The sequence below is a fragment of the Phaeoacremonium minimum genome, assembly GCF_000392275.1.
Source record: "Phaeoacremonium minimum UCRPA7 unplaced genomic scaffold PA7_03_scaffold_594, whole genome shotgun sequence".
Lineage (NCBI taxonomy): Eukaryota > Fungi > Ascomycota > Sordariomycetes > Togniniales > Togniniaceae > Phaeoacremonium > Phaeoacremonium minimum.
Genome location: NW_006921496.1, coordinates 4813 through 75961, shown reverse-complemented (window position 1 = coordinate 75961; position 71149 = coordinate 4813). Strand labels below are relative to the sequence as shown.

The 71149-nt window shown below is 49.5% G+C and overlaps 9 protein-coding genes across 9 annotated transcripts in view; 3 read left to right on the top strand and 6 right to left on the bottom strand.

Annotated features, from left to right (window-relative positions):
• Positions 1–1210: 1210 nt before the first annotated feature.
• UCRPA7_8429 (putative oxidoreductase protein) lies at positions 1211–2035 on the bottom strand (the record flags this gene model as incomplete). Its single annotated transcript, XM_007920942.1, has 1 exon — positions 1211–2035. One exon carries the CDS (start codon positions 2033–2035, stop codon positions 1211–1213), a length of 825 nt encoding a protein of 274 aa, XP_007919133.1.
• Positions 2036–26850: 24815 nt separating this feature from the next.
• Positions 26851–27213, bottom strand: UCRPA7_8428 (hypothetical protein; the record flags this gene model as incomplete). Its single annotated transcript, XM_007920941.1, has 1 exon — positions 26851–27213. One exon carries the CDS (start codon positions 27211–27213, stop codon positions 26851–26853), a length of 363 nt encoding a protein of 120 aa, XP_007919132.1.
• Positions 27214–29658: 2445 nt separating this feature from the next.
• Positions 29659–30376, bottom strand: UCRPA7_8427 (putative branched-chain amino acid cytosolic protein; the record flags this gene model as incomplete). The annotated part of the gene is made up of 3 exons (XM_007920940.1): positions 29659–29865; positions 29921–30283; positions 30350–30376. The coding sequence occupies 3 exons, from the start codon at positions 30374–30376 to the stop codon at positions 29659–29661; spliced, it is 597 nt and encodes a 198-aa protein (XP_007919131.1).
• Positions 30377–31869: 1493 nt separating this feature from the next.
• On the top strand, positions 31870–34354 carry UCRPA7_8426 (putative small oligopeptide opt family protein; the record flags this gene model as incomplete). Its single annotated transcript, XM_007920939.1, has 6 exons — positions 31870–31934; positions 32016–32161; positions 32227–32549; positions 32793–33728; positions 33782–33970; positions 34022–34354. 6 exons carry the CDS (start codon positions 31870–31872, stop codon positions 34352–34354), a joined length of 1992 nt encoding a protein of 663 aa, XP_007919130.1.
• Positions 34355–36296: 1942 nt separating this feature from the next.
• UCRPA7_8425 (putative carboxypeptidase protein) lies at positions 36297–37891 on the bottom strand (the record flags this gene model as incomplete). Its single annotated transcript, XM_007920938.1, has 2 exons — positions 36297–37459; positions 37645–37891. 2 exons carry the CDS (start codon positions 37889–37891, stop codon positions 36297–36299), a joined length of 1410 nt encoding a protein of 469 aa, XP_007919129.1.
• A 9320-nt stretch (positions 37892–47211) lies between these two features.
• Positions 47212–48393, bottom strand: UCRPA7_8424 (hypothetical protein; the record flags this gene model as incomplete). The annotated part of the gene is made up of 1 exon (XM_007920937.1): positions 47212–48393. The coding sequence occupies one exon, from the start codon at positions 48391–48393 to the stop codon at positions 47212–47214; it is 1182 nt and encodes a 393-aa protein (XP_007919128.1).
• Positions 48394–55943: 7550 nt separating this feature from the next.
• Positions 55944–57713, top strand: UCRPA7_8423 (putative family 71 glycosyltransferase protein; the record flags this gene model as incomplete). Its single annotated transcript, XM_007920936.1, has 1 exon — positions 55944–57713. The coding sequence occupies one exon, from the start codon at positions 55944–55946 to the stop codon at positions 57711–57713; it is 1770 nt and encodes a 589-aa protein (XP_007919127.1).
• An 11942-nt stretch (positions 57714–69655) lies between these two features.
• On the top strand, positions 69656–70297 carry UCRPA7_8422 (putative snf7 family protein; the record flags this gene model as incomplete). Its single annotated transcript, XM_007920935.1, has 1 exon — positions 69656–70297. The coding sequence occupies one exon, from the start codon at positions 69656–69658 to the stop codon at positions 70295–70297; it is 642 nt and encodes a 213-aa protein (XP_007919126.1).
• A 692-nt stretch (positions 70298–70989) lies between these two features.
• The window catches only part of UCRPA7_8421 (putative f-box wd repeat-containing protein 1a protein), a gene marked incomplete at both ends in the record, with an annotated part of 2922 nt that continues 2762 nt past the window's right edge, over positions 70990–71149 (bottom strand). The window contains one exon of the mRNA XM_007920934.1: positions 70990–71149. This exon is cut by the window's right edge and continues 2762 nt beyond it. Within this exon, the coding sequence (XP_007919125.1) occupies positions 70990–71149 (160 nt within the window).

The window sequence follows — 71149 nt, the reverse complement described above, 5'->3', positions numbered from 1 at the left end:
TATGCGGAATGATTATATCTGTTGGGACTTTGCATGGCGCAGTAGTTTGGCGCTTGAAGAGTTGGAACATAGCTATGAATATGTACTCTTGGACGTGTTGTGAATACGACCGTCCTTTAGTCCAAGCAAGGCTTTTAACGCAAGAGGGTTTCAAGACCTTGCGAGATGCAAAGGGCGTATGAGATAAATGATAGGAGATTTGGATAGGAAACACATCACAACCCGTCGCAGGTCTTATTCGCTAATATATCGTAACACGCATGCCGGGCTACATTGCCTGTCTAATCCCTTTCAATTTGCAGGGGTAACAAATATGAGTACTTCCGCAAACCTCATGCAACGTCTCCTTCGGGTGGCACTCTCGGTTCCTCAAAGATATGACCGCGCACACCCCTACAAAATGCAGTATGCATCTCCTTTCGATACGCTAGCAAACGGCGAAAGGGTTCGTGGTTGGCCAGTTCGGCTGCATAGCTCAACTTCGGGACACTGTTTCATTGGCAGTGCGAAGTGATAGACAAAAGTCGATCTTCCCGTATTCAGGAGTCCATATCAGATACGGGGTGATGTGCTTGCTGTACAACTAGAATGACCATTCCAATTCTAGTGAATTGGCTCAAGCTATTGGAAAGTGCCGATTTACATCCGTTAGTCCCCTGTGCTATCTCATGGCGAGTGCGGCTCTTTCCCTTGGCATTGAAACTCGACCAGCGCGCCTTGTCACCCAAGCTTAGAACTGGGGATAGCTTAACGCATGCTCACGCTACAAGAAATTTCTTTAGCCGCGTAATATTCTGTCGGTGCTTCTACCAATGAGGCATTCTCAGTTGTCTACTCGGATAAAACTATCTGTCCCGGTCTTAAGCGGAAGCCAGAATGTAACCCTCATTGTAATTGGGAGAGGGGCTGAATCTCGGCTTCGGCAAGACTTCTGTCAACCGCTGCTGATTGGATCAACAAACCTTGCAGATTGAGGGCAAACGGCTGTCATCCGCCGTCGTTTAAGTATTGTTGCCCTTTGGGCTTTCGTCTTGAAGACTGCCATCAAAACATTGAATAAGTGAGTGACGAAGTAAAAGAGCTCACAAATTTCCAACATTATTCTTAATTCCCCGCTTTATCTATTGTGAATATCTCTATCCATCGGCCTATCACAGGCCATACAGAGCATCCCTCAGCTTCCTCAACATGCAGACAAACGATAGGTTTCTCAGACGGAAGCCATACTTAGATCGTGCCATTTCTCATCAGAAGCCGCGAGTGCTTGTACCGCCTTGCCACCAAATTCAACGGCATCGGGGCCAATGAGCAGGCGAAGAGGCACTTCGTCAGTCCCAGAAAGATCCAGCATAATCTTCGCAACTTTCTCTGGAGTGGAGGGCTCATGTCCATTATATTGCCGAAGCATCTGCGCAACCATACCGACTGTCGGCTTATACGGCTCGGTCACTGTTGGAATGCTCATTGATGATCCGGCCCAGTCCGTTAACATACCACCTGGCTCCAGAACTGTGACCTTGACTCCAAAAGGCGCCACCTCCTGGGCGAGAATAGTAGAAAAGCCCCCGACTGCCCACTTCGCGCTCTGGTACGCGCAAAGCCCCGGATTGCCAAGCCGGCCACCCACAGATGAGACTTGAAAGATGTGGCCGCTTCCTTGTTCTCGAAGTATTGGTAGCACTGCCTTCGTCACGTAGACTACTCCCATGAAATTTGTGTCAATCTGAGCACGAAAATCATCGATTTCGATGTCTTCAATCGCGGCGACATTGGCGTATCCTGCATTGTTCACGATCACATCGAGCCGTCCGAATCTCTCATGGCCAGTCCTAACAGCATCGGCCACTTCCTGTGGCTTCGTGACGTCTAAGGCGAGGGGAAGGAATTTTGTGCCGGAGTACTTTACTGTGAACTCCTCGAGACTTTTCGGGTTTCTGGCGGTTGCAATGACGGAGGCGCCGGATTCTAGGGCGGCCTGAACGATAGCGCGACCTAGGCCGCGAGAAGCGCCCGTAACAAACCACACTTGGCTCATTGTATGGTGAGAGAAATGAACTGAGGAACAATAAGAAATTATGGTTCAGGTCCAGTGATGCAACGCATCCATCTTAAGTATACGTGTTTCTCAGCGCATGACTCAAAATCCAACAATTCCGAGATATTCTTATACGTTGAAAAAGCTGCAAAGCGACTGGAGATACGTCGTGGGGATAGACTATCTCCAGACCGTGACACAGGCCTTGCAGGATAAAAGTGGCGGCCTTTGCCTAAGTTACCCAAGAAATCGTAGTTCGGTCCGCTAGTGAACGAAAGCGGGTGAACACGGGGCGGGCACAGCGGCCGAAGGAGGGTCATTAAACTTGGAAGCCGGCCGGCAGTGGCCCCACTCCGGTCAATGCGGCCGAATTGCGCCACCGGCTACACCGCGAGTCACGTCGCTGCGACCGCATCGTAATCTAGTCAGTGCAGGTGCAGGCAGCCGAACAAGCAGAATACTCGATACCTTGAGCGTGAGTCACGGGGAATCCTATTGAAGCGAAGAGCTAGCATTTTATAATGCTAGCAGAATAGGCAGTACGGAGTCAGAGTCAGACATTGGCTTAGTAGCTACCGCAGCTAAGTCGTTGGTCCCGGGTAGGTTTTACTCATGCGTCACAAGCAGCAACCGGATACCAGCTTGAAATGAGGCTTCTCAGTAGTCCAACAACATATTGTACCTTCGATGGTTCTGCTCAAGTTCTTGTTTCGATAGCATATATTTACAACACTTAGGTTTATTGGATGGATTTTAGATCAACTGTTTCCCATGCTGTAGCCGTATGTGCGGCGGAGGCGCAGCCGAGGTAGATATTCAAAGTGGTGTGAATTCTCGTCACATCACTTCAATTTATCATACATGTAGGGAGGTCGCCCGAAAGTATAGGACTTGCGTTGTTACCGATACCAAACCCGATCTGTGATGTCGGCTAGCAATCTAGTATCTGACGTTACAAGCGCGAGAAACTGTTTTTGCTTCATTCATCCGCTAGTACAAAGTCACTTATAGGTAGAATTGCATACTATTGCATAAGGAGAATGCGATATACAACAGAGTACAGTAATTCCAGAATTGTGCAGTATGGAGAACGTCCAGTCGACTTCGAGCAGGCCTTTATGCATGTTGTATAATCTACATCCCCGTACAAGCACTGCACCCATTTGAGCTAAACAATACTGTGATTGACACTGATTGAAGCCTCCCCCCAATGGTGAGATTTCAGTATGGTGATGTTGAAATGGCAACTAATTACGAGAAAAAGTGGCTATGAAGTCTCTGGCCTTCCCTATGCATTGATATAAAGCGATGCATATCATTGCGGAAAGATGTGCTCGTATTGTAAGTACCCAACTCCTGGGTCAGAATACGGAACTCAAAAATGCCTTTCAGCTTCCCTCCTATCAACAGTCTACATAGAGAGGACAAAGGAGAAAAACAATGTCAAACCGCGGATAGTCTCTACCGAGTAAGATGTCTGTTCCTCTCATAGTAATCTGAGCCTTTTCAAAATGATCGAATGGCAAGAAACGACAGCCTTCTGCCAATAGGGCTAAGACGCAGAGTCAAAAAATGGCAACTGAATACCGCTGTAGTAGATTGCGGATATTGGGTGGTTGGAGTCGATCATTCGGCCTCAGAAAGCTATTGTGATACAGCAATCAGCCACCTGCGTTCACTTTTAGTTTGCTTACACTACTTGGCATGAATCCGTGCCTGACGATTAGAGTCACTGCTAGCAAATTTGGTGCCCAGTGGTCGAACTACGCCTCGCTACCATTATTCGGGTACCTTGGAACTGCACAAGAGTGTATGCGAGATCGACTAGTGCAAGCCGATGTGTCAAATATGACTTTTCATTATTCTGCTGTTGACTCAAACAAACAACCAGCAGGTAACGCCGAAGTGATTTTCGGAGCTCGCCAATGACAATCAAAGACGGAGTAGTTTACCTTGTGATGATCGTTTGATTCATCTGTAGAAGTAGAGACACAGTTAACCACACTAGATTCACATCCCGAGAGAGGACCTGATTAATTATGACAATGATACACGACCAGTAAGCCAACATGAATCTTGATCGTTATCACCGCCCCATCTGTGGACAGCTTACGATCTTGGACACTGACACGCTGTTCGTGGATACTGCGTTGCTACTTAGACTTCTTTAAATATTCTAGCAATGAATGAAGAGCTATAGGATAGTAGGTGTTGGAAAAAGTATGCATAATTCAAGTCATATCGCAGCTGACAGATCTTGGACTTGGAACAGTCGATAAATCATATATCCGAGATCTTCCGGTACGTGTTGAATAAGCAAATGTTACCTACAAGGCTACCCTAGAACCTGACACCCCAGTTGCAGACATGATGCAGATTGTGAGTGTCATGTGCAGCACTTAACTATCGTCTAACTTTCACTGAACAACTACATCGTATAGTGGCCAACTTAGGCTCCCATCCTCGAATGAAGTTCCTCGTGCTCATCGATGACCAAAGTGATGCGCTCTCCTACTGTTATTCCAAATATTGATGGGTCTGCCCCTGCTTACGTTTTTCGTGACAAGATGGATCCATCCGCTCCACAATAGCTTTCTCCATGTTGGCGTGTTTCCGCACATGTTCTCTGAACTTTCGGGCGCAGGGAGCCGACGGCAGTTGCTCGGCACTTTGGGATGCCTTAATGGTATCGCAATGGAACCCCTTGGAACATCAATGGCAACACGGTAGTTTTAAGAGGAACGACACATAGCAGATACTGTTAGACATTACTTCGAGCTCTATGATTTCCAAATTGCCAACTCTCGAAAGAGCCCCGCCTGGTCTCCTTGACTAAACCTGCATGCCTAGAACGCACTTCGTATTTAATACACGTACCCACCAAGCGAATGTTCCGAAATGGAAATAATAGCGAAGACCACCCTTAGAAAAGTATGTCTGTACAGTATTATGATTGGCATAATGTACTCCATTGAAAGTTTGACCGAGTCAGTGACAGCTCACCCTGGACTCGGATGATGCGGTGAAGATGTATAACGCATGGAGAGCCTTCAGGTGGCCAGGATCTCAGGTCAAACTACGGAGAATATTGTTGTCTAGCTGTCGATCATCCCCTGAACCAGGCACGCATTGCATTTAAACTAAGAGACATGCCCGTTGGTTGCGCAAATTCGGGGACCTTTACGTCGGCCTTGAGACGACAATGCCGGATGCAAGCAACCGAACAGGTGAATTCCCTCGGAGAGAGTGCGAATCAATCAAACGACTGTTTCAACGGTTCTAGGTCTCCAGTGCTCCACTGCTCCACTGCTATTTCAGGTGGACAGGTTCTCCACTGATACACAACATTTTTGAAGCAAATCAGCCTCGAGGGTGACCTGTCCACCGCTGCCATCGGCAGGGACTTGCCCGATCGTAGCAATCACTCGCCGACCTTGTTACTTGATTGGGTCCATAGACCCTGCATTTGGTGTGGGATCCGCTTGTATACCTATGCCAGATACAATGCCGGACCTGATGCTGCTGCAGGAGCAGTGCAATGCATGCTCAACATAGCCTGATGATAAGAGGAATTTGCGACTTTGTTCATTCAAGGCTAACTAGCACATAACAAAGCTCATGAGAGGGCTTGCCTGCTAGACCCTTCCATGATCCCCCACGCTAGGTTAGGCGGCCAGGGACGAACCGTGCCGTCCAGTCCACCGGCGTTGTCCACTACGGCAACCAATGTCACCCCTACTAGTTCCCCTGTGCTAGCATGCCCATTTAAGACCGCCAGTGTGCAACGCAAGAATCTACTACTGCCGCTTTCAGAGCGATTGGGCGAGTCGTATCTCGCTAAGTCATACGCAACGTAACTTTGCTGAGAACGCAGGTTGGTACTTAAAAGAACGATCAATCCTTTAACTCAGTGCATTGTTGTGCGTTGCTGTAAGGGAGCCAACCCCTCTTTCGATCGGGAATCTCGCGGGGTCCGTCCTACCCCCGAGTTTCGGGCAATGATAACCTTGTTTGGCGTCATTTTGGGTGTTCAGTAATTTACCAGCGTATCCATTTGGGTTAATTCAGAGGCCATCGCGCGTCGACAGCGCAGAGTCATTGGCTCTAAATCTCAGCCCTCACCGCCGTAAGCACTTGCCTGATAGTGGACGCCGCGCCACATATACATACGCGAACCAGTAATCGAAAGAATATTTAGATAGCATACTGCAAGCCAGAAACTACCCGGTGTGCTAGGTGTACATAGATCCAGGACTTTTACGCCAAGTGGGAGAATGCAGCGGAACCACTCCGTGTCCGATAGCTAGATGTCGTTTATGTTCCTCTATCCTTCGAGTAGATGACGGCAGAGGTGACAGGCCTTAAAACCCTGCGATGACGTGACACCCGTTTACGAAGGCAGTGTTGTTAAGCATAACAATATACTGGACATTATGAATTCGATTCGTAGTGTAACTTGTACGTGTCGGTGACGTCTATGATGTTGTAGAGATCATTCCAAACGTTCGCCCATACGAGGCTCTTAAGGCAAAACTTCAAGGACGCAAGGTGTTTTGAGCCCTTTGGTTCCAACACCAGTCCAGTTTGCATATTTTCAAAGAGCTCTGGCGTAGTTCATTCTGGGAAGGTCCTAGTCGGCTGCGCCCATTCCTACTCTAGGTAACGGTAATGGAGCCGAGCGACGATATCACGCACGCTCACCTATCAAATCCTTCGGGATCGCGAGGTCTTGCAGCAACGCTATGCGAGCTCTCTTTCCTATAAGGAGTGCGAGGCCTGTGACAACCTAGCTCTCAGCCAAGGACACTCGAGGGTCAGTATCAATGGTAAAAGGACTCTACGTCGGGAGGATCTTCATGCCTACCTCCCAACTTGGCTGACGTGCTGTACCAGCAGCGAACGACTGAGTTCCCGCGGCAGGTCTCTTGTCAAGGTGGCTCTGGTGGCTTATCTAGTCCCGTCGGAGAGGCGGCGACAGTGGTAGCAGGGGACGGAAGGACAAAGCACGCTTTTCAGGTTCACCGGCCGAGATCTAACCCCCCAGTCCTGGGGCGTGGGAACCCCTCGGAGGGGACTTCGCTGAGAACGGTCAAGCCTGTTCCCAATTCCACGCTGCTGGGAAACCCAAGAAGACTGCTGGGACCTCTATGATTGGTAGATGGCTCGCTTGGCTGGTTGATCCCCCCTTTGGCGTCCCAGCCGAAATATTGAAGGGCGAGCGAAGGGGAAGCTCCACCTCCTTTTCCCACAGAGGAAGACACGAGGACGCGTCAACATCCCAGGAGAACGAGTCAGTAGAGTGGATTTCAATTCCCTCATTTCAGGCACACTGCAGGTACAGATACTTGTCTACCATCTTTCGTGATGGGGCCCTTGAGTGGCTTATCCCACTGACGCAAAAAATTAAAGGTCTTGCCCAATCGCATCTCACCACCTTGGCTGCACAAGTGCACATTGATGTCACATACCGGAATTCATGTAAGATCAGGAACAGCAAACATTAGATGGGCGGCGTCATGTTACACGTTTGAAGTCAAGAACTACGTATGCTTCCGGAATTGAGATCCAAGACGGGTACCATAGCCGGTTTACCGTGATATCGGGAGGTCACCAACAGCAGTGCTTGGCGTCACGCGAGCCTGAGACTTGCAATACCATCGTTCGGTGTTCGAACATCTATGCTATGTACATGTTCATAGGGCTAAAGGGGCTACGCTTTCCTGGGTGTTTATTGCCCTGAATCGAAGAAATGATAGCCTAGATAGTCGGATAGCTGTCTAGTAGGCTTATGCACACTGTCCCAAGATTCTAGGATATTCGATTGCCACATGAAGCAAATGAGAACGATATGACATGGTGGGGCCGGTGCTCAAAGCCGCCTCCGTATTGTACAAGATACATTGGATGACGGAGTGGCCCGAAAGACATCCCGAAACCAGGAACGGACCCTGGAACCACTCCTTTGGGATTACACCGAGACACCGAAGCACATTCTCTGCCTTTCGCTCATTTTGGTACCATTGGGCAGACTTGAAAGAGTTGAGTGGTGGCCTGGACACTTCAGTCTCGTCATAATCAAATCCAAAAAATTGGGGATCTGAACGAGTTCAGTCTGGATGGTTGGGGCCTATAGCTTCGCCTGAATTTCCAAGTTCACTTTCGGAGTGTCGGACATTGGCGATGCACACCTTGGACAAAATAGGTATTTCTGGGCAATTGACCAGAACAATAAAAGTCTTAAACAGAATACGGTCGGCTGGGCTACAGCTGAACTCACCAGCATCACAAAGAGCAGTCGAGTGTGTCGTCACCGCCTTGGAAAGGTGAACGCGGCGGCGACCTCCTATCTGCTATCATCCGCTATCTCGGGCATCGACTACCACTGACTCGTGTACTTACCGAAGTCGCTGGTCGCTAAATCACCGGTACGGTACGGAACGAACCGTTGGAAAGTTCACCGGTTCATGTTTCCAGTGGATGCAAAGGCATAGTGTGAGAATTTCCCCCCTTAATTGGATTGAACAAGACTTGTTCACGGCCAACACGCGTTGTCCTATCCTGTTATCTACTCTCTAGCAGTGCCACGGTCGCATCCTTGATCGAGGATGTAGGTGTTAATTACTTAGATGACTTTGAGTTGCTTCTGTTATCTGCTTTCCCCTCCCGACCCTCTCAGGCCTCTTCTACTACAATTATTTCACTGGTCTATTTTGCGTGCAATCTTCTTTGCGGGGTTTGATGGGTGATGAATGTTGATCCTGCTCGGTCGGCAACGCTTGATGGCCGTGCCTTTCCATCTGCCCCTCCTCTGATTCTGAGGCAGGGCAGGGATATGGCCTGTTCGGTCGGCGTACCTGCGACTGACAAGCCGAGCCTTGGGTGACAAATACCTCACTTAATGCTAGGTCCTCGGCGCTACCAATTCTGTCACGAAAATTGAATTGCTCGGGAAGAATGTGCAATTCTTCAGGGTGCTAGGCTAGTGTTTTGTCCTGGACATTACAGCAGGAAGCATAAAGTGAGTTTATGTCGGCTTTCGCGGTGTTGCAGAGCTTTGTGCAGTCAGCACCTCGAAGAGGTCCCCTCTGATCTCACTCGATCGGCCATATTTCATTATGATTGGCACAATCCCAACCAATTGACTCGCTTCCAATGCAGTGGACGGACCTGCTTGTCTGCAATCAGATATGTTACCCCAGAATCCTGGGGAGCGGAGGTCAAATGCTGGCTCGGCTCACCTGGGTATGACACATTGGCACTTAACCTTTGACACATGCTGGTGCCGAACGATGCCGTCCCGTTGTGTACTTGATACTCGGATGCGATACAGCATCAGGTAGGTCGGGTCATACTTGTTTCGTTTTCAGCATGACCGGCGCAGAATCGAGCCCCATTATTCCTCGCCGTCTTTTGCCGTAGGTTGTCAGCGTCAATTCCTCACCGGTATGGAGACACACTGCATCATTTGCATGCTCTATCGCAGTGTCCACTCCACCCCTCGGCTCGAGCAGTTCCTCTTTTCCGCACCATCTACGAGGCTTGCCCGCATCTGTCACAACGGTCCGGTACCAAATCACTTTGGCCCATCGCACCGACAGCCACCACCAGCATATCCCTTCTTCTTCACCTACCGGTCTCTAGAAGCTTGCGTTGCGTGGCTTGGCTAAATGCATTGGCTAAAACGAAACTCTGCCACGGAGAAATTTCCCACGTGTTGCACGTCCTGGACAGGCCACTTGCGTGCTTCTGGTAGACCTTTAAGGCTCACCGGCTCCACTAGCAAGCTTGCGACCCCATCCACTACCGATGTGGCCCTGTTAGTACAAGGCAAACGCCTGAATATCTGGTCTGGTTCTTGCTGGAGCTGTCCGAGGGCATTGAAATGAATGTTGAGACAAGCCTACCAGCCGGATGCAAGGCAGCTTTCTGGAGTAGACTAGTGGTGGGGAGCGGTGGCATGAAACGATGATTCAGCAAAGCGTTCTCCGGCTTGTTACTCTCGCAGCACCGGAATATGACGGATAGCGCATTTGCGCTGTCGGGACTTGTCCTGTGGTCAAGATGTCCACCGTCAAGAGCGAGCCGTGGGTTGTTTTGGCGGCTGTCATTACACGCAAATGGAAAGAGATGATCTCTCGTCGTTTTGCGTGGAGTCAGGAACAGATAGGACCAAGGGTTTCGGCCTTTCGGGGCTGTCACTTCGGGACGCCGACGGTCTTGCGAATGTCTAGACCTGGCAGATCCATCGTATGAGAATTGCTGCTTCCTTGCTCGTTCTCCTCTCGCTCAACAGGGGCAGTCCATGTCATTTCGCTCATGTGCTCTCCATTACCTGCTGGCCCGTCACAGAATCTGAGAGCGACAGATACTCTATTAATTGTCCCTGGATGATGATGCTCCACTGTCGTCACAGGTAGAAGACTTGTATTCTTCGTAGCTTTAGTGTAGACCATATTCTCTAGCATGAATGCTGGCCCTGTGAGGCGACTTCGTTTGCCTGAATGAACAGGTTTTCAGGTCGGGCGGGCCCTTACGCAAGGACATCATGTCGAGCCCAGATTGAGTCCACACCATGCACCAAGCTGCGAAGCTTCTATCTTGAGGGGCCAGGAGAACAGGATGAATGTTAGACGAGAACTCGGCGTGCCTGTTTAACTGGGCAGTCTGACGGTAGGTCAACAAGGTGTTACTCTAGAGCTTCTGTTAGCTGGCGCATTGTAGAATGATACCCCTACGCTGCATCCATAAATCTCACTGCCCTACCACGCAGTACTGTGTAGTGTCCACCGTTTATCCACCAAAGCTGTTTCGAAGACCCAAAGGAACCTTCGAAGCTGGCATTGAGACGTGTTACTCAAGTCCATCTACCTTCAAAGCCCATGCCTCTCTGGCTCGATAATTAGACGGATGGCATGTCCGACGGTAGTGCTACCGTCAAGACGACGCCTGGCCATGCCCACTTGGCCATCTGCGCGAAATCACCGTCTGTGTGATACAGGCCTTCATAGCGAAACAACGTGGCCGAAGCCGGGTTGGAGTCATCAACTAGTGGAGTGCCGTCGCAAAACGGTATTAGCAGCGTCTGCCAAGCGGGCTGGCGTGTTTGCTTGTCGTTCCAGTCAGCCCGAAGTGAACGCCGCCAGCAAGCCTCAGAGGCGCGAAGAACCAGCCAAAGCGGCCAGTGATAGGCGCCTCCCGCCCTCTCGTAATCTGGCGAGGAAAAGGCAAAAGTACCAGAGTACCAGAGACCAGAGTCGTATCCAAGTTACGCTATACAGTCGTGGCCCCCACTCGGGGGGTCTGTCGCCCACGCCTGGTCGAATTGTAGCCTCTAGAAGCTTCATACTTGGGCACGCCTGACACATTGATGCTTGGAGAGTCCCTGTCTCGCCTGGAGAGCTTACTGCTTGTAGTATTAACACAAACAAGCAAGAGAGTTTAGTGTCTCTTTCACGGTCTCCACCCCGCGCCGTCCTGCACTGCACTGTCAAACCGTCCGAGCTAAAATAAATGCCCTATGGACGGTACAAACTTTGCCGTTCGTGGCAACCACTCACTTGCTCAGTGGGCTAATTTGGTACCAGGCTAGGTACTTCTTGACGGGGCAGGGCCTTGGGCGGTCTTGCGTCTTACTACCTGTCCAACAGGGAAGAGCCATCCGCCACGGAAAAGAGAAAAGACAAGGACTGGTACTTTGAAGAGAGTAGATTGAGAAGCCCTTGCTCGTTACGTGCTCTGGCTAGTGTACTCAAAGCCGTCGGTAACAAGGCCGAGCGACCAAGACCAGACAGAACCAGCTGCTGCTTCTGGACCATTCGACCCTGGGCCCGCCAGTTTAGCTGGACTGAAGGGAGTGCCGTACCCCTCGGTCCCCTCCCCATCCTCCTCCATCCAGTTTCGACCCGGTCATTCTTTCCTTCTCTTGACTCTTCTTCCTCTGCCCGCTGTTGCTTCAGCCCACACCCCTACCCTCCCAAGCCTACCCTCTCGGGCCGGCTCATTCTCAAGCACCCAAATGCCCACATACCTCGTCTGGTACATACCTGACATGTACGCATGTCTGCCCGGCTGACCCCTGTTCGTACATAAGTACTGTGTACAATATATACTCCGTCCTGCTGGTAACCCAGGTCGACAGGGATTATGATTTTCGATGTACGTGGGCTACCTTACATATGTCTCCGACTTATAAGTTGCTGCATGAAGCCAGTCGCCTTTGTGTGCCCTTGGTGTCTCCCATTGCACCTCTTGTACCTCCCACACCTTCTCCTACAACCAGAATCGCAACGGCATGCGAGTTTGTCCTAGCAACTGAAGCTTAAATACAACGTCACTCCCTTCTATCTATTGTCGAAGACTTGACAACCCTTCCCCAAACACTCGACCCGCACACATCTTAACTGGCAGACAGACTCGAGCGATTGACACAACCACACACCCACCTTGACGGCTACCCACTACTCCTGCCAGCTACCCACCAGAATACACACTCGTCTTTGGCACGATTGTCGACTTTTAGGTCTCGTCTTGCCTGGCGCGTTCTCAATCCGCGGAAAACCTTACCTGTAGCGCGTCCCGCCATTCTCCTTGCTTGCTTGCACCATGTGTGAATGGAATCACGTATGCTTTTACAAAGGCGGACTCCTAGCCGAATAATCCACAATCATATTATATGCTTACCACTAAAACAGATCGAATATGCTTGCGGCCATACCCGCACCGTCGCCGCAGTGTGGTGCCAGCAGTACCCGAAAACGGAGCGCAGATGTCCGCCGCATGTGACACATTTCGAGTACAGGTAAACTACCCACATCCTGACCTTTGTCATACAGGCGAGAAAGGTATGGATGATGGACAGTTTTGCTAACATAAAGTTTTCCAAAGGGGTGACGAAGTATGCAGTACGTATTCGGTCCATTTCCATATGCGAACCATCATCCGCCCGCAAGGCGCCCATGCGTTATATCCGGTTGCCTTTCCCCGGATCCAGTGGGATGGACAGCATTGTGCGGCTCAACAGCCTTGCGAGATGCCCACATCTAAGAACCTTCTCATCACATACTATACAATCTTCCAAGAAAAAACCGCAACTGACTGTTCACGTACAGGTTATTGCAAACCGCGAACTCCCGTAGCCTGGGATCCGAGTAATTACAATAGTAAATATAACGGATATCAACAGCAAAATGTCAGCTACTAATCCTCTGCTCCTCTTCATGGGCTGGTACTTGATGGGGGGCTTTCTGGAATGAGACGGATCTTGCGCCCGGGAGAAGTTCACGCCGAGAGCTTTCGATTCCGGCTGCGTGTCAAGGACTGCATGTCCTCCACGCTTCCCAAAGTGGTATTTTAAGGGTCGGCATCAATACATATCAAGCCCAAAGACCAGTCGAAGCAGTCCAAAATGTCGATTCCGGAATAAAGCTACGGTCCCACTCGAGGCTCGGCAGTAGCAACATCGAGTCTAAAGCGAGGGCATTGCTAGCAGCGGCTTGACGGCTAGGGCACTCGAACTCCCAGTAAAACAACACCACTAATGCCAGTTACTGCAAAAAGGGCTGCGGCTAGTTGCCGCGGTGCAAAGAACAAAGACATGGTTCAGCTCATTCTGGGTACCACCCTCTGACGACCAGTCCACATGACGACAGAGGAGGGAGAGGAGCTGACAGCGTGTCATGATTTACGAACGGAAGAGGCCCGGAATACAGAAAAGAAAAGAACACAACAATCTTACCAAGACTGCTGCGGTGCAAGCCTGGAGTTACAGTACGCTTTTTTGCTTTACACGGGATGGTGGGCAGAGCTATTGGTGTTTGGGCAGGGGTTTTGTTTTTTGGGGTGACCACCGCCTGTTTCTTTGACACTTCACTTTTGAGGGCCGCCCACGCGCACGCACACACGCCGCACACCCACACCACCCTCATCCAGCCACGGCCGTCCCCCACGCGGATGTCGCTCGAGCTGCGAAACCGCCAGTTACGCCTATTCTCGGCGATAGCTTCAGCCCGATCCTTTTCTAGCTTTCTCGCTAAGATTATCCAGTGCGGGTAGTCCCGGCGAGCTTGTTGGTTGGAGTTTGGCCGAGTTGCACTGCAGGCTACCGGCGCCGTTCCCCAAATCTCGGCCGAGGAGATCTATCACTTTCTCAATTGTTACGAGTCACCCTCCGCTCCGGCGTGTGGCATTGGCGGCTCAGGCGCAGCAAGGGACTTGGGAAATGAAATTCAGGAGTCACAAGGAAAAGCAACAGACTAAGCAAACGGAAAAAAGCAATCAACCAACAGAAATCGACACATCAGCAACAATGTTCCCCAGCTTGCATTCACTGCTGTGATGGTGTTTCAACGGCTCACCGCACCCAGCCCATCACTTTCTGATGATGCATTTTACAGGGGCCGGTGCTGTTTTCTTAGATAGGCGTTGATTTATGGATCACACGAAACCCAGGTGTCTGGTCTACATTGGCGGGCATGTGATGGCATGGGTCGAGGGGACAGGTGTAGTTCCTAGCACGGTTGGCGCCTGGTTTGATTTCGTCTCATTCAAGAGAAGGGACATTGACTTCATTGATTTTTGCGATGAGATCTGGACTGTTCGTCTTAAGCAGTGGCGTCTTGTTCAGCCGGCGTTCTTTAAACATTGCAATTGCACATGGTGTCCTATCGGAGGTCATCAAACAGGAACACAGAATAGACAAGGTCATACTTCTTACTCTTCGCAGCAATCTCTCGTTCTAGAAGCTATCTCTGTAAGGAATGAATGCCATCCTTGAGTACCTGAAAGAACCCAAGCGCCCTCGGTCTAAGCGATGCCCGGCCTACCGTGTCATTCGATGTCTATCTGGCTAGGTCTGCGTGTGCCATGTATGATCAGGCATTTTTCGAGGATTACAATCCTGGTGCTGTATTACTACAACCCGTCATGCTTCCGTTACTGAGGCATCGTCAGAGTGAAACGCGTACCAGTGACTTTTTCCCCTCAACACCATATCATAGCTAATGAAGAAAGGGATGTTAACACTAGGATCTTGCGATCTGATCTAGCCGGCCTCTTGGCAGGCTCGAGGCAGGTCTCTGATTGCTCTAGATTGCTCTTTTAGTGGCTGTATGACGCTCAATCACGGCGTCTTCTCCAGGTACTAGTGGGGGACTTGCTCTCGAACCAAGTTGGAGGCTGTGCCGTGTGTGACTTTCCTGAGTCTCAGGATTCTGACGTTCCTCGAGTAACTCTAGACCAACAGAGACCGGGGGCCCTCCCTGTGGTCGCTTACAGCAGACTTGCAATGGCAATGACTCCGGTCTCAAACTTAGTCTACAGTAGCAAGTGTGTTGCTTTTTTCTCTTCTTCGCCGCCTAACTTTGAAAGATCTAGGACTACCTACTGAGGCAAAGCCATGTCAACATGCAGTGTTTGCCAGCCCAAGACAGCATTGACCGTCAGGCACGGCGCTTCAATTGGCGATCTTCAGGCAAGCGACAATCTGGACCTGCGCTGTCGATGGCATGTCTGCAGTCGCACAACATATTGGCTGTCGTGTAACAACATTTTCACTTTTGCCTCCGTCAAAGACATCCATAGACGACAACTTATAAGAAGGAAATTGGGGGATGGGCAGCAATACATGCTGTGTAATCACTGCCAATGTTGTATCCTCACTCCCTTCTTCTCTGGCATTGATTTCTTGCAGCATGTCCCACTAATCCCAACCACGAAACTGGTCAATCATTCACATCCCGACACGCAACGCGTTCTAATTCACCAAGGAGAAAATAGCCCCGCGTGTAATGCAATTACACGCATACCGGGGCTCACCATATCATGACTTACATGATACGCATACAGCGCAGGATATCGACACCACATGTGCGACTTCGGGCATGGAGGCTGTCATCATCGTCATCTTCATGCTGTCACACAGGCCGAGGATGATGGTGACACGGCAAACACGTGGGAGAATCTCTGCCTTCGAAGTAGAGTTCAAAGTGAGGCTTACCTTTGTTATTGACTATTTTGTATGTCCATCCCAGAATCATGTCCTACTTTCACACTCACAAGCTTTCTCGAACCGACAAGTCTTCGCGACTTGTACCAGACCACTTTCGCAAAACTGTTCCTACACTACAAGCTGATCCTTCCCGCGCATGACCCTCAGCCCCTGGTCAAGCCTGGTCAAGATACTAAGCAAGGAAGAGCAAGGTCTACATGCCACGATTCCGATTCAGATTTCGATTTCGGGACGGGGCGTATCGTGATCGGGCTTCTTGGGCTTTGCATATGCTAGTGGGTACTGCAAACTTTTGACTTTGCTTGTTAGGCTCTACCGACACCACCATCTAGACCACATGCATCTCGTGTCTGCCTTTTGATGCTTCCACGGGGTCACTACTACACCAAGATGTCATTAGCTTCTAGACCACCACAGACCTTTCCTTCTTGTCCACCATTCAGGAGCGCTTGTGCCATTGCATCTTGCATGTTAGCAAGGGTCGTAGGGCTTTTTAGTTGCCTCCCTGCGTCGCGCCGCTCATGCAATACAATCTGGCATTGCTTTTTTTCTGTCTCATTTTCGTCTGTCAAAATCCCAGCTGGCGTGGCTGCCCTTGTTGATTAAGGTTTGGTTTACGTAGTGAGGAATGGCTCATGAGCTACCGAGGACTGATCTGATTTCGATCGACTCCTTGTGACCTAAACGTGACGCTCCAGTGTAGTAAGCCCCTCCTCTAGGCTCCAGGTGTCCTGGGATCATGCCAGAGCGAGGGGTCAGGTGTGTGCTAGCAACACGACGAGAACAAGTACATCGCAAAACGGCGTTACGATGCAGGCGACCGTTTTGTTTCAGACAAAAGATTGAGCTCTCAGCGTCGCAAAACGCAGACGCTCGGAAGAGACCTAGACTAGACGACTTTGATCGAATTGCGTGGTCGCCGATTCTGATTGCGTGTTTTGTATCCATCCCGTCCTGTTTCCGCGATGCTAATCAATCCCCTGAACTGGTAGTTTCTCTCCGGTCTCCCAGTTTGGCATGGCGAAGCCGATAATGACCGGGGCAGGCAATTGTGACTGCCGACCTGCCGCATTTAAGATAGCTACGGCGCGCGCGGCGCGCGGCGCGCGTGAGAAGCTCTTTCAGTGTGGACGGGCTTGCAGCAAATGCACCAGGGCACGAGCTTCGACCCCGGAGTGCGTTACGGTACCGCGCGCCCGGCCCCATACCCTTGTCGTGCATTTGCCAGAATCTAAGATAAGGAGAAGCATCCGGAGATAGGAAGATAGAGAGTTGAATCGCTTGACACATCATGAACTTCAACGCCAAGGTTGTTGTCTGTCATACTATGCGATGAACGATCCGTTGGTGGTCTGTGGAGCTACAGTGCCCTAGCTCTGGAGATTTGATGTTCAGCTGCGCTTGTCAGACATTGTCATTCCAGCAGAATCCCGAGTTTTCGGTTCCCGATTTCTCCACAAAGATCAGAAACAGTCCCGCTTGGTGTCAAGACTATCATCTGTCACAAATGATAGCTAGCGATCAGCTACCGGCAATATGGGGCATCGTTACATATTGACGACATTTGCAGTGATCTCCGGTACGAAGGAAGGTCTATACTTCGAGGAGTTGACTATGTGGGCTCCTCACCCTGCTTCATGAGCAACGCGGCTCGACAAACCCCACCTCATGTGGAAAGAAGCTGCGACTTTCAGAACTTACGACTTTTCAGATTGTCTCCCACGAAGCATATCCCGACGCCGCTATTGCACAAGAATCGAGCGATTGGCTACCCGCTCTCCAACCGCGTCCTCCTCGGTGAAATCTTCTAGCCCCTGGAGTAATATCCCCTTAGGGGCGCAACGTCGGTGAGAAGACCAAGCAAATCAGGTGACGTATATGGCCTGTAAGTTCTGAAGCACGACTCCACTAGCGAGTCTCCAAACCGTAGGGAGGCATGGTATGAGGACCGAGTCACAATTAAGGTAATATCAGCGCAGTTAAGCATGTCTGTCCACTGCATACGTCAAAGAACCATTCAGTGATTTTAGCGATTTCCGGCAGCCGAAACCGCACTTCAAGAACAAAGGGCGTGCGGTGGTGCCGGTCGTTTACGGGTCAATCAGCAAGCTTCCTCCTCCTGGAAGGAAAGCTCCCGGATCTACATTGAGAGCTTTTTTCTCACCGTTGATCTTCTTGTTCTCCTTCCGATCACACCTTGTTGACAATCATTCTGAGCTTCAGACGAACCTGCGGGAGCCATTCCCGCTTGTCATGCCTACCAAGAACTCTTGGGCGTTGGCGCCTGAGGTAATTTTCAAAATGCAACCGTCCATGATAGGCTCTCCCCTCTTTGTTTGGGGAAGATTCCATCGCGTGCTTTTCGACGGGTTTAAGTCCTCTTCGTTTCGTTAGACCTAGTTCCGCTCCCGCTCCTACTGCCATTTCTCAGCTGTCTTAGCATCCCCAATCCGCTGTCCGACTACCCGCCTAAATGGCATGCATTGCCGTGCATCCAAGCGATGTCGGATGAGCCATGAACGCCTTGGCGAGCGGTTGAGCCGTTCCCTCACCGGTCTCCAGGGAGCACATCACCACAAGTGTGGGGCTACGACTACCCGCGAGAGCAGTGGACGTGACAGCTCAAGGTACGTTCAATCCCTGAACGACATGTCTTGTCCCTAAGTCACTACGGTGTTCGTCGGCTTCGCTTGCAGATTCATAGTCACCGAGCTGTCGAAATAAGTAAGAACGCCTCAATAAAGAGTGGCTGCACAAGTTCTCAACATTGCCGCTGTTGTTCTACCTCTGTAACAATGGCTTTCGGGCCTTTCCGAGAACTCAAGCGCTTGTCGAGCGTTAGCCACTGGTGGCTTGGACAGGTCTAGGCTACTAGGACTGCATTGACGCGACGACGCATGCGACTTTCGCAGCCCTGGTCGGCGGAATATGCAGTTTGGAGAAGTCGTCTCCACGCCGGTGAAGCTCTTTCGAGAAGCACTACTGGCACGATCGGTCGCAGTTCTGACATGCAATCGGTGCAGAAAGCGAGGGGCAGATTGAAAGAGGGGGTGGATGCGTGAACCGTGTGATAGCAAGGTTCGTGCGCCCAGAGCCCCTGAGATAACGGGAAGCCGGCGAAGTCGCCACTGTCTTCTGTTTCTTGCGACCGCATTTGCCTTTCATCAGGTGCGATTCTCACAATTCAGCCCCAGGTCACCTCTTCCCCTCTCTCAAAAATACGCGCGGCATGTAATGGCGACGTCTAGCACGATCCAGGTTAGAGAGCGGCGCCAACCGCGATTTGCACCGTTTACAACGTGCCGAACGGTGCCCTTGAAAGGCTTTCTTCCATCATGGGTTTACGCCCCTAAACTGAAGCGCATGAGTTTGAGAGTTGGCGGCATCAAACCATGCCGTCTCGTACGACCAAACCCCTACGTCTACCCTTCAGCCCAAGATTTCCCGCAATACCGATTCATCGAGGTATATGAAGCATGTTATGCTCCATATCGACGATGACTCGGAGTCGGCACGATTGGCGATATTCGCCTTTCGGCTTCTTTGAGGTGATCTGGAAGTCCCTGAGAAATCGTGGGATTCCGCAACGCCTAGGCTTATGTATTCCCAAGGGGGTTGTCACGGTGCAAGTTCACTGTGTACAAGCTTCAGAAGTCATTCTTGAGACGATTCTAGACCATGCGACAATTCCTGAGCATTCAATCATGTCAGCTTCGTGCGATTTCTTGCCTGCTCCGAAGGAGCAAAGCCGGCATTGACAAGGCGGCATCTACGAAAATGGACCGGTCGCTAATGACTTGTTGGTGATAGGTGTGTCGCACCTGCGCCGCTGCTGCTTATGAATGTGATGTTCACATGCCAAGGGTGTCTGCAGGTGAGCTGCAAATACTCACCGAGTTCCTAAAATGGTTATCACTCGTGGAAGTTTCCCCTTTCCAGGATTCAATTATGTTGTCGCAAAGGGCTACCAGATAATCCCAAAGGGTCGTCTGATGCAGTCAGAGTCGCCTTCAAGCTATCATGAAGTTCATGATTGAAACCGGTGAAGTTCTCACCGTAGGAATTGGAATGGTTCTCAGCCAACCATCTGTGAACATGGTGGCATCCCATGTCGACACTTTCGCGATACCTAACTTGGCGTTTCCCCCACGCTACTGTCGCATACCATAGCGTATGAGGTAATGGGTTCGCACTAACAAAATCCTGGTATGCTAGATTATCTTCTCACCGTTCTTGCCCACTGACCTTGAGGGTGGTAAGATAAGCTGTCAAGATCCTTCCCAAGATTTCCTCCCGTCTCACATCAGCGCTCCACAAGGTTGGACGCATGCGCGGGGGATCCGGCCGGGGCCTTCTGCACCTTCCCGGGATAGCCACGACCGGCATCATCATCCCGCAAGAGTTCGGTCCGACGTGGCCGTCTCTTCATCTCGGACACTTGTGATATCTCTTACACATTGATTCGGGGTAAACAATTCTCCGGATTGCGGCAGTCATTTAACTAGGAGTTAGGCATTTACAGAAGGAAGGCTCGAAAGACTTTAAGACCATTCCTCACGATAGAATAGTGAAGGAGCGTGGGGGTCCAAGAGTTGAAGACCTCGTTGATTCACTTTACCCTCAAGGTAAGTGATGATACGTAACATCAAGACTCGCGAAGAGCAAGAGGAAACAAGATCCTCCACGAATCAATATGCCATAGATGTATCACACCGTAGACTGCTTAATTACAAGTAATAAATAGTATAAGTTAGAGATCACACGTCTTGCTCATTAAGAGCTGACAAACGTTGGTTGCTTGATGCCTGTCAATCTGGGCAAATGTGACCTTTCGTCATGGCCGCTTTTGCCTCACATCACAATTGTCATGCTTTCTTCCATCAATATTGTCTCGACGCCATGGAATGAGAAGTCTTTCCTTCACTTTCACTATGAAACCTTCCTCGCATAAGGTGTGTAGAAGTCGGTCCAAGATGTCCCAGCTATTAACATGGGAAACATGTTTGATCGTTGAAAATAGTAATTGCCTCCGTGTGGCTTGCATGAGCACTCCCCCATGTGATAACCCTTGTCCACCGACACTTTCTGAAGCCCCTGCGCTGACGGGACTCTGTGGCAGTGATAACCGAAGCCAAGGCGGATAGGGACGGCCCTTTCCATCATCGCCATTATACGCGCGGGATGAACTTTCCTAATCGGACTGCTATTCAGCAAGGCGGTTGAAGGGGATGCGTTTCAATTTCCGTGTGACAGCATTGCAGAGTGACGGGCTTTGCTGTGTCTGTACCAAAACGGCACGACAAGTGACATGTAAAAATGACACGTCTCTTCCACTATCAGGATACAGAATCATTCACACAGAATCATTCACACGGAAAAAGATTTGCGCACCACACAAGAGCTGGCAGCATGATGAGCAACAGCGCTTTACCAAAGTCACATGACAACCTCGTCTACCAGCAGCGGAGGGTTGCACCATACGGTGTATTGAAAAAGCAAAGACCGCATGAACGCAGATGGGCCACAGGGTGTGGTTGGTTGCCAATGAAACAAACGTTCGCCATTTGGGATCTATTTCGATCAGCTGCATTTAGGTGGGGGCTCGCGCGGTGAATTCCGCCTGTCGCATAGAAGGAAGGCATTGCTCGATTGAGTCGTTTGCATAAAGTTTGCTAGGGACCGATGTCATAGGATGATGATTCCTGTTGCCGCGGGCGCCTAAGGTGGTACGAGACCTGATACATACGTTTCCTGGTCGTTGCAGAATCCGGAGTACATGTTGTTAAGAGGAACTGTTCTCAGAAAGCAGCCTTAGCCTTGGCTATTCGTCAGTGTTCCGTTATTCAGTTTGCTGTGTTGGATATCTGTGGTTGTCCGATTTTCAAAAGAAGTAAGTGTTCCGTTCGAAGGCGTCTGGGAGGTAGATACGCGGACTTTGAAAACAAATGGACAAGCACTTTCAAGGATAACCTAATTACTAAATATAAAGTCTACGGTACAACCGCCGTAATTGAATTGAGTACCCAATACTTCGTGACGAGATCAGTGCACACTCGTCCGTATTTCGAGTTCCCCTTTGAGCCTTGTGCAGCAAAGGCTGCATGACTTGACGGCCTCTGACAGGGATATGTACAGGGGTCACCATACCGTCGGTAGGGCTGCCGATTTGGCTGAATCCTGTTTTTGAAGGGTGTGGTCACCTTACTTTTTCCCAGCTTCGATGATGGAAGAGAACGATCCTCACCAGGCGAGGCATACTTTCCAAAAGACCGGGAATCTCATTTCCTCATCTGCAGGCGTTCGCTCCGTGTTGGAAACAACGCAAGATCGAATACACTAGTTTGGGCGAGGCTGTACATGAATTAACTTGATTCATACCAAGAAAACCGTTTGGATCGCTCTTAGATCTTAATGCAACACGGGAAATCTAGAATGGTGTGGGAGATCTGTGGTTGGGAGACAAGGGTGTGAAGTTCAGCCACGGCGCGGGCTATTATGACATGTCGCGCTCAACAACTGCCGGGAATACGAATTTGCAAGGTGATCAGAGCTACGGCTGCGTACATGGTCCCTACCTCGTCGCTTTTAGCCTCGATTCGACGTGGACAACAAGCCACAAGCGAGTCTTTCAGCAAGGTCATGACACAACTTATTGGTGGCTGGGCCCTAATGTCCGCCCTATTCTAGCCTCGTGAGATATGTGTGGTTGTAGGGTGTTTGCCATTAACCAGGCTCTTGGGGTCCCCTTCCTGTTGCGCAAGAATTTTCCAGTTGCTACATCCAATTCTCAAAAGACTAGTCCCAAACCGCCCATAGCTGCATATGTCATTGTCATCATGGAAGTAGGTCTGTTCTTGGCTGCACATGATCAGAAACAGCTGCGTACGACACACCATAGCTTCCAGGCAGGGCCATGGCATAAATACAGACACTTAATACGTCGACGGGATGTGATAGTGAACGTGTCATCAAACTTGATCCTTGCCGCCTACTTTACATTCTCGTAGCCTCGAGTGGCAATTTGCACCCTCATCCTGGGGAAGTCATTCCTTTTTCTTGCCTTCCTGGAGGAAGCTTGCATACACTTCGCCACTAACAAGGCGTCCATCAGGCAGCTCCTTCTCTGTCGCACGAACATGCCATAGAAGCAATGGGTAAATAAGATCACAGGAAACCGTCGTGTAGAGAAGAAACATTCCGAAAGGGTTCACGAAATATCCGTGCGCTTCAGGCCACCAATACCATAATATGCCGTTGCAGCCAACCATTCCTGCAAGCGTCCCGATCGTCCTGCAGAACCTATTTCAGGGGTGTCAGCCGGATGCAGCATGATGATTCCGGTGCTTGGACATGCTGCTACACAGATATGCGGAGGAACATTGCCGTGAGAGTCCTTGAAAGTAACAGGTCTTGAGTAGCACGTGTCTTGTTAGGCCGACTGAAGCTGAATGGTCCCATGCCTAGGCTGTATCATTAAGGCAATGAATTCGCGGATGATTAATCCTACGATATCGTTGCCAGGGCCCGACTGCCACTTGTTGGTGGGACCTTGGTTTGATACTCCATGATGGCATAACTGAGGCCATAATGTCATGTTCAAGTCTTGCTTTGCAATACCATCCGTCGATTCATAGGAAACACAGGCATCTACTTCAAAGTAATGAAATAAGAGCCACTTACCAACTTTTGTAGTCCGTACCGCCGGAATGCCCTCGGACCGCGAGCATCATCAAACTTCCCGCACTACCCAGTAGTCCATTCACTGCAGCGGACCAGAATGCGATCTCAGTCGTGTCAATGCATTCTACTCCGTAATACCACTTTCCAGCCTTGTCGCCATGTCCAATGCCAGGACGACTCAGCCACCACCTTGCGAAAGACCACTGTCCTAGGACCCCGACAGCTACAAGTGCCGCAAATATCCATGCCATCCACCGCCCTATCCACGGGCTTGCCGTCCACTCGTTGGGGGCGAAGAGTATGGTGGTGTAGATCAGCCCAATATCCAGCAAGAGCCACACTGCGAAGCCGACGAGCTCCAGCCATTGCTCCGTCACGTAGAACGCGTAGATGATCTCCCATGCCACGTTGAGTGCTAGCACCACCACCGGCAGGCCGTAGGACTTGGTACGTAGACTCCGTCGCGTCACCAGAATGTAGAAAAGGTCCCAAAAGATCACGCCGATACCGAGCACACCTGTTGAAGCCGGCACAACCCACGAGGGAACATGCGGTGGTGATATGTCGCTAGAACCCATGGTGAACGAAGCAGAAAGTGAATGCCGGTGATTCTATGCTAGGAGTACTTGCTTTCGTTCGAATTGAGAGAGAAAAAGTTGCACAGGCGTGATGGTTTTGGACGTCGCGCTTTTCAGTCGTGCCACATGCTTGCCGAAATTGTCATCTTTTTTTAGGGCGGTCGGGCGTTGGCCACAGATCCACCGATCTTTCACCGGTGCAGATTGGCCGTGACCGCCGTTCTCAGGTGTTTCGCATTCAATCATCCGATCATGTAACTCTCATCACAACCTGACCAAGCTGACGCTGCTTTCTTAGCTATTGTGCATGCATCACTGCATACAGAATAACGGCTTTTCAATTATTATTGATGGCTAAAAATCTGAATGCACTTGGAAAGCGCCTCAATCCGTTTGGTCTCTTCCGTACCGCGGAGGGATAAACTACACACACTTTCTGAGTATCATTGATATCAATGCAATATTACCCTAGCGACCATGTCGAACTACTCATAGGAAGAGCTTAGTATTTTATGTTAGGGGCAAAATTATGATTGTCTTGCTGTTACAACTGCAGTCAAAAGGTAGCTATCTGAAGCGGGCTTTTAGATGTCATCGAAGAGTTGATAGCAGAGACCCATATACAGCTCGTTCAAGCTCATCAAGGAGTTTGTTCACGACTGGATCTGGAAGCGGTAAGACATTCAACACGAGTGTCGCAGCGATTCCAGACTCAGGGTCAATCCACTAAATGGTCAAAAGTCAGCCAGTATGCATTTGTGTAGAATGAAATTGCTTACCCAATGCGAATTCGCCATTCCTAGCCACATCATGCTCCCTTTGCGCCTTTTACCTGGAGCACCATCCATGTTGATGATGCCTCCAATGCCGTGGTTCAAAGGCATCCCTGGTTCGAATTCAGACACGTAGGCATCATGAGATGCGTCCATGGTACTTTTGAGCATCGTTCTCTGGTCCTCATTGAGCTGCGGTCGAAACATTTCCTCTGCTGTCGCTCCCTTGACGATGCCATCTTTCTGGAACGCTTTGAGTAGCGCTTGCAGTACCTTTGCATGATCGGTGGCAGTTGTATATAAGCCCGCGCCACCGCTCTCTACAGGTGGCTCTGCAGGAACAGGATGAGGGCCGCCATTTAGTTCGCCTGTGTTCGCATCGCGGAATGAACACTCTACTCTTCTTCCTTGTATATGCTGTAAAGAATTGCGATGGAATGTCGTATCATTCAACCCGAGTGGGTGGAATATGTTCTCCGTCATATAATGACTCAGTGTCTGGCCAGTGACTTTTTCTAGAGCTTGCGATGCCCAGTCTATGGCGCTGCCATAACACCATCCTTCTTCTGGAACGAACTTGAGAGGCGTATTCCAGCCGTCAAGTGAATATTCTAAGTTGGTTGCCGTGCGACCAACAGCCTTGGACCATTTCACGAGATCAGGGTCGACGATGTCATAAGCCAGACCAACCGTGTGCGTAAGAAGGCTCCTACATTGCGTCAGTTACTGTCACAAAGGTGTAGCTGGGCTTTTGGCGAGTCTTCTCGCGCTTACCGTAGGGTGATAGGCTTGGTATTGTCATTTAGTATCGGTACATCATTCCCGTCGAAGCCTTGAAGGACTTGCATTCGTGCTAATTGTGGCACTATTTGCCGCATATCGTCGTCGAGGTTGATGAGATTCTTCTCGACCAGCTGCATTATGCAGGTGCAAGTAATGATCTTTGTCATTGACGCAACCCATGAGCAGGAGTTGGCTGTGAATGCTGGCGCATCTGGAGAGATTCCTGACCGACCTGCAGCTCCTTCGTAGATTACCTCTAATCTAATCAGCAAACGCTCAGAATGTATATGGAGTTGCCCTCCGTGATACTTGCCATCTCTGTTAACAACAACGAAAGCTGCGCCGAGTATCCTATCTTTTGTTCTGTCGCCGGTGGCGACGTACGCTTCCAGTATACTATCGAGTTTATCCATGTCGATTCATCGAAATGTCTCTCCTCCTTGCGATCTATTTTGCCAGATCGAGCTGATGCCCGTGGCGCCGTTGCAATGGAGTTGAACGTGGATGTCGATCGTGGATGAAAAGGTTCAGTCCTATCACGCCTTAGCTCAGCGATAAGCACGGATGCATGCTCAGCTCAGCTAATGGCCTAGATTGATCTGGGCTCCTGGGCTTTTCTTGCAAGCTAGCGCGATGCAACTCGAAGTTACACCTCCTGTGCATTACAGTCTATCACGCATGCCGCTGCTGTCATTACAGAAATGCTTATTTCGTCAAAAGATTCATCTTCCTCGCTTTTGCAACGCATAACAAGGCATTATATGCTATGTCTGCAACCCAAACTGCTTGACTTATGAGCCCCCAAGATATCCTCCTGACCAGTCCCCATAATCTATGTATATTCAATATTTATACTGCCCGCTCGCGATATTTGCTATAGCCTCCGGACAGTTCGCGCAGGCCCGAGGGCCTTCCACTATTGCTATGTCGACCTATTTTCACGCGACAAGTTGTCCCGTCAGCTTATAACCTTTGCCACTCGTATGTACGATGTAATTAACTTATAGATTTGATGTAGACAAAGTCAGCGATCAAGTCGACCTTCTTCAACACGGCAATAGCACAGTCAATTCCAGCGGTGCCCAGGACATCGAGACAGGAGACTACCGTGCATCCATAAACTACGGCACCGGAAATGTCTTCGTATTCTGAGATGATGTTTCCAGCCGCATCTGTAACTATGTGGACGCTGTCCTCGACGGTGTCCGAGAGCTGATCAAACGCGTCTCCAATCTCGTTACCGATGTTTTCTACGCCCTGCAAGAGATCGCCAAAGAACCCACGCTGTTTAGTAGGGATAGTAGCCGAAACGGCCAGTCCTACAAGGACGGCAGGGAGAAATAGATGGCGAGCCTTCATGGCGAGTAGGTACTGGATTGGAGGCCAGAAAGAGCAATGAAGGAAACAGATAATGAAAGACTCCTGGAAGTGTGAAAGAGCATCAACAGACCTAGCGAATAAACAAATGCTCGTGTGCATCGGAATGCTGGTTGAATATGGACTGCTGTAGCTATGAATCTATATGCATCGTGATGCTATAGGGCTGTCGCTCCCAGATTCAGCCTGCTGCGACGACATTAAACCTTTGAATGCAGGTGCCTCGACGATAGCCCTTTGGAAGGACCCAGCCAGAGTATAGACAGTCAGAATTCAGTTTGCAAGAAGAGTAGATACACCGATTCACAAAAGACTTGAAGCATGCTGCTACAACGAAACCAACAATCAAGCTCCCAGCGCTTGGTAGCGTTCGTGGGTTGGCTGCTTCGTGTTCAGCCTCAGTATCATGGCCGGGCAGAGAGCCCACCGTCCCATGGGTCTACCCACGGCCAAAAACTAATAGGAGTCGAATTTCCAGTTCAGTCTCATATGAGACAGGCGAGGTCTAGTCGCTAGCCGGCCGATGCGGCGGCGTTGAACATGCGTTGTTCGTGGCATCTGGGCGCTTAGCGAAGCCCAAATTTGAACATGTTACCACTTTCCGACACAGTCTTAGCTTGTTACTATTACAATTGATGGAGAATTTGATATCATATATTGTACATTAATTCCGTAAGTCATCTGTCGCCTTGAAGCCACCATCTATCCTTCCTTGTCAACCTCTCATGGCCGTGATTGCTCGCCGACCCTGCGCCGTGTGTTCTCAAACGACCGTTAATGCGACCCGCGCCACCGTCGCATCTTCAGAGCCGCGGTGCCGCAATCAAATGCCCCGCAGCCTTAGCAACCTCTTGTGGTAGGAAGTGCCCAGTCTAAATCGTGCAACCAACCACTCTGTAGTGCCCATGCAATCGTTGCTACATGACATGAGGCTGCTTGTAAGTTGCGTGAGCTGCCTCGAAACTGCGGCAAGAAGGCCGTTTCAATCGGACCGGCAGATTAACGACGATTCTTTCCATTCAATAGGCGGTCGACCATCAACCCTCCGATCGTGGCTCCGGCCGTGTGCCGTGTTTTCTTCCTCCCAGGGTCTTTGTCTACCATGACGTCGATCGCCGCAGCACTAATCGCTGCTGTCGCAACTCTGGCACCTTTCGAGCCAACCCAACCACCAGGATTTTTACGCTGCTTGATAGCCTCTAGAGCGCCGGCGGTCAGAGCCGCCCGCACAGCTTGGTCTGTTTTCGCACTGCGGTCCATGCTCAGGCTACGGGATGACCTGCGGGACGGACTGCGGTGCCGTGTCGCGCTACGGTGCCGCCGAGTGCCGCCGCTACGGGTAGACTTCTGCCTTCTAGATCTTGGAATGTCATCGTAAGAGTCGTATGAATCGTAAGAGTGGTCTCTATAACGGTGGTCATTCCCATTGTAGCTTGAGCTTCGATATCGTACTGGCGACGGCCTGCGTCCTCGACCTCTCTGCGAGTCCCGGGTTGTTCGTGGAACATCGTCATAACCGTCGAGTGAATCTCGCCTTCTCAGGCGGTTTCCTCTTTGACTTGAGGGCATATTGAGTCTTGTTTGACTTTCGTGAGTGAATCTGTCATTCAATCCCTTCTGGGTGAAGAATCACACCACAGGCTAGGCAAACAGGATTCAATGGTGAATAGTCAATATAACTAGATTGAGATGCCTTGACGGCCGTCGAGCAGGATTGCACCCTCCGACATCATCCTGCTGTGTCTGCTACGTAATACGTCGCCGCTTTTTAACTTGGCGATCGTGCATTAGTGCTAGAGCACTCTGAGAATGTTAGTGGTTGGAGAGGGGAGCGCTGACGTTACGCTGGACACCGCCTAAGAAGGCGGTCATTCACACAGCCGGCACGACGAAGCCACATCCTGGCCGCCACTCCATGTCAAGTAAGTAGTCCTTGGTGGACCCCTCCGGTAAGGCCCCTATGATCTCATTGAACGGTCTGACAAGCCACGAGCGATGATCACAGGAAGCAAGAAATGGCGGCGTGCCACCAGTCACATTTTGCAGACCTTAGCACTCTTAGATATGAACATGAACACATAGTATGTCTTATCCTCGAGACACACCGTCAAAGTAAACCAGTCACCCTGTATTACTCGGAGCCTCACGCATGTGGTTGGCACAAGTGTGGGCATATGCTGCGAACATCCGAAAGTGAAGCGTTCCTCAGGGGCGGAGATGGCCTTGAATGGGTTACATCGAAAAATGTAGACCGCACATACACATGCTCCGGTTCTTGGTGATTGCCAATCTTGAAAAATGCCCTCCTACCTATCTGACAATTCCTTGGCACTTCTCGTCGTGGAATGATGTTGCCGCTTGTCAATACGTTAAGCAGTATCACTTCGAACATTTGGGGCTGCATGCGCTCTATTCACCTTCATTGATCTAATCTGTCTTTGCGGTGATCTGGTATCTTCTACACATTTCATCTATTAACCGCCCCCATTTATTATTTTCCTCGCCATACATAATCTTTCTGAGCCAGTCGCGAATCTGCAATGTATAGGGTGCCTTTAGGACACCATCCTCCACCGCTCCAATCTTGATGTCTGCGTCGCGATATCGAATTACCCCAACTGGGGCAATAAAGAACTGGGATTACCAAGTTAGACCAGTGTCACGAAGGCCAAGTGGAGAGCAAACATACTGCAGTACCAGTTACGCAGGCTTCAAGCAACCGCCCCTCTTTTGAGGCCTCAACAAGCTCACCCATTGTGATTTGTCGCTCTGCAACGTCCAGGCCTTCTAGTCCGTTGGTGCCATCTGTCAGTCGCTCTTTCGCTAGCTCCAGAACGCTCTTCCGTGTCACGCCGTCCAGGATGATGTCTCCAAGCGGAGGTGTCAGCAGCTCCGGCCGCCCACTCTCCTTATTCCGGATGATGACAAAGAAATTGCTGGCCCCGGCCTCCGTCACGTTATCCTCGGGGCCGAACAGCCATAGAACTTGAATGAAGCCTTGTTTGTTGGCTTCTTCCTGTGCAACAAGTGTTGGCGCGTAGTTCGCACCAAGCTGTCATAATGAATCAGCGGATGTGTTTCCAGAAAGGGCAACAATTCACCTTTGCGTTTCCGAAACCACCAGGCCACGCCCTGACTTGTCCATTGCTGCAGAGCAGCTTGAGCCCGGGACCAGCCTGTCCAAATTGTGGGAAGAGCACAGCGATGACAAATAGAAGAGCCTCGCTTGGTCTGCTAACGCCCAGAGCTGCACTCGTACCAATGATGGCTGGCCGAACATACAAGAAAGTACCTTGGTCTGGGAGCCACCGTGGTCCGTCAACAGCCAGAAAAGACTCAATCAACTTGGCTAATTCTATAGGATCGAAGTCAGGAAGGCCCCCTCGAAGCGACGAGACGCGCAGACGCGCACAGTTCAGCTCTGGACGAAAAAGTCGTAAGCGGTTGTCAGTTCCTCGATACGCCTTCAAACCCTCGAAACATTCTGTGCCGTAATGTAGCACACTCGTCGTCGGCGAAAAGCTGAAGTTCTCATACGGTCTAATCTCTGGGTTTGCCCAACCAGCTTTCTGAGTCCATGTCACCGTCAACATGTGGCTGGTCGTGTAACTTTGTGTGCGCCGGATGGGGTCATCTGCCGCTGGGACTGGGGGCTCCTTCCCCGGAGACAGGAGGGTCGTCTTCAGCAAGGATGCATCCAGGGGTTGGATAGTGGGGCCAAAGCCATTGCTGTCATTGATTGCAGAGGGCGCCATGACACTGCCTGTTGCTGGCTTTGAAGAGATGAGTTGGGACGGATTCCAATCACCCAATTGACCGCTGCAAGGGCTCGTATCAATAACCTGTAATGCAGTTTCGTCTCCTCGTAGATTCAAATTAACTAAACAACGGTTGTTTATAGCTAACATGATAAGGCCAACCCATTCCAGCTATTTGCATTCGCAATTGCTGGTTCATGTTTCCTGTGTCGATAGCGTGAAGAGGCTACTGGCGGCTCTGTGGTTTCCCAATCTAGTAACGAGGTACGGTGAAAGGGGAGAGCGGAACCCTTTAATTGCTGGTCTAGGCCTGTTTATAGCCTGCGATGCCATACACTTATCGCACGTTAGTTTGACACTATCTAGTCCCCGGTAACTAGAGGAGTAGTCAGGTTGTAGTCTTCTGATCTCTGGACTTTTGGCGTCTACCACGAGTCGTGCCGGCTGAATTGACAGGATCGACCGCGGAATACGGATCTCTGCGGGCCGCGCATTCTCCACCAAAAGATAAGTCCAGAGGCACAGGAGTGATAAGGCAAACGGCTCTGCATCTTTGACGGGAACTGGCCACTGATAAGAAGGCGACCCCCTACCGTAGCCAAATGCGGTAATCCTGTACGACGAAATCGCGACTCCATGGGGCCATTTACGAATTCGCGACGCATTCATCAAGGCCACGAGGGCCGCTCCAAGAGCCTCCATGACGGGGCCAGCGGCTTACGGAAAACTTTTCTACAGGATCCAGCCTGTTTGAATTACCTAAATTTTTGGCCAAGTCCCGAGCCGCACGGCACACGGCGCCATGAGCGAGAAGACGGACCCCGGCCACATGTTGGTGGCTGACACGGAGCCAAGACATAGCGGCTCCGACGATCACGACATGAAGAATCCCGCGTCCACCGGATTCAATGATGTTGAAGTTGGTAGTGCTGAGATTGAGGACTCGTAAGTCTACTTACATTGTCTCGAGTTGCCCAAGAACTCGTCCATTCATTCCACCGCGCACTAACACCATGGACTTCTTAGGCCGTATCCTGAGGTCAGAGCCATTGTGCCACCCATTGACGACCCAGAGTTGCCAGTCAATACTTTCAGAGCATGGTTCCTAGGATGCGTCTCAACGCTTATTTTCTCGGGACTTTTGCAGTTCTTCCAGCTGCACTCCCCACCCAGTAAGCACGTCTCGTACCGACTATCCTAATTGTAAAACTACAATACTGACTGGACTATGGTATAGTCTTTCTCGCAGCCTATCTCGTCATCATCGTGACCCTTCCAATCGGACACTTTATGGCCCGTGTTCTACCTGCTCGAATCTTCAATGTCTTTGGCTACAAGTTCACTTTGAATCCCGGCCCATTCAACCATAAGGAACACACAATCACGGCTATTATGTCGAGCTTGGTCGCTGCGTTTGATAACGGTTCTCTCGCTTCCGATGTATACGTCGCTTTTGACAAGTTCCTCGACATTCCTATTGATCCTGGCTTCCGATTCATGTTCTTGTTATCAACACAGGCCCTCAGTTTCGGCTTTGTCGGCATTTTCCACCGATTTTTGGTCAGACCTGCCTTTTGCGTTTGGCCTGGTGCTTTACCAACCTGCTCAATGATCTATGGCTTCCATGACAATAAATTTCATAATGCTATTGCCAACGGCTGGAAGATGCATCGAATGAAGTTCTTCTGGTTGGCGGTTTTGGTTTCTGCCGTGTGGCAGGTGGTGCCGACTTTCTTGTTTACGTCCCTTACAACATTCGCTTGGATCACATGGATCAGACCAAATAACGTCACTCTGAACCAGGTATTCGGCGCAACTTCTGGTATGGATCTGCTTCCACTGACCCTCGACTGGAATCAAATCTCTGGCTACTTGTCTTCTCCTTTGATTGTGCCATCTTGGGCTATCTGGAATGTTTTGGGGGGGAGCGTCCTTTTCCTATGGATCATCTCGCCTGCCCTACACTGGCAGAACGTTTGGTATGGCCGCTACTTCCCATTCTCATCTTCTGGCACATTCGACAACACTGGCCAGGCGTATAACACCTCCCGTGTCATGAACCCGGATTACAGCATCAACAACGATGCTTACTATGACTACTCACCTGTGTTTCTCTCTACCACTTCTGTTCTTTCATACGGCCTTGGTTTCGCATCTGTTACCTCAATCCTTGTGCACACATACCTATATCATCGGCACATGCTTTGGAGCGCCTTCAAGGCTGCATTCCGTGGCACAAAGGATGAGTCAGAGGATGTTCATGGCCGTCTTATGCGAGCGTATAAGCCTGTTCCTGAGTGGTGGTATGGCATTGTTCTTGCAGGAATATTCGGTATCAGTGTCGCCTTCCTGTATGTGTACAACACTCAGCTGCCTTGGTGGGGACTAGTTGTCAGCATGCTTTTAAACGTTGTCCTACTTGTGCCGATTGGCCTTATGAAGGCGACGAGCAACATGACCGTTAATACTGGTGTTCTTGCAGCCCTCATTGGTGGCTTCATCTGGCCCGGAAACATGATGAACAATGTCGTCTTCAAGGTGTTCACTCTCGTTTGCACTTTCCAGGGTCTTGGCTATGTTCAGTCGATGAAGACGGGCCATTACATGAAAATTCCACCAAGGGTTACGTTTGCTGCGCAACTTATCGCGATCATTATCTCATGGATGGTCCAGACGGCTGTTAATTTGTGGGCAATGGGCAACGTCAACGGTATTTGTACCCCTTCGGCAGATAACAATGTGAGTAATCCATTCAGCTTTACTAGTGCTAAACATACTGACCTTAATTGCAGTTCTTCTGTCCTCTGGCGAACGGTTACGCCGCCAATGCTGTCTTCTGGGGTCTTATTGGACCATCGAAGCTTTTCAAGAATGGGAGCATGTACAACAGTATGCTCTGGTTCCTGCTAATCGGCGCCGTTCTACCCGTCATCATTTACTTCCTAGCTTTGAAGTTCCCTGACAACAAAATTCTTCAGAAGGTACGTTAAATTGCCATGTGTCAATTTTCAGTCCATTGACAATATTGCTAGATTCACACACCGGTCATCTTCTCGTCTACCTCATCCATTCCGCCTGCTACGGCTGCGAATACCATTTCTTGGGCTCTCGTGGGACTTGTATTTAACTGGACCATCAAGCGCAGATTCCGCGACTGGTGGACCAAGTATAATTACCTGCTCTCGGCCGCATTGGACTCGGGCCTGGCTATCACCACATTCCTCGTCTTCTTCTGCCTGACTTATCCGGGTGTCGAGCTTAATTGGTGGGGTAATACCATCGCCTACACAACAGCTGATGGATTAGGCACGGCACTAGACTCTGTTGCTCCTGGTGAGACGTTTGGCCCCAAGAACTGGGTCTAACAGGACTAGGGGTGATTTGACATAGGCAATTCCTTGAGAAGGATGAGATGATGATGAGTAATGTTCTAGATTGTTATGCTACGTTCGTGAGTTAACACACATCTAATTTGATGTTGATATTCTTTTCGGCTTAAACTTGAACATGCCCATGCAGTAAAACTATCAAATCTAGGATAAGACCAAGCATCGACATGTTTATCTTGTTACATTCCCTCGGAATACTATGACTAATGCTCCAGTTATCCTTCCCTTGTATCTACTCCTCTGGCCAGAAGTCTTCAATTATCTCGAATGCACTGCGGATGTGTCTCTAAAGATGCGTTAACAAAGATCTTCCATAGGAGGGGGGCTAGGGTTATACCTCGGTAGACTCGACTGATAAGCCGCCGATATGAGGTAGTAATGACACGCAGTCAAGTTCTAGTAGCTTGGAGCTGATCATTGGTCTACTCAAAGTATTAGCTCCCGATGTCACAAAATGAAACAGAGGGCTCACTCGTTTTCGTAGACATCAAGACCGACACCGCCAATAATTCCATCCTCGATGCCTTTAATGAGAGCTTCTTCGTCGATACATTTTCCTCTCGCGACATTTACAATGCGTACCCCTTTCCTCATCCTTCGTATCCGCTGCTCATGAATTATGTGATGTGTCTCTGTCGTGTATGGACATGTGAGAACAAGACAGTCCACATCAGGAATCATGTCGTCTATCTTGCTGTACTCATGCACGCCGTCCTCGTCGACGGTAAATTTCTTGCCCTTCGGCGCATCATTCCGTTTCACGCAGCACACCTGCATCCCAATGGCAGCCAGCAATTGGCCGGTCCGTTTTCCAATTTTGCCATAACCGACGATACCGACAGTCTTGCCGTCTGGGTCAACTCCTACTCTCGATGCTGCGTGCATGGCACCAACAAAAAGTTTGGGAATCGCAGTCCTCGCCGCTCTCTCAGCGGAACTCAATTGTCTGAAAGCGGCAATGGTAAGATAAAGCGCAACGGTGGATGTCGAATTTGTCCCACCAGCCGTTCCGCAAACCATGATGCCACGATACATATTGCCGGATATGTCCTCCTTGTCAAGACCATGACCAAGATTTACGAGTAACTTCAGTGTCGGTGGCACTTTTGGAAGTTTGGCAATGGAGGCTGTCCATCCTTGCGGGAGGCCGGTGGTGGCGTGAGTCCCGAGTCTCAATATTCCCGATACTTTGGAGAGTGGTGAGGAGTCGGCTTGGAAGTCTAAGAAGAACTGATCTTCCGAGGTGACAGAATAGCTGAATATGTTGAACCGGGATCGGAGCCGCCCGAGAAGTGGGTCAATTGACGGAGGCAAGTTACCTAGGTAAGCGATGACAGGGAGAGACGGGTCCGCCGGGCCGGACATATTGGAGCTGTCGTCAACTGAGCCCATGGATTGCGACGAAATGGAACAGATATCAGACTTATGTCACTGTGTCTTTACACGTCTCTGTGACCGTTGCCTCCTTTTCGTGTCAGCCCCAGAGCCATGTGAAACCTGGCGATGGTTCGTCTTAACTCTTTAACTAACGAACTTGAGGGCTCGTAGAGATGACATGTTTAAAGTTGGCTTTTGAGTCCGAGAATCAGTCGGTTGATATTGACAGCCAAATCCTATCGAGGATAGGTCTTGCATGCATGTATTGAGTTGCTAGTCGTATCTTGTTACCTATTGAGGCAACGGGCAGGAACTAGATCCTTCTTAGCCTAAGCGCTAGAATTCAAATATGCTGAACTATAAAGTGCAGCGAAAAGAAAAGGTTTCGTAATATCATTACTGAGTTCACGCCCTGAAGCTGGATCCACTAAGGGTTTAGACGAAGATCATACAAGAATTAGTGATGGTATTCAAATTCACTGGAGTCTAACAACACATTGCGACCTTGGCTGATGATGTGTTTTGCCGACAGAGTAACAGTCTAGAATTCTTCGCCAGCTAGCCACTGGTTGAGCATGTAAAGTGATAGCTCAGGCTGATTTAAGGGCACCATATGGCCAGCATAGTCATACGTGACGAATGAAAATCTCGCTAGCTCTTTCTTCCCGAGAACAGATGCCTTGACCTCCTTCATAGTTCCCGCCTGCACTTTCTCCCCGTCTCGGGTCGCGTACCAAGGCCGTAACTCTTGAGCCACAAACTCCGCTTGGCCGGCCCAAGGCAGTCTCTCAGACCATCGTAAGTTACCAGGCGTATTACATGCCAAATCAAGATTGCCGTTATAAACCAGGACATCAATGCCCTCCTGTAGTACATAACGGACCTCCTCGGCCGTATTGACGTACAGATCGTTGCCCGCAGTGAACATATTGTGGATGTCCATGCTCATTAGGCTGAAATTTGCGACCGGTGCTGGAACATCGAGGCTTGACCATACAGACGGCGTGTTCATATACCTTTCGATATCCAAAACACCTAGGTAGCAGAACTGGTCCACTTCGCATGTGCGAGTGATGTCGAAGGGATCACGGCCACCGCCGCCGGCCTCCAAATCAAAGAGGTTTCGGATCTCGTCAATGCAATATTGATCGGCCGCGTGGCAGAGGATGGGATCAGAATATGAATAGCATGCCTCATGAAGGTATACACAACGCGGAAGAGCCTCTGCAATTTGCGTGCATCGTGTCTCATTGAATACTGGTTCTGGTACTCCAGCTTTCGGCTTGCAAAGGGTCTCATAGTATCCCCATGTGACATCTAGCGGGGAGACAAATCCGTCTCCTAGCATGATCGACTTTAAGGGGATCTTGAACTCAGGAGCGATGCGTGCCGTGTTGTAGCGGACGATCTCAGCTGCAACTGTGGGCACGTAGTGACCGCCGTAACTCTCGCCCGAGATGTGAAAAGGCAAACTCTTCAAATGCGGAAAGACAGAGTAGAAGATGCGAAGGAACACATATGTATCTGCCGCTGCAACAAAGGAATCTGAGGGCATGTCTACACCCTCATTTGTATAGGAGAACCCAGTTCCGGCGGGCTGATCGATAAAAATCATCGAGGAATTCATGGTCCATGAGAATTTATTCCTGTAAGTGCCAGTGCCATCCTTGTTGATCAAGCATGGTCCCAGCTCGAGCATCATGCCTGCACATATGTTAGTTTGCATCGTTCAGTCTGATGGACGATGCAATTTACCGATAAGGCCACTGCAGCCAGGTCCTCCGGTCATCCATAGATTCAATGGGTCATTTGTTGGATCATTCAAACTCTCGACATACCCTAAGGTAGTTAGCAACGTGGAACTGAGTAGGGGCCTATCCATGGCTTACAGAAGAACAGGTGCTTGCCGCCGGTGTCCAACCACCCTGTGTATTGTTTGGAGCCTGCATTACACAGCTCATCGCTTTGCTCACGAATGCGGATTGAATAATCCGGATGTTCGGGTAGACTGAATGTCTTGAAACCTGTGCTAACATCCCCAAGCACTTGTTGGTTGAAGGTAGGGGATGCAGTGGCCAGAAGCGGCACGCATAAGGCCGCCAAGGTACCTTTCAGCACGGACGACATGACAGCCATGTTAACGAGGTGCACACTGCTGGGACCTTGATCGTTGTTGCTAGCTGAGCCTCCGCAAGTCAGAGAGCCTCAACGCCCAAGGATTGCGATAACGGCGGTTAAGATACTGTACATGTAGAAAGAACAATATTCGATTTCAATAACAGCGACCAATTAGGAAAATCGGCCTGATGATAGTGGCGGTGGGCCAATTGACAAGATGAGGCGGGTGCCCGCCGTGAGTTTAAGCGACTAACCCAACACGGCAATTCTGTACGATGAACATTCGAGATAAGCTGATTTACTCTTTTGGGCAAGTTACGAATAAATGAACATAATTGACATAGAGGAGTGACTAACAGTATCGTGAATGAGAAGGAAAACTTTAACACTAGACCAGAGTGGCAAGGGGGTTTTGTTGGCCAAGAACAGGGCAAGTAGAACGAAAGTGAGCCTGGAGAACGCATTTACTTATCATAGAACGGTATAATGTGAGCTGCCGCAATTCTTTCGGCCTTTCGTCTTCTATCTCTCCATGTATCTCCCCACGCCACAGTACCTCGACCCTGGCTTGACGTGACATGCGCCACACTAATGCGCCTGGAGCATCATGTCTGTCCAGGTAGTGTTTCAGCCTCCCCTTACAGAAGAACCAGAGACTCTTGAGCTCTTTAGTGTAGCTCCAGTGGCTGGCAGTGCAATTTTGCTGTTTGTGTTCTTCATTCGTCGGCTTCTTCAGCATCGACAAGAGAAAACAGCCAGGTATTTCTCATTAGCACACATTTTGATCAACATACTGGCTATCCTGGGGGTTGGAGCGCTCAGTATCATCTCCGCATTCCAGGCTTTCTGCTACCAAGCAAAGCTTGCCGCTGGTATATCCACAGCTATTTGTGTAAGCTTCAGAGGCTGATCCCATTTAACAGCATGAAGCAGTTTAACATGAGATGCAGGGTTTGACTCTATTGCTACGATTCTACTATCTCATCTCATCAAGGCATCGTAGAGATATTCATCTGGCTGCAAATGCCTTTGCCTTGACGAACTTCGTCTTTTACACTATTCCAAATTACATTCTACCTCTATCTGTTGTCCAACCAGGCCAGCCCAGCTTCTATATTTCACGGCTTGAAGCAGTTCATATCATTTGCAGTTTCTCGGTGTCCGTTATCATCCCACTATTTACCCCTTTTCATTACGTCGTTCCCATCGATGGCTCACCACCACATCCATCTGCCACCTGCACCCCAATCACACGATGGTGGAGCTACGGTTGGGCGAGTCCGTTCATTCTCAAAGCCTATCGCTTTCATGACGAAGTGACAATTGATGATCTTCCGCCACTAATGCCAGGAAGTGATCCCGTGATATGGTCGGAAACGTTCGAGGAGACACGATCGAAGACGACCACATCGACCTGTGCGCTATGGCATATATTCAGGCCACGGCTTGCTGGGATGGCTTTACTCATGATTCTTTGTGGATTGGCCGAGTTTATTGGAGCGATTGGGCTGCGCAGTCTACTCCAGCATCTTGAAGGCTCGACCAACACCACAAGCTTCAGGCCATGGTTTTCTATCCTGCTGTTTGGCATCTCGCCTATTGCTCGCGGCCTCTGTATGCAAACCTTCGAGTTCTTCTCGACACAGACTATTTGCTACTTCAAGGGGCTGGTTATTCATACTGTTTATCGAAAGCTTCTGCAACAAAAGCCGGGCCTGCGCCCAGATGTTGCTCAAGTTACCAATCACGTTGCCGCAGACATCGACAAAGTCACGACAATTCGGTACACCATTATGGCAGGGTTTATGGTACCCGTCGAAATTGCAGTAGCCAGTGTCCTACTCTACCAGACGATCGGCTGGTCATATGTGCCGGGCCTTTTGACGATTCTCGTCACTCGAATTCCCATCTCGTGGTGCATTAGCGCCTTTCAAGGAGTCGCGCAGACACGAGTTATGGCTGCCATAGACTTAAGAGTGCATCGTGTCAGCGAAACCATCAAGGGTCTTCAGACTATCAAGATGTTGGGCCAGTCATCTGCTTTCACAAGCTGGATTGGCGAGAAGCGAGAGGCTGAGCTGAAAGCTATCTGGCAAAAGGCAATTGTGACAACTGCATCCGAGACAGTCTCATCTGCCTTCGTGCTCGTGCCTCTGGTTATGTCTCTGGGCATCTACACGCTCGGCGCGGGACAGCCCCTGACTCCTGCAGTTGTCTTCACTGTGGTGGCCATATTCAATACCTTGAAGTCAATGCTGTCCCTAGCAGTTATTGGCGTCAGTACCTATGCGCAATCAATGGTCTCATTGAAACGTGTCGTAGTATTCTTGGACCGTGACCCAGAGAGTCTTCTAGAAGCTTGCGAGGAACCATTTCAGGTTGGCGAAAGGACGTTTCTTGGCGCACGGCGGGCAACTATTAGTGTTGGTAAAATAGAATGCCTGAAGCCAATTCTTAGCAACGTCAATTTTGAGTTGGTTCGTGGTGGACTCAATGTCATCACGGGCAAGACTGGGTATGAAATACGACTCAATGTGGAAAGAAACCAGCTAACATGAATTTAGATCTGGCAAATCCACCCTTCTTAAGGCGCTGATAGCTGAACTTCCCGTGGTAGAGGGTGAAATAACCATACGTTCTTACTCAACGGAGGTCATCTCTTATGCCGGTCAAGCCCCTTGGCTACAAGGTGGATCTATCAAGGACAATATTCTCTTCACGTCTCCATTCTCAGCCAAGAGATACGAAGATGTGATACGTGCTGTCTGCCTCGAAGTCGACTTCCAATCGCTTCCTGAAGGTGACTTGACTGAAGTCGGCGAGTCTGGTGGCTCCCTTTCCGGTGGCCAACGAGCCCGTGTGGCATTGGCCAGAGCAATTTACGCCAATACGAAGACAATTCTCCTGGACGATGTATTGTCGGCTCTGGACTCCTCAACCTCGAAGTGGATTGTTGAAAATTGCATTCTGGGGCCCCTAATGAAGAATCGAACTGTGGTCTTGGTCACAGAGGACCCAAAGTGCAAGGAGTTTGCCGAACTCGAGATAGAACTCGGGGACGGGAGTGTTCAGTGTGTGACGAAACGAGTGGACACTGTACTCGAGGTTGCAAAAAACCCGGAAAACAAAAGTTTGCTGTCGACTCTATCCGGAGAGACGCTCAGCGTCAGAGAGGGCAGCGTCGCATCAGAACAGGATGCGGAAGCGACTTCGCGTCCATCCAAATCAGGCTCCGAATCGCTCATGACTGGCTTAATAGGCCGATTATATATGCTGAAATACCTAAGACTGTTTGGATCTCCTGCATTCTTAATCTTGCTTTGCGCCCTTATTCTCACGGCTCAGGCATCGGATGTTGCGTCGTCGTTATGGCTGATGCGGTGGTCAACTGAGTCCAGAAATGGCAATACCGCTCCATGGACTTCTGGCACGACTTTTAACCTGACGATATATGCCGGCATTGGCGTCATTCAACTGACACTGATATCTCTGGCATCCCTCATTTTCTTTCGTGGTGCGCTTCGTGCAAGCCGCATAGAGCATCTGAAGATGTTGATGTCTGTGTTTGGCGCAGCGTTTACCTGGATTACCTGTACGCCAGCTGGCCAAATTATGAACCGCTTCTCTTCCGACATGTTCTCTCTTGACAACACGGTGACGGAATTGTTGAAGCAGGTGGTTGAAAACTACTTGTCTATCGGTTTCCGTCTCGCGGCTGTGTCTTCCATGCTTCCCGCCTTTCTACTTCCAGCAATCGCTGTTCTCACGATAGCACTTTACACAGGTCACGTCTACCTGCATGGCTCGACTGCAGCGAAACGTCTGTATGCTGCGAGCCTTTCGCCTCTGCTTTCTAACATATCTGACGCGGTGTCGGGTATTGAGGTCATCAGAGCTCACCGTGTGGAGTTTGCTTTTAATGTACACTTCTTGCAGGCGTTAGAACGTTACCTTCGCGCATGGGAGGCAGTCAGCGCAAGCCAAAGATGGCTGGCTGTGCGAATGGATTTTTTCGCCGGTGCAATCTCGCTCTCGACCGCTACCCTGGCAGTGCTTTCCAGCAGTGCAAGCCCTGCAACAATTGGGTTTAGCATGACCAGCTCGACCACATTGTGCACTGCTCTCCTCTGTAAGTCTCGTTCACTCCACTACCCATGCCAAAAAGCATACTGATAGTATAGATGTTGTGTACCTCTCAAGTCTTTTGGAGGTTGAGATGAACAGCTTTCAGCGAATTGAGGAATACGCTCACACTATCCCACAAGAACCTAAAGTAGTTGCAGGAGCTAACCCGGATCAAGACCTCACAAGTTGGCCATCACATGGCCACTTAGAAGTCGAGAACTTGACGGCCGGATATTTGTTGGATAGCGAGCCAGTTCTGTCCGGAGTTGATCTAGATGCACGGCCATGTCAACGCATCGCCATCGTGGGACGCTCTGGTAGCGGCAAGAGCTCACTCGTAGCTAGTGTCTTGCGTCTTGCAACCAAGTTCAAGGGCCGAGTGGCAATTGACGGAATTGACTTAGACACAGTTGACGCCGAGCACTTACGGCAGGGAGTAAGCTTCATTCCTCAGAATCCGACGCTTTTTGAGGGCCAGCTACGCTTCAATCTTGACTTCACAGGCACTGTAGAAGACGCGGCACTGCAAGGCGTGCTGGATGATGTGCTGGGAAACACTGACAAGCACTGGTCACTGGATCAAGTAATCACAGCAAATGGGGCCAATTTATCACAGGGCGAGCGCCAACTTATAGCAGTCGCCAGGGCTCTTGTCGCCGACACGAAGATCGTAATAATTGATGAGGCGACTGCGAGTCTCGACGAGGCAAGCGATCATCGCATCCAAAGACTTCTGCGCGAGCGCCTGGCCGACAAAACGTTGCTGGCAATTGCACACCGTTTAGCAACAATCATAGACTTTGACATGGTGTTGGTGATGGATAAGGGACAAGTAGTTGAGCGAGGCAATCCTCAGCAGTTGGTAGACTCTGGCCAAGGCGAGTTTTGGAAACTCTGGAAAGCGATGTACAGTAGTAACACGCCCAGAGAAGGCAGGAGTTCGTAGATCATAGTAGATAGAAGCGGATTGAAAGCAAGTTAAAGAAGGCTATTTTCGTAGAGACCATGGGATTTCATTGAAATTAACCTAGCAGAGGAGGAATGTTTCAATGTTGCCGTCGGATTTTTAGCCGCCTTCTCGCCGGAACTACAGTAGGTTGACCGCCAAATGGCATGTTTTCGGCAGTCAGGCCTTGGAAGAGTCGTGAGGCCAGCTTCCTAGTGAATGACATTCCTAATTGGTGACTGGAAGACTGGAATATTAGGTGCGATAAGGGTGGGGATCGACATGTTGGTCGCTGTCTTTGGAGGCTACAGTAGCTTTACCGAGTAGTGGAGAAAGATAAGGCGCTGAGGGGATGGCCAGATGGTTGTAAAATCTACCGGATCCCCTTCCGGGCTCGCCTTCTCCTTCGAATTCTTTCCATCGCGGGACATCCATAACGATACCCATAAATACGTCCTCTCCAGGCCTTTGGGTGGAGACCAGGTGCGAGGCTCTTATAACTCAAGGCTTTTCAACTTCACATGCATCGTGGCCATGTCCCATACACCGCCGTCAGACTCAGAAAATGGCCAGCAAGGTCCTCGGCGTCGGAATGTGGTGTCTCGTGATCGGAGTGGTTGCTTCACCTGCCGAAAGAGGCACTTGAGATGCGACAAGGGTAGTCCTGAATGCCTCAACGTAAGTTCTGCTCATCACGCGTAGGCCTGCTTTTTTTGTATTCGATGCTAACTCAATTCCCACCAAAGTGCCAGAGGGTGGACTTGAAATGCGAGGGTTATGGCGTCAAGTTCGCCTTTCGCGACCAAACTTTCTCGGTCACTCAGAAATCACAGGGCAAGGTCCCAACGCGGAAGAGACGGCGGACACAGCCCACTGAGAAACCTGCTCCCAACCCAGAGCCATCATCTATGAACTTGCTTGATGAGGTAGATGTTTCTTCCATTTATCCCCTTGGGAATAGCAATGACAATCGTCCTCAATCAACCGACGAGGTCATGATCATGCCGGAAAATGAGGACTGGATGTGGCAAGACCTGAGTCTAGCCCAATCATTTCAGGATAATAACAACAGACAATTGCACCTCTCTGGATCAGCCTTCTCCATGATACAACATCCAACTTTGTACACGGACAGGTTCGGTGGAATGGATCTGTATGCTCCGGATGACTTGTTCTGCTCCTCGATATCAATCTCATCTCCGATCTCAATGAACACGCCGCCCGCTTATCAATGCTTTCAGTCACCTCGGGATCCGGAGTATTACCAGTCTGTACTCGAGGATAAGGTAAAGGGACTGGCGACTATATTACCTCTGAAAGATTTTGTCGCGGATGACAGACTGTCGGCCCCTCATCTTTACAGTGCTGCACTTGCTCTGTCCGCCCTGAACTTCCCGGATGAAGAGTCTCACTCGCCATCGACAGACGAGGCGTCGTCGCCAAAACGTCACGCACTACGCCACTACGCTACGGCACTCCAAACTCTTCACAGCATCTTTCCAGATACTGCTGCTGAGGCCTTCCGCGATGTTGGTCTTGATGACCTCCTTGCTTGGCTCCTTACACGACTCGTGCTGGCTAATTTTGACTTGCGCTGGGGATTACTTGCCGCATGGCGAGCCCATCTGAGGGCAGCAGGTAGGGTTTTGAGTGCTTGGCATAGCAGAATTATGAGCTCGCCAAAAGGACGTCCGCTAGCCCATGCTTTCGCGCGAATGGCGTTACTGGTAGAAATGCAAAACGATGAGTACTCGGTCACTAACCTCAACAACATGAACCCCGGCGTTGCTAGCGACCTTGCTTCCATGATGGAGCTTTCCGACTCTCCACGGGATCGCCTCCTTGTTCTAATACAGGAAGTCAGTAAACTGGAACTGAAGTTTCGATACAGACCCAACCTGAATGAGAAATGGGCAATGAAAATGGAGATGTTGGAGAAGCAGCTCCTCGCATGGCAGCGTCGTCTCCCCGCTTCAGAGCTACCTGTCGATACTGGTCTCGAAGAGCCGGTCGCGTTTCCGCCCGACCCTTCGTACCCGTCCACAGCCGCGCCAGTCGACATGACTCCCCTCACCTTTCCCAATTCTTCTGATCCATACACTGCCGCTGTCAATTATGCCCACTTTCTATGCGCACGAATGCGTACTCGCACCCGGTATTTTGACGGAGCAGATAGGCTGCAACCGTCAGACACTGAGAGAACGGTGCGTCATATCTGTCGGATCGCGGCCGGTCTTTCGCCTGCAGCGTGCGGCCAAGCGGACGCGTTCGGTCACGGCATGATGCCAGCAATCGTCGGTGCCTACCGGTGGACACAGAACACCGGCATCCGAAGCTGGATAGCGGGGTGGCTTAGCGGGTATGAGGCCTTCGGACCACGGGAAGGCATCTGGAATGTGAGCCAGGCGAGGAGGCTTTTGAAGTTCATTGATGCAGAGCTTGTTCGGAGGAGGCGGCTGGCCGGTAACTGGGACATAATCTCCGCCAGGGTCGAGGAAGATGATGCTCTTGAGGAGGACGAACGTGTGTGGGACTGCGCCATTAGTAGAGGATTTGGAGCATTGGACTTTGGAGATCGGGAGCACTTGAGTGGGAAAGAAGCAGAGAAGATACCTTTCAGGATCATCCTGCATTCCCGATCCAATCAAGGGTGGGCCACGGATCATTGTATCGTGCCATGATAGGTCATTCTTTGCTTGATTGCAGCCATGGCCTGTTTTGATTGACCCTTGAGGCCGCATTGTTATCTGTCCGAAGTTGCTAGGCCTTGCCGCTCGTATAAATTGAAGCGCCACCAAGGTGTCTGAGACGAGTCCGAGAGAGCCGCCCAGAAGTCCGATCGGCTTCTGTCTTGTCAGCACTCGAACCGGCGTTCGAAGAGAGTCCAAACGAACGGGGTTCGGCGGCTTAGAGCTCCGCGCCCAAAGTCTGGTAATATTGGTGTACTCTCTCAGTGCATATAAACAGCACATCCGGCTCTGCCTTCATGAAGTCGACATTGGATAAATTGGCTTCCAGCAATTGTCTCAAACTCACTTACAATCATACATGTGGGGTTGCAACGTGATTAGTGTATAATCTCTACATCTTCATCGTGCCTCGAAGCGCAATCATTCACTGACCACCGCCTTGTCCATACCTCAGACCAGAAGAACACGCTGTTTCATAAGGTGACTGCACCATGGCTAGTTCCGTCATCCGCGAGCGTGGTATCAGATTTATTGTGTCTGGTCAAACGGGACCACCTTTAGTTCTGTTGCCGGGCTGGCCTCAGACCGCGGAGGCATTCTTGCCCCTTTTCCCGGAGCTCTCGTCAAGGCACCGGGTGTTCGCTGCAGACCCACCCGGACTTGGCGGCTCGGATGCTCCGTCAGGGGACTACAGTGTGACTAACATTAGCAATATTCTTCATGAAGTTATCGCTGCCATGCTCAAGGAACCGGTACATGTCATTGGCCATGATGTGGGAACGATCATTGGGTATGCCTGGGCGGCTCAGTACCCAGAGCAAGTGCTGAGTCTCACCATCATGGATGCAACACTCCCAGGGGTATCTCGAGGCCTCCCTTTCCCACTCCCACATGAGGTCAACAACAAATTATTTCAGTTCTCATTCAACGCTCTCCCCGACCTTCCTGAGATTCTTGTTGAAGGAAAAGAGGGCGCCTATTTGAATTGGCTTTTTGACACCAAAGCGACTCATCCTGAGCGTATCACCGAGGACAGCAGGAAGATCTACATCGAAGCATACTCAAAGCACGGGGCTATGTCCAGGGGCTTTGAATATTACCGAGCTGTTCCGCAAACTAGTTTACAGATTCTTGGCTTGGCCGAAAAGAAACTCCAGATGCCTGTTCTGGCAGTAGGGGGGGATTTTGGCGTGGGAGCTAAGATGGGTCTGGTAGCCAAGATGGTAGCTGACCATGTTCAAGAAGTAGTGCTCGATGACTGTGGTCACTATGTCATGGAAGAGCAGCCCGAAACTCTCTCTAAGCTCCTTCTCAGCTTTATTGCAAAGAACACAAAACCTTAAGAAACCACAGGAGCAAAGGCAGGTCTGCATTGAGGCACGGGCAATTTCTTTTCGAGTCTATGGGTTACATCAAGAAGATTCAGCCAATATCTACAACGAAGTTTATACATTCTTTCACAATTGTGGCTGAAATGAGTCTCCATTACTTGACATGAGCAAACCAAACAAGACTGCTAGGATTATATTACCACTCAACTGATACCAAGACCCCTTTTGGTCCATAATCAATCTGAATCAAGGAAGTGGATATACAGTGATGATGTGATTTTGCTCACTCTTGGCAATACCTGCGAATTGCTTACCTCCAACCTTTCCTCCCTTGGCGACATTAGCGAAGCGGGAGTACTCGTCGTTGGAACCTGGTGCTTCGAAGACGACGTTGGTATGATCCACATCAAACTGCCATACACCACCCGTCGCAGCAGAATGAAAATCGATAATAAAGCCAGTGTTATCGTCCGCGAACGAGCCGCGAACACCATTAGTGTCATTCTTCAACTGTATGGTCGCCCAGTCCTTGCCGTTGTCGGCTTCCTCTGATGAAGCTCTGACAAGCACCTTGCCGCTCTCCTCTAGGTATCCGTAGACATGATACCGGTTTGAGATTGGCGAGAAGTACTTCCAGAAGACAGCAGAGTACGGCTCAGTGACGATGCGAACCCACCACCAGTGATCAGCCACGAAATCCCAGATGAAGGGTCCCCAGTTGCGATCAAAGCCGCCGTACCCGCTGAAGGACAGCTCTGTGCCGGAAAGGGTAAAAGATGTCTTGACCTTTCCAGCGGGGATAGCCTCGTTCCAGTAGATCAGGGGTGCCAGCTCAACACTCGCGCTCTTCGAAGGATAGTTGGTACCATCCGGGTAGCGCGGGTGGGTGAATGATGTCAGCTCGAAGGTTCCATCGACAGTGTTGCCCTCGATACCAGTGCCAGCGATTCGCACAATGAAGTTATTGTCGTCCACGCTCTTAAACCAGCAGTCCGTGCAGGCTCCGCCAGACCACACCCCCTTGTTCTCCCAGCCCGCCACACCATGTTTGCAGTCTGTGACGTTCGAATTGTCCGCGAAAATCATGGTAGAGAAGTGAGTTCCGTTCCCCCAGACGGCATCAACGGAAACCCGAAGAGTTCCAAGGCCTGCAGCAAGGAGCGATGGATCCCTGAAGAAGACGAGCGTGACAGCGGCGTCGCCGCTCTCGGAGACACCATCTGTATACCAGTACTCCCAAGCTGTTGAGTTCAGCTCCTGGAGCGTCGTGTTAAAGAAATGGGTACGCGGAGAGGTGTCAATGGGAACTGAGCCGTTGGCCACAACGCCATTCGCAATTGTGCTAACGGTGCAGTCCTTGCACGAGGATCGAACAGTGGCCAGCCCAGAAGCCAGACCGGCGAGGATGAGACAAGCGAAGCCCTTCATGGTATTGGTAAAGACCGACGTAGGTGAGCAAAGGCGACACTGGAGAGCTACAGTCCCAACATATCGACTGACCTGTCTGCCCTTTATAAGACAGCCCCTGTAGGGCTGACAGTAAGACGGCCGTTGAGACCACGATTGTGGCTTGTTTGTTTGTCATTGAATTGACCTATTGGGATGCGACCCTGCTAATTGGGACCTATTCCCAGGGAAAACGCGAAGGGATGTCTGGGCTTGGGGGCCGATGCTATATTACTTCTGCGGCATAAGGCGGCGTGACTTGATGAATGCTTTTCTTGATTTTTTTACGAAATTGGTAACAGAGCATGGGCATGGTATGTTCTGTATTAGGTAGCGGCCTGCACTCTGCCCCGCTGGCTTGCCATGACAAGTCCCGTGCTTCACACAATATGTCTTGATTCGAATGCGAGTTAGAATGCGATGCGCAAAACTTGTTCGGAGCTGGCGGATGGCAAGCGAGAACTGTTGGTGGGAAGTCGCTAGGTTAAAGAACTGGAGTAAGCACTCTACCGCCAAAGCACACGGAGATCCGTGCCATGTCGTATAATCCTTCCCGCCGATGGGATCAGGGCCGCCTAATGATCCTAATTTCATTCAGCAAGTATGAAAGCCCCTCAGCCAAAGTTCTCTCTAGCGTGACGACGTCCGTCCTTTCAAGGCTCAAGACATTCTGACATCACCTTAGACATTGAGGTTGACCTAATTATGGTACATGAGGGCAGACTCGCCACCGCGTTTGGTACGTAGTCATTCAAAAGAGAGCAATACCGAAATTTGAGTGAGATGCCTAATCTCTACTGCCCCCAAGAGTTACAATCGCTATGTCTAGCAAACCAAAGAGAGTGTTCATGCCTTAGCTGTCTCACCTTTGAATCGAGGATGCCTTGCCCACTCCAGCTTACCATCCTTTCTGTTCTTCTCCTCCACACCGTCCAGCACGACACCATTCTTCATCTGAGGCGAGAGTACCCACCGCAGCAAGGTGAGATCTCCACCCAAGTGCGGAAGAACATGCACATCAGCAAACTTCAGGGGAGCCCAGCGCCAGCCAGCGGTTCGTGCTGTCAAAGCCGCTGTCCTGCAGTCTTTACTCGTGGGCCCCTCCCTCTTTTTCTGAAATGCTGTCAATGTCCGATTTATGGCTGAAAGTGAAGGCTCGCTTTGATTTTGGAGCAACTCTACGAGAGAGTTCGCCAGAGCCACCGCATTCTGTATGCCGGTGTTGAGACCCATCGCCGCCTGCGGATCCTGCTTATTACAAGAGTCGCCGACCAACACAATGCGATGCCAATGCCAATGACGGACAAGTCCTTCTTCAATATTGGCGAGATGCGCCCAGTTTTTCTGTGCCCAGACTTCCTGAAATCTTGTGCCGCCTTGGTGCACTACGAGGTCTGCGATTTGAGAGGCATGCTCTTCCACCTGATCCGCCGTAAAGCGCGGAGACTCCGTTGTCGGCTTTGGCAGAGCAAAATACGCTGCAAAGTTGGCCTGCGCCTCGCATGTCGTGACTTGGAAGTGAACATCTCTCCCCCTTGTCTCAAAGAGCACACCGGGCTTCATACCGGCCAAGGGCCCCTTGGTGTATCCGAACAGGGCTCTGTACGTTGAAAGAAACGGTGGCTCTTCGCCTAAGTCTTGCTCATGTACAGTAGCAAGGCTATGCATGAGGTCGCGCACTTTGCTTTTGACACCGTCGGCACCAATTATTAAGGAGCCCTTGTGCGAACTACCGTCTTTGCAGTGGACTGTCGCGCTGTTCTCTTCGAAGGAGATGTTGTCCACCTCCTGCGCGGCCAATGCCTTAGACTTGTCGGGCAGGTTATCAAACAGGAACTTGACAAGACGGAACCTATGGAAAACTATCGTCTTATGACCATGACTTTTTGTTTATTAGCCCAGATAGTGCCATTGCAATCGTCCGAAACTTACAGTCTTCCAGTCCCATAAGGCATGTCGGATTCGGCAATAACTCTGCCATCCGGTCGGAGGTTTACTTTGTCATGTATCAGAATATCAAGCTTGCGAATACCATCTAAAAGGCCGAGTTGGTCAAGGATGCGGACATTATGAGGCCAAATAGCAATAGTTGACCCATTCTCTGTCTCGAATGTACTGTGACGCTCTAGGACGATATAGTCGATGTTCACTGCGGATAGGATGTGGGCGACGATAAGTCCAACAGGCCCACCGCCGACCACAATAACCTTGAAACGGTCAGACATCTTTGCCAGAATCTCTCAAAACCGGATCTGCACAAAATTTCGTATCTCGAGTTGGCGATTACTAGGAGCCCTTCACCATTTTATGTGCCGGTCATTGACATGAAATCTATGCGCTTTCGTAATCACGGCAGTAGCTATCTGCAATAGATGCTGACATGTAATACGAACTCGCGAATCCCCCCCATTCGACTAATCACCATGTTCACATGTGAAATTGTCTTGGCCATAACACGGGGCGGCCGCCCTAGGTAGCCTATCAGATCAGGGGCTGATAGCCATTTGCGGCAATCGATGCGCATCGGCTTGTGGGAATGTTGACATTAGATGATCCCACCCCTCACAAACTCGAAAAATGAAGACACTTCATCCTCTACTCAACGACTCTTACGTATTGTTTTATTTGCAGACATACAGCGGAGGAAAAGTTCCATACCAAGCCATTGCAATGCTATCTTGTTTTGCAAATGTAGGCTGATTTGCTGCATGATTTCGAGCTCAAACTGACACGGGTCAGAGGGGAACCTCACATTGGTCTTTTGCCCGCATATACTTTGAGCCTTTTGGTAGGGTAAGCATGGCATTAGAAATTATACTAGTAAACTCGCACTGCCAGGCCAGTAGCCGGCAACATCGTCCTTCCAATCACAACAGAACGCACGCTGAAGGAGACACCATTCTTAGCATGATTTCCACGGTAGCTCTCCGGTATTTCCATGCCAAGAGTGTAATCGAGATAATGTTGGGTGGATACGTAGGTCAGGGACTTCTTTCCACGCGGTGAAAGTGATACCCAGGCGTTCTGCAGCCAGGCCCATGGTGTTTTCCCGAGCAGCCCAAATTCTCTAGCCCATTGATGACAATTATCAGGCTCTAGCTGTTGTACTAGGTTTAGCAGGGAAACAGCATGCGTAGCTCCATTCTCATCAAATTTATCATCATATCTTTCCCCATCTTTTTTTAGATCGAGGAGAATGACGACATTCCTTTCCACCTCCTTCGTCCGAAGAAAGTATTTCAATCCCTGTAGTCCCCAATTTTCCTGGGAAGAGTATTCACTAGGTATATTTTTTCTTGCAAATGCAACGCAGAAGAAACGCCAGACTGATGAACAGATGTATGAATCGTTGAGGGTGGCAGTCATTCGGTCGTTGGGAGATGCACCGGCCTCTAAAAGATGTTTGACCACGCGAGGCTTCATTTGTCGGGCTCTTAGGCTTACATACCGTCCGTACGCCGCGGTAAATAAATAAGATAATCCATCTGGCTGGGAAACCAAGTTTATGTCTTTGATTTCATCGAGAATGAACTTTTCGTCTTGGAATTCATAAATTATCCAGTGAGCCCAGGACATTTTAATCTCCTCGAGCCGCGATTCTCCAGACTGTAAGCTTGCTGCCCAGCCCTCGAACCCTCTTGAATTTCTTGTGATATGATAAGTTATAGCGCTCTTATATGCGTTTAACCATATCCGAGTCTCATCACGGTTTAACGAGACCATGTCATTCCAGGGCTGATGTTCCAGATGTCCTGAGTGGACATATTGGTCGTCATGAAAATATAGCCGCGCCAGGGATGCTTTCAAACAAATAAGGCGTTCCGTGAGATTTGGATATTTGGCAGCGTAATTCATCACATCTTGGTTCTGACGAATAAAGTCAAACACGGTGCGATGTAAAAAGTTAAACAACTTTAGCTGAAATGGGGAGTTGGTCGGTTCAGTTGATGGCCAAGCGTCAAATGTGTCGATTAGACCTTTTGTATAATATCCCAGCTGCAGCTCGGCGTGTTTTTGGGAAACCTCTATTTCGTCCACAGAATGTGTCCTAATTTGACATGAAAGGGGGAAGTGAGGGTCATCGAACAACTCATCGATCCAACTAAACATGAGTAGTGTATTGGGTAAACCGAATCTAAAAGTCGAAAAGCAGATGGCCAACCAGAATATTCTGAGACTTTTGTCGCGATCGCCAATGTCTACGAAATTAAGCATGCTCTGGTATAACTCTTTTATGTCTTGGGGAACGTTGACCAAATGCTTCCTCAATAAACTGATCTCTTCGCCAAGACCGAGTTTGTGAAGGAGTTGGCTGATGACCAGATGGGCCCATAGAAATATTCCATTTGATTGATCAGCAAGATCTTTAAGAAGAGGCTTGTAGAGATTTCTAACACGGTGAAATTGCTTGTGGCTCTCAAACCTCTCAAGTCCAAAGTTCAATATATCAAGTTTATTTACTTCGTGTAGTTTGACTTGGCTATAATTCGAAAAGGCCGACATGAACTCGGGATAGGGTCGAGAGCTGACGAGGAGTTTGATGTTACCGGATGTAGTCCATGCGAGGAGATTCTCGGCAAGTATTTGGTGATCTTCAGGATTTGAACCAGCCTCTCCAAACTCGTCCAAACCGTCAATCAAAAAGCAAAACCGGTATCGAAGATGAGAGGATCGCTCAAGGAACCTCTTCATCGCGCTATACAGTTGCGATGTACGAAAGAAGACACCGTCGATAGAATTTGCCACTGGGTTGCGCTCGAATGCTTGATAGGCATCGGGGAAAATCTCTGGAATCAGGTCGGTCTGTTGTATAAGAATTTTGAACAATATAGAACGGTATAGACCCTCGAGTGATCTCGCATCTGGAGTACTGGCTCTGAAGAAAAAGAACTGTGCAATGACGACCTGCTTACTGCCGCCCCAGGTGTTTAGTTCCTGTTCCGTCCGTTCATGGTTAAGTATCAGCTTCATGAGTGTGGACTTTCCACATCCAGCCCGACCAGATATATGAAAGATCCCGCTCTTCCTGGAGAGCCATGATAGAAGAGCTGCCCTGGCTTCTAGTCGCTTGTCATGTGCTTGCTTGAGGTTTTCTTCCCATATCATTTGTTGCAACTCCGTAGAGGCATCACTGTTGCCTGTATCGAGATACTCTGCAGAGTCTAGCTCAATGACAGGCTCCTCGTTATCCAAAAGCCAATTGAATGTTCCATGGTTGACCTCCACAATTCGATCCTCTCGGAAATAAATAGAACTGAAGTAGAGCTGTTTCAGCACGCGCATTTCGGGAGTTGGCAAGGCAGACTGCTTGAGCAACTGATCAAGCGTCTTCTCGAGATGTGCCATAACATATTTCTCCTTTTGTGGGTCGGCACCTTCTGCAGGGATTGGATATTCTTGTATGGCCTTTATTTGTTGTTGGACCTCCTTTAACTGCTCGACTATAGTGGAATTGCCTCCAGTTACCTCTGACAGCATGCTGCTAATTTGTATCTGCACTGCGACTTGGCGTTCATTGTTCAGCTTGTCAACGAGGGAGAAATCACAACGAGTCACGAAATCAAAGTACCCACTTCAGCATAGTAACCAGTCGAGCTAAAATCTGCAATCGATATTGGTCAAGAGTTCTCATACGATTCGCAATGCCTTGTTTATTATATGCGATTTGAACAGCCTTCGTGATACTCCTGATCCCCGAAGAGCCTTTCTCCACCTGTAGCTTTCCTAAAATTCCTTGCAACTCTCCCGAGATGACATGAGACCTGTCCGCTAGTGCTTTCAGGGCGATTTCGTGCTCTGACGTCCCGTGGAGCGGGTTCATGAGTTTCGCGTTAATAGCGCTCAGGTCTTTGACCACGGTTTCTAGGTCAGCATTTTCTTTCGTTATGCCTCGCGCTGCAAGTTCTGTAGTAGTAGACAATATCTTGCATGAACAGTCTATGACAGCGAGTATGTTCACAGCGAGCCCAAACGCAGAGACCGGATCCATTGTGGTCGCAATAGCGGTAGAGCGGATCGGCTAGAATAGTCAAGAAAAAGGTACAATATTTCAACTAAATGCCTTCCTTCCATAACGGAGGAGGGTAGGAAGATTTTGGGGCTGGAGAAACGGCCCGGAAGAGCTTGATGAAATCAGGCTCTGGCGGTGATAGCACTGCCTCACACACATTTCTGGCATCTCTACTTTAGCCGTTGCGAGCTTAGGCTAAAATTTACATATTTTGCAAGATGCATGAGTAATGGTACTGAAGTACTTACAGTCGTCCTCACTCGTGGTATGATATCCAATATGAATATGCCTTGTGTGAAACGGAATAGGTCACGCTCGACTTTGGGCTTGAGGCTGATATTGTGTAGTAATCCTAACAGATCGATACAAGCTTTCAGTCAAGCTTCTAGAGATATACAAAAGCTACCTTCTACCGTATCTATAAATCAGATCTGTTGATAACAGCCAATAGCTTCCTCCCCTTAGTTATGCCACAACTATCACAACAGGCTTACTGTCATCCTCCACTAATGCTTGTAAGAAAAAAACCTTCTACAAAAAAGAATTGAGTCATAGATCGCGTTCTTCGCCAAGGGGCGAGGATAACTAGTTGTGCGAATGTAGAGGCTGACAAGGATATTTGCTTGTGGGGTTGAGTCCTTCGTGCCACAGCTCCTGATTTTACGGGTGATGTTAGGCATGCGTGAACGCTGGGACCCAATGGTGTTCGCAATAACGGCGATAGGTGTAGATAAAGATCCACTGTATATTCTCGGCAACGGCCTGAATGACTACTATTATAAAGAGAATCGGAAATGAATCGCTAGAGGAATAGTGGCGAACCCTTGATTGAGATCTCTTTCAAGGAAACCCGAAGGCATACCGTGACATATTGACTATTTGCTTGACTAACGGCGATACCTAGACCTGGAGTAGGATATACGAGTCCTGTCATGAGCTACCTGGCTACACAGCCTAGGTTATCGGGTACTCTTCTGTTCTCAATTCACCGGGTTAAAGTGAGATGGGTTTTCTTTTCAGGAACGAAGCCTGTGATGCTCAAGAAACACATGCATCAGACGCATACAGATGCTGTCCTGCCGTTGATCGTCTTCAGCTGAGCAACCCCGCACGCGATGCACGCGATTTTCCTCCTGTGATCCCTGCTAGTCGACGGACGGATCAAGCTTGATGCTGCCGGGTGAAGTACCGTTACATCATTCAGGTGAAGCTAGCGGGTTTGGCAGTGGGGAGACATCCGCTAGATGTCCCGGTACCGTCTCAATTGTCCACTGGGAAGAGAAGCTTATCGCTCATCCCCACGCCCCGGTCGCCGCTGGCGAACAACAGGCCAGCCAGCCTCGGTCTCTGACCAGGATCACAAGCAAATTGAAATGAAGACCCGCGCACGTCAATCTGCGGGGGGCATCGCTTGTCTGGGGGGCTGAAGTGGTGTGTCTACTGGTAGCTTCTCTTCAGTCGCGTAGTTCGCGATAACCACTTTCTTCCATCTGTTTCGTTTCGGAGAGTGTCAATCATGGCAATGGGCGTCACACGGAGGCCAAAGCTGCTGTATGCGGCAGTCGTCATCTGCATCTTCCTGTTCCTCACATGGCACTACGACGCCATTCCAGACATCGAAAGCGCCGACCGACCGAACAGCGCACCGGTGCCGCCACTCGACGACAAGGGAAAGAAGCTGGACGATGCTCACTCCCCAAGCGGTAGTGATGGAAATGCTCCAAATCCTGCCGAGCCAGCGCTCGCCCAGGATGCGCACAAGCTTCTGACCGCCGATGACTTCAAACCCCATTTTCAGGCGGTCATGCTCCTGCCCGGCATCACAATGGCCGACGCGAAGAGCACCTGCTTATGGGGCCCGGCCGAGAAGGTCAATTTCCAATATGGCACGGATAAGGACTGGGTCACTGACGACCGGCCAGATCAGGAACTGGAGCAGAAACGCCGGGAGTGGCACACCTTTGTCGAGTCCGGGATGATTCCCTACTCCCAGGTTGATGGCAGGTTCAATGGTCGTGGACTTGTCATCGTGGCCGGCAATGCAGATACCCTCATGCGTGTCAAGGTCATCTTGCGCGCACTGGTCAGGCTGAACTCTGTCATTCCGGTGGAGATCCATTACTGGGACGATGAGATGGACATGGGCAAAGGCCAAGAATTGCTCGACATCTACCCCGAAATCTACTTCAATGATCTATCCAAGGACCACAACATCCTTCATATCAAGAAGGATGGCTTCTTCGGCATCAATTACCAGCTGAAGACCGCATCTCTTATTAATTCCCGCTTTGCGGAGCCAATCTTGCTCGACTCCGATAACATTCCCGTCATCGACCCCGCCACGCTTTACGACTCCGACGAATACAAGGAATACGGCACCATCTTTTGGCCCGACATCGCGCGCACGCGGCCCAACAATCCCGCGTGGGCCATCACCAACACGCCGTGCCGCATGGACGAGTACGAGCAGGAGAGCGGGCAGCTGCTGGTGGACAAGCGGCGCTTCTTCTACCACCTGCAGCTGGCGTCGTGGCTCAACAACGAGCAGGGCGCCTACTACAACGAGTTCCTGCTCGGCGACAAGGACATGTTCCGCTTCGCCTGGCACGCCCTCAAGACCCGCTACGGCAAGCCCAAGCGCTGGCTGACCAGCCTCGGCACGGTCAATGGTGGCTTCTATTGCGGCCACAGCTTCGCGCAGCACCACCCGGACTCGGGCGGCAAGATCGCTTTCGTGCATGGGGGCTTGACCAAGACGACTGATCTGGAGGTTATGCGATGGCAGCGCGACAAGCAGGGCGGGTATTATCGGAATTACAAGTTGGCGCCGTCGGACGAAGACCCGATGCAAAGCGTCAACGTCGCCATCAAGTTTGACACGGTGGAGTACATGCCAAATAAGCCAGAGGGTACCCATGTGGCAATGTGTACAGACCTGTTCGACGTCGAGCCCAAGAATATTGACGAGATACTGCCTGGCTTCGAGCGCATATTCGACGAGCTTGGGGGATACTGGAAGCTCGATGAGGCGGACAAGGCGAAGGCCGTGGACGCCAAGTTACAGGAGACAAAAGAGAAAGAGGCCACAGATAAAGACGGCTTGGCCACGGATGTAGTCGGCACTGGAACGGCCAACGCCCAAAATATAGACAATGCTGTAGAAGTTCCCACCAGTGGTTCAGACCAGGGGGCGAAGCAAGATGTCCAGGATAGTGCAGCGACGGTCGCTGATGGTTCAAGTCAGGGATCGCAGGAAGAAGTCCGTTTTGATCCTCCATCCCCTGCTTCTTGATAGACCTTTTTTGAGTTGTTTTTGAAAGTTATGCGATACGATACATAAACAGGATACCCTTGAGGGATCATGAATGAGAGGTCCAGATATATAATGTAATGCAAAGTAAACGAATGAATGCAACATGTTCATTGGTCTCGTCGACCATCCTCGGTTATATGTTTGAAAGAAAGAGGTACAACTAAGGAGCCCAGGATACCTAAGTCTGTATTCATCACTCTACACAATTTTCGAAAAGTAATTCATCATGTACTCTCAATTTGGCCAATCTTCATTCCCATCCCATTTTCGACCTGCATCGAGCTCCAGCCTTTGTGTCTAGTCACTGCAAATTGCCTGTCGACACTCATAATGGGAGTCCCCGCCACAACAGCCACCAAAACCAGCCTGGGCGGTTTCGTACGGGATACGGCGGCAGTACTCGGCCTAACGAGAATCAGAGTTATATCAATGCTTCAGGATTACATATGGAGTGACTAGATAAGTGAGAGCGGGTGAGATGTATGAGAATCGTAACAGTGTTACATACAGGGACGTCCAATGTGCCACCGTTGGGAACACAGCAGCGCTGAGTATCTTCCCAAGATCTACCGGTCTCCGGCTTAGTGCAGGTACAATCGACGGTGCAATCCTGACGGATATTCAGTTTCCCAATGCCAGCGTCATGACCCTGGGGGGCAGCCTTTGCCAGGACTGCGAGAGACACAGCAATAATGATAATGGAACGCATAATGGTGAAAATCTAGTTAGTGAGTAAATAAAGGGATTTTAGAAGGAAGGGTAATGAGACTTTGTTGAGTTGATCCTGAGAAGGCGATGAGAACTCAGTGACATTTTATGAACATAAGGGATAGCTGCCACGTCGTTGTATTTATACACGTAGTATCAACCCCTAGTCCTGGTACGTGCCCAATGATCCCCACAAGGATTTCATTCTCATAAGGACATTTGACGCTCAACTCCACGCGTATCGTCGTCATAGATAGCATGGCCTAGTCACGTATAAACTGCCAGGTCAACAGGAAGCGCCAGTGTGGTTGGTATGACCGTCGACAGAAAACTCTTCAGTAACTACTCTTCTACTAAACCTCAATCAATCGACTCCGACTTATCACTACAATTATGATCCATGGTTTCAAGTGACGGACATTCGAGTTCTTGGTGTATTATCGATTCAATAAAGCTACATATTATGAAGCTGCCTAGTATCGGCTGACAGTTAAGTCTGATCTCAGCTGACGATCCAGTCGAGACATGAAAGTGGTACTCAAAGCGAAGTTTCGGACTGCAAATTGGACCTGTTGTAAACTACATCGAAATATGTTACGTTATACTGATAAATTATACAGACGTAATATATTCGTATTTAGCCGGGCGACCGGAACATTTTTTTTAAACCCCGTAATGACCGTTATTGCAATGGACCATTGAAAATGTGATGAGACTTTAGAGGGGTTTCAGAGGATCATTACTTAGAAGTAGCGCTATATTGTCAATTCCATCCAATAGGAAGCATGCCGGTCATCGATAACAGGCAGTCATGCTCATTAGAACCTACCCCTGAGTCGAAGAAGATAGGGGTGGCGGTTGAGAACATCAAGTTTTTGTATTACGGAAACTTCCTTCGTCAAGTTTTCTGGCGTTGATACCTACGTACTGTTTCCGCCGTCAGTGTTCCAGAGGATTCAAATTGAGCATATGGTAGTCTTGCGATCAATGGTTGGATATAGACCGGAATAGTGATGTCTCCAAGAGTTCAAGCTCAGAGTCTCGATTGCTGAGCGGATCCGCTAGCCTAAGGCCGCCAAGGCTGCTATTCCTCGATGAACATCCTTCTCGCATCCATTTCTAGTCTCCTGCGATATGGATCAATTTAAAAATTTTGCTTTTTTGGTGCTGCTTATCTTTTTCTTGGTGCTCTTTGATAATGCTGAGAGTTTCCTGCTGAGAAGAATGGCGACGTAAGGAATATCACACATGAGTTTTTGGAAGCTGGTGCCTAGACTGAAAAGGACGGCCAATCCAGCTGCAGCAAGAGAGATAGTGAACGCAATCTTTATGCCATGCATATAAGCTGTAAGGATACCTGGAACCTCCTGGTCATTGAAAACATTCCGTATCTCGGTAGCACCGGTGATTACGACCAGAGCCGGGTCAACGGTTGGCGCTGTGTGCTTGACGGTATGAATAAGCACATTGACCAATGCAGATTGTGCTGCGGACAGAGAGAAAGCTCGTCCTACAATCTGGAAGACTTGTAGCATGACTAGGTTAATGAAGTCAACTGGTTGAGACTTTCTAAACTCACAGAGAATCATGGCTGTCACCTCTGCCACATCTTCGGCCTGGGCATATGCTTGAGCCATTATAAGTGGTACTTGAATGCCAATGCCCCAGCCGACACCACCGATGATCTGGTAACCAATCCATTTGCCACTACTGCTACCAATCTCGAGACTATACAGTAGCCCAGTCGCGATAACAGTGAGTATAGATCCCCCAAGCATGACTGGTGCGGCAATCCCAGTAGCTGTGGTGAGGAATCCAGTCAGGAGCGTACCAATTGTGAGAGAGATAATGATCGGCAAATTGCGGACACCTGATGCAGTCGGACTAACATCGTCAATACTCTGAAAATAGATCGGGAGGTAATAAAGGACAAGATAATAGGAGCCAGCAAAGAAGAACATAAACCCTGCGCAGACAAAATTAATACGGCTTCGAAACAACCTCATTGACATCATAGCTCGTTGCTCTTGATATGTCTCCCAAAATAAAAAAGCAATTGTAATAGCAAAACAGCTGATAAGAAGACCAATCGGAACGGAAGACTTCCAAGGGTATTGTTGACCACCATACTGCAATGCCAGTATATAGCTGACCATGGCGCCCATGACGAGTAGAACCCCCAGAGGGTCGAGCTGAAGCAGCTTCTCGGTCAAAGATGCTTCCATAGGCTGTGCTGCCTCTGGAGTCTTGAAGAATATTATTACAATGGCTGCAGAGAGTCCCCCAATCGGCAAATTGATATAGAAACACCATCGCCACGAAACATGATCTGTGAATGCGCCGCCAATCAAAGGTCCGGCTACTGCAGCGATACCATAGGCAGCACCTATGACTCTGGTAAACATTGGTCGTTTCTTCGGTTCGGCAGAGAACGCCGCGATAGTATATGCTCCAGAGCCGCCACCTGCTGCACCGATGCCGGCGAGAGCTCTTCCAATAATAAGTACTATTGAATTGGGAGCAACCGCGCAGACCAGAGACCCAATCTCAAAGATGAAAATCGATGTTAGAAACGTGGCTTTGATTGGGAGAGACTTGAAAGCCTTTCCCCAAGCAGATTGGAAACCGCCGAATGTCATGAAAAAGGCAGACCCGTACCACCCAACGACATCAAGGCCCTTGAAGTCGTCGGTGATTTTTGGAATGGCTGTCGCAACAATCGTCTATAATACGATTTAGCTTGTACTATGTGCGCTATGTACTTCAAAGCACAGATCATACCATATCCAATGCAATCAAGAAAGTCGAGAGTACCAAAGCAACAACCACAAAGAAGAATCGAAATCCTGATGGGTATTCATCTTGTTTTGTGTCTCCTTCTGAAGTTTTTTCCAGCGGCTCCCTGTCGGTATCTTCCCCGGCGTCCTGCTTCTTCTCATATATTGTAGGCGAACGTGATCTTTCATCGCTGTTGGTCACAGTAGATGGTATCGATGACATTTTAGAGATACAATTAAAGAAAGCGTTGGCTGTAGTGATTCAAAATGTTGTGTCAGCTTTGACGTAGAATGTGGCGAATCTATATTTCCGTTGAAAATATCTTTTCAAAAGTGTCGAGCCATGTAGATATTGAGGATAAGGTAAATATATCACAAGATCTCTTCCTAACTTGACACTGCTCCTGAGCCCTGACAAATGAGCATTTCCCCGGCGAGGTTCCTTCTCTCCCTAATCCTTTTCGGCAGTACAATTACTGTTTCCTAGAGACAGTAAAGTATCTCCGGTGTTGTGAGCATATCTCCGGGCGTTAGACATTACGACCGATGACCAAGCTCGTCAGACTACACGAACGCCGGCAACTCCCATGGACCTACATGGAATTGGCTATTGTTAATACAACTATTTTTAAGTGAAAATTCGCGAGAATCCATTACCAAGCTCCGAAAATTTAACACTCTGCCTTGTAACGGGTGTTAAGCTGGATTCCTTGGTTTCAAACACCGACCAAGCCTCGTGTCTCAGATCTAATCTTGTCAAAAGTCCTTTGAACGTTCATAAAAGAGTCTCCAGGATGCGGTGGCAAACACCGAAAGCATTCATTGTATGCACACAAACCCTTCGTGACAACGTATTTGATGAAACCCAGAGATTGAGATTCCAGAACACATTAAATCGGACTGGTGAGTTCCGGGCGAAACAGGTATCATGACCGCCGCTCTCATTATCTACACATAACCTGTGCTGCATTCACTATTCCACATAAAAGCCCCGCGTCGAGGTTTGGCCGAGCGAAGATGAAAGGATAGACCCAATATTCCCGACTTTCCAGAAACCCATGCCAATACGAAACATAACACGTATAGCAAGTATACGTTATGCTGTTTTCGATAAGTTTTTCGCGCCCCCGGAAACCGTCCTCGCAATTGTCGATAGTATAGCTATGCTCGGGTGGCTAATACCGTCTACGATATTACTCTTTTTATAATTAGTCTTGGCTATTGGCCACCCTTTACCCGTGTCGGCATATGCCTTTCCAACACCACGCCTAAATAAATTGAAAATGCGGAGGTAGGCTGCTTCCGTAAAGGTATTAATTGAAAATGGAGCCAGTTGGTAAGTGCAAGGGCATGATCTTGTTGTTTTCTAGTTCTATGTTGTTTCATGCTCGAAAATCACATTTATGAGTCATTGAGAAACTTTTCTGATGTCTTCCAAATTTCTGTACGCCAGCTTGGTAGGCTCGCTCCTTACAAGTGTAGTTGTAGCGCAGAGCTCTGAGCAACATCCTTCTTTACCAACGTGGAAATGCACCACCTCGGGAGGCTGCGTTCAGCAGAACACCTCGGTTGTATTAGACAAGGATTCGAAATACGCACAAGGTGCTGCTGGTTCGAGAAACGCGGCTGACTACGCCGCTATGGGGGTTTCCACTTCAGGCAACGCGGTGACTTTGTACCATTACGTGAAATCAGGCAACACGCTCAATCCGGCATCTCCGCGCATCTACCTCTTAGGCGCTGACGGCAAATACGTTATGATGAACCTCCTCAACCAGGAGCTTTCCGTGGATGTCGATTACTCGGCCGTCCCCTGCGGAGAGAATGGAGCCTTCTATCTTTCGGAGATGAAGGCCGACGGCGGAGGTTCTTCGGGTGGCGCAGCTGCCGGACAAGGCTACTGTGATGCGCAATGCCAGGGCTTCTGCTGTAACGAGATGGACATACTCGAAGCGAACGCGAAGGCGAATGCCATGACGCCACATCCATGCAATGGGAACAATTGCGACAAGAGTGGCTGTGGATATAACCCATACGCAAGCGGCCAACGCAATCTTTGGGCCACTGGCGGGACTGTGGATACGAACAAGCCGCTCACGGTGGTAACGCAATTTGAGGGCAGTGGCACTCTAACACGGATCACACGCTTCTATATTCAAAATGGGAAGAAAACCGACGGCGGAACGATTTCCAGCTGTAACGGCGGCACTGGTGGGCTTGCTGGGATGGGTCAAGCTTTAGGAAGAGGGAGTAAGTTTTCGTTATCTTCTTTAAACAAAAGACTTCTCCGGGGCAAAATATACAGCATAGCACATAATGTTTTTGATCAAAGCTTGGAGTGCAAAGCCTCGTTGATTTGATAGTGTTGCTGACTCGAATCTTAGTGGTATTGGCCATGAGTATTTGGAATGATGCTGCACAGCAAATGAGTTGGCTCGACGCCGGCAACAACGGACCTTGTAGCACCGGGGAGAGCACACCCTCTAGTATCCAATCTCAACATTCTGATACACATGTTGTCTTTTCCAACATTAGATGGGGCGACATAGGGTCCACCACTCAAAACTAAGACAATGTCATGACGGGTTACGAATTTCTCGGTTTGATGATTGACCATAGTTTGCTGATGGTTATTGGAGACGCAGCCAGATAATGTATTCGATTTTGTTCTGTATTTATGTTCTGTCGTCTGTAAATAGGATGAATGGAGGAGAAAATCACGATCTCGGCATGGAATGGAACCTTCAAATCTTACACACTATGTGTCATTCATACATGATCACCTAGACCATGAGTCTTCCATCAAATGATCTTGATTTTGAACCAAGCCTACTTTGTTTCTATATGCATCTCCATTATTCTCAGAATACAAGGATAATTCAACCATCTAATAAGCTTGTAGGCGAAATTCCCTCGGCTCGCGAGTTCTTCGCCGATGGGTGGGTTAAGCGAGTGTCGCTATCATCATCCCTCCTCAAGCTTTGTCTCGGTTAATTGAGGTGATCAATTGTGGGTGCTATATATTCTAATATGATTATCGAAGCAATGATTGTCCATCTACTTCACCGAAGTCTATTCTGCTTCCTCCGTATTTTAGTACCAGTTTGGTTCGGTATAGATGGTCCAATGAACTTTAGGTGGAGACTATGGTTCTATTCAATGTTGATTATCTGTATCTACACTTACTGTGTCCCAATATCGAGGGTGCTATCAAGCGATATGCTTTGAGATGTGGCTTAGCATCGGAACCTTTTAGATAATTTGAAGCAAGGTAGAGGATGCAGCCACGAGAACTAAACTATAAATTTACCATTTCTAAAGGAGGAAGAGTATCTATAAAGCTTTACTAGATGGGAGACATGATTGTTAAGACCATACAGGTTATCCGCAAAGGCGCCCTGAAGTTACTAGCTCATCCAGAATAATTGTTTTCAAGTAAGCTATAGGGACAAAATTAAGCGAGAATTGGCCTAGCCGTTCTGGGAATATGGTAGCATCTACTGTCATATGCTGTTTTGCAGAAAAAAAGGAAGAAACTCTTAGTCGGTCAGAACAACTGGCGCCACTAACACCTCCCACTTATCGCTACCTTGCTCACAAACTGTCAGAGCTGGGTAAAGATCATAGAGGCCATTTCGAACGCTTCCGGCATCAACAATTTGTGAGGATTGTATATTTCGAAGCGTCGCTTTGGTTAGCGCTTGATGGCTGAGTGGTCGATGGTAGCGGGTTCCTGGCCAGACCATTCTGTAAGATGTTCGCGAGCTCTGCATTGCACGGTGAAGAGTATATGCAGGTTTAATGACGTTCTCTATGAGCTTCAGCGTGCAGTCTCCTTCTATTTGAGCAAAGCACCCCGAAAGATCAACAATTATGTTTCCAAATCGTATATCAAGTTGCTGACGTTCAATATCACTCCTGGTATTATCCGCAGCGGTGAACACAGCCTCAATCAGCACATTTCGCCACTCACAGAACTCATGATGTCCTGTAAAATCTAAGGAACAATCAACTCAAAATCTTGGAAAATGCTCCGAATATCCCCGGGCATGTACGGTGGGGCAGTCAAGCATCCTCGGAGTTATCGAGCATACAGAAGGCTCACCTTTGGGGGTGCTATTGTCTAGCAATGAGTATCTGACTTCGTGAATCATGGCTTCCTCTCCTTTGGTAAACCCGAGTGGAAGGTATCGCTGGAAGAAATGTTCATTTAGAAGCTTCATAATCCATAGGTAGACGAAGAGCTTTTCATCGCAGCAGCCTTTCTTGAATTCGTTCACGAGCCCGCTGATATCGCCTTGCTCCTCACGGGTATAGATATCGAATGTCTCCCTTAGAGAGATCTTTCCCTCCGTAGTTGGCGTTTGAAGACGAGAGAAGATCGCGAGAACCATGACTACCCCGATTTGGTCGTCAAGGTATTGATTTACCCACTGTTCTATATTGGCTCGAAGAGAGATGTATGCTGCCTTGAGCAGGGTCAGCAGGGCGAGGTGATCACTGGGGTCAGCCAACCAACCTGGATAGTCTCCTTATCATTACCCAATGTGGGTAGCAAGTCAGCCAGGGCCAGACGCCCACTGTCACTAGGCGACGATCTTGACATTGTGGGTTTAATCGAGGCGGCAATTATCCAACTCGGACTTGTCAGGAGCTTGGAATGAGATTCTATTTTTCGAGTTCCTGTTTGAAGCTGCCGACTCAAGAGCTACCATGGAGAATTTTCAGCTATTTATATGCCAAACTCAAGTATCCATGAAGAGGTCTGCTTGTGAGGAGGATAAGCCAGCACACGCTTCATGTCAAAAATTCTCCGGACTGGTTTGTAGTCATGGCATTTCAGTGCCATGTTGTGAGAGCAATCTCCTGAGTCACTGAATGCTGTTACATAGGTATGAGTAGTTTTGCAGCCTGGCCTTCAGACTAAATTTGCTTATCGTGAACAGGTGACCAATTAGTCAGTAGTTAACCGGCTACTGAGTGTGATGAAGTCGAGAATGCGGCAAGGTAGGAACAGATTCTCAAGCATAATTTCAAATGATATACAGAATCAATTGAACTTCAAATACTCCATCTGGTTTTGCAAACCTTCAATATTGTGCAAGATACGCTCTCGCACAGCTGTTTGATATCATAATCATTACTGAAAGTCAACATTGCAATAAGGTCAAAATATGGAATTTTATTTCAGTCAGTAAACTATGCTTTTAAATTAACGCGTACTATAAATCCCCTGCATCATGTTATGAACTTCCAGGGGTAGATGATGATCTACCCTGATGGAGCCTTCTGATCAACGAAGAAGAAGGCCGGATTGAGAGGTTTCAATTCTTGAAGATCCTTAGTCTTGGCTTCCCATTTCAAACGGACTAGAGAATGATAGAGCGGTAGACGATGAACGTTCTCCACCAATACGGGGGCAACTACGGCAAGTGTGTCCACGTGCTTGAATTTCATTCTAGGAATATACTCCGGTTTGATTTCGTGGGGTGGATGGACGTTTCTCAAGTGATAATTATATATGGAGCATTTCATGAATCGGTGAAGGGCAGCAGCTCGCCAGACAATCTCGCGTCCATATTGCTTCTCGAGCCTTGCCTGATTGTCTTCTTCATACTCGAAGAACTGTCGAAGGGAGTCGGAGTGCCAGGCGCAGATCTCCCGTGTCTTTCGGTCATGCTCTTCCACAAAAGATGGAGAAGGTATGCTGGTTAAAGCAAACATCGTCTCGCCAAACCAATGGAAATACCTCAAGTTGCTTCGGCTGCCTATGTGGAACAATTATGAATAATGTTGTAGATAACAGTAAAAGAGCCAGAGTGCTTACCAGTGGCATCCTTCACCCGTTTAGTGAGGACGTCAAGCGGGCCTTTCCAACTCTCAAGTCCCAATGGATACTCTTGATCAAAAATGTCCTGGTTGATATTGTACATGATCCAGTGTGCAACATATGCCTTTGGAAGCACCTTCGTCTCGTGTACTCGTTGTATAAGATTCAAGTAAGCCGGCCGGATACGGTCCGATTTATACAGCTTTTCGTAATTTTGCAAACTAAAGAGGGCACTCAGCCGTCTCCAAGGTTCGTCGTCCACGCTCATGGCGGCGAAGGCATCTTCAACCCACTGCTCAATGGCATCAAGCAGGGATCTATATTCGGTAACCACATAGATATCTGTCTCCGGGCTGAGATTCCCATGCTCTTGTAAAGCGGACGGGACGACCGCATTCAGGCCCTCTGAAAGGCGATCATTTTGGCTATTCAAATCAAACTCGTCGCTCGCGCAAGATCCCGACGTATCACTTTCGCTCGGATCCTCGTCAAAGGATGCATCCTCAGAAGGCTGCTTGCCCTTGCCTTTCACCGCCACTGCCTCATTTCCAGGGGTCCTGCGTCTTGTGGCATCAGCCATGTTCAAGCTTCTTTCGCAGCCTGTCTAGGAGCTCCGGCAAGAATAAAAGTTGAAGCTATTGAGTATTGTGTATTTTTGGGTTGCTGCAAAATTACACAAAGAACACCTCGGTATTTATAGAGCTCAAATCATTTGTATGACAGCTTATAAAAGCGAAAATGATTCAAAATCGTGAGAACAAGATGAAAACCGACGCTTTGAACTATTATGTGGTCCTTCTCAACAGGTACAACGTTGCGCAAGCGGTTACTTGAGTCCCTTTGGTGTCACCGGATCAAATTCGAGTTAATCATTCAGTATTTGGCCTAAGTATTCTGTTCTGGAACAGACTATTCTTTTTCTTTTTTCAATCAAGGGGACCAATACAGATCCTCGACAATTGGCGCTTAAGAGTGACTAATTAAGAACATCAGACAGCCTAGGACAGCTGGTAACAATTACGAAACTGGTTCATGTGTAGAGCATCTAGACAGACGCTGAGTTTGTTCACACCTGCTATGTTTTTACCTGAAAGGCCTTAATCCACTAGGGATTTCTAACTCCCCTTAGATTTATATCTCCTGGTACGCAATTCTCCCACCTATTCGTCCAGTTCCTACTGCTTCTTTTAAAAACTTAGGGTTCTGGGAACTTTGGCTCGGCAATGAAAAATGCCGGGTGCTTAAGCACCAGACCACGGGCAATTCCTTCTTCCAATGTTCTCATACGAACCAACGCAGGATCATGTTGAAGACGGTAGACGAACTGCACATGCGCAGGATCTATCACGGCGAGAGTGTCAACGCTTTTGAACCGCGCTTGTATTGATCCGCCGAAAGCGCGCAATGTTGTAAACGAAGCGGTATCCAAATACCGCGCACTTCAAGAGCTGGTCGAACATAATGGCGCGGTTGATGATGTCGTACTTGTAGCGCTTTCCCAAAACGTCCTTGTTCTTGTCGCTATAGGCAAAAAAAACCATGCAGATGAGTAAGATGTCAATCGGTGATGGCATCAGTCTGATTTTTGCGGTCTCTTCTGAAGTTTTTCGTAGGCATGAGAGTGAGGCCCATCATTGTTTGGCCAAACTACTGGCGATATCTCAGAGAGTCTCGGTTTCCTATTATATCGTAATTAGTCAGAGTACAAGTACTTCCGGAGAGCAGAGAGCGGAGTTAGCCTTACCACTTGCGTTTGCTACTTGAACCTCCATGTTTCCACGGACTTTTGTCAAGTGCTCGCCAGTTCCCCTGGGAAATCTTTGATTGAAAAGATCCTCCCAGAGATTAAACATGATCCAATGAGCAACGTATGCCAGTGGCAGAGCGCCAGTGCTTTCCGCTCTGTGCATTAGAGTATAATATGTCTGCTGAATCTCCTTTTGATTGAACATGGTCACATAGAGATCAGATCCCCAAGCGCGTAATATCGTCCCCAGGACTCCTCATCAGCACTGGCAACTTTACTAGCGTCTTGCACCCACTTTTCGATGGCGTTGACGAGATCACACCACTGTATCAACATACAATAGTCGATATCTTTGATAGTAGTAGGTATATTGCTTGCAGGCATTGGAACTACCGCGGTCAGGCCGCTCAGTAGAGGCTTGTCTTGGTGCAGATAAGCATCTACTAGTAAAGAATACCATTGATCCCAGAATACACTTAGAATGGCCGCAACTACCAGGCTGATGTCTGTTACTGAGTAAAAGTGCTCGAAATCCAAAATAGGGGGTTGAATTGCGCCGTTGCCATAATTGGCCGGCCGCGCCCAGCCTTGCCCCACCATCAGCCTCGTGGCACTTCGTCATTCCGTCCAGGCACCCTGATTCCAGATTCATACCGTCCCCCATATCTCCCATACCAACGAACAGCTCCAAGACCCCAACGCAGTTTGACGATAAACAGTGGCTCACGCACTGCTCAAACACGGCACATTTAACGATCTGCCGTTCCTCCGATAGCCCGAAAGCCCGAGCGACCATCACCCGACCCCTACTCACCACACACCACACACCACACACAAGACACACCATCTCTCCGCCACGATGAACCGCCTCTTCGGCAGCGGCGCCAAAGGGCCCAAGCCGACGCTCAACGGCGCCATCAACAACATCGACGACCGCATCTCCTCCATCGACGTGAAGCTCGCCTCGCTCAACGCCGAGCTGTCCTCGTACCAGACCAAGCTCGCCAAGATGCGCGACGGGCCGGGCAAGACGGCCATCAAGCAGAAGGCGCTGAAGGTGCTGCAGCGGCGCAAGATGTACGAGGCCCAGCGCGACCAGCTGCAGTCGCAGGTGTGGAACATGGAGCAGGCGCAGACGATGCAGGACAACCTCAAGAACGTCATGACGACGGTGGACGCGATGAAGACGACCCAGAAGGAGCTCAAGAGGCAGTACGGCAAGGTCGACATCGACCGCATCGAGCGCCTGCAGGACGAGATGGCCGACCTGATGGACGTCGGCAACGAGATCCAGGAGAGCCTCGCGCGCAGCTACGACGTCCCCGAGGACGTGGACGAGGCGGAGCTCGATGCCGAGCTGGAGGCGCTGGGCGCCGAGGTCGATCTCGAGCGCGAGATGGAGGGCGGGGGCGCGCTGCCGAGTTTCATGCAGGATGAGGTGCCCGAGTTCATTGACGAGCCGCCCCAGACGGACGGCAAGATCCAGGAGGCGGCGAGGTAGTTGGGGTCAGGAAATGCTGAATTGGGTCTGGTCATCCATGCCGTCTGCAGGAATGCCTTAATCACGGCATGCTATGCGAGGGAGGGGTTTTCAATGAGGAAGATCAGTCTTAAGCAAGCACATATATCACGATTCACCAAACAGCCAGGATCATGAATGATATGGGGGGTTGGTTGGGGTTCATCTAACATTTTACGCTATTCGATACAATACAGCAACGGGCACAACCTGCCTGGTCGTCTCGTTCTCGTTCGTGGTCATGATAGCGTTTCCTTTCCATTTTCGATCGCCAAAGTTTTGTGATATGTGTGTGCCTCTCTCCCTCCCTCACACACTCTCGTTCTTTCTACAAACCAGTATCCGAAAATGAATGCCATTTCCGATGACCAACAAAACACCAGAGCCATGGAGACGGAAACAGAAGTTGGAAGAGGGATGAAAGCCTTCCATAAAATTGCAGTAACACGCCCACCATGAATGAAGTGCAAGACAGAAGTGAGGGGGAAAAACAAGACATCGTTCATCAGGACTGGCTCCCTAATATCGCCTTTGCAGGCTGACCCTAATCCTCTGATCCTCATTTCCCAATGTCCCTTTTTTGGTTCTGTGAAGTTGTGTGAAATCTAATTGTGTGGTTTTCTTCCCTTCTCAAGAGGGGAGAGAGACCAAGCCTCATTCCGCCACGCACTCGATCAATCCACAGTCGCGAAGAACTTGGCCGCCTCTTCCAGCTCCGGGTCGCCATTGCAGAAGTCCCAGCCCACAATCACGCTGGTCTGGCTACAACAGATGATCCTGCGGGCGTCGAACTGCAGCTTGTACACCCTAGCCGGGTTCGCTGCATCGGTAGCA